Raw genomic sequence first — 72,089 nt, forward strand, 5'->3', positions numbered from 1 at the left:
CGCAGTAGTGAAACGCTTGAGTAAAATACTACGATATATGGAGGTGGCCGGCTGTAAGTTAAGGGCACTGAAAAGAGGTTGCGTATGAGCGTCATATGAGGAATTAGCGATAGCGCGCACTGCTTTCTGCCTCGAACGGAGTCATCGGGGGCTGGGGCGTACGTGGCTACCCGGATGGCGTTGGAGTCAACGGTTAAAATTTGTATTTTAGCATACAGGAACGTCCGTTCTTTGTCCGGTGTGCTGATGGTGACAGTGTTGTTTATGGGGTGGACGCGGACTTGGTCGGCGGTGATTGCAAGGCGGCCGTCGATCTTGGCGGCGTTGTAGATGGCCATCGCCAATTTGGCCGGGCCGACTGCGTTGAGGTCGACGGTACCTTGCGGTCGGAAGACGATTCTGTAGTCTTCTGTTGGCAGGCGAGGAAGTGGTCGTCTTTTAGTCGGCGGTGGTGGACGGCCGCGGGTTCGTTGGTCTGACAGGACAGTGGTGGCTGCGGGCGTTTGGGTGGTGGCCGGCGGCGTTGCCGGTGGTGGCGGGCGTCTGTAGCGGCGTTGCATTTCGAGCGCCGTCCAAGTGCCATCGGCCAGCTCCACGGCGGTAAAATCCGTGCCGGTGACTGTGTACTGCATCTTTAAATGCAGGGAAGCGCTGTCGAGGCGAAGCGGGCGTCGCCGCCGCAGGTCGGAGCAGAGCACGCACTAGGCGTGCTGAGCCGTTAGGCCTAGCTCCCGCGGTCGGGCGTGGCCGCAAATAGGCCGTAAAGTTGAAGGAACTCGCCTGAAAGTGGTTAAAAGTCCCACAGGTGACGCCGGATGGGTGGCGGGCCGTCCTGTGAAAAATTGGTGGCTGTAAATAGCCGGAAACTGGTGAAATCGCCGGAAAATCGCAGACCGCATATAAGATGCGTCCGCTCGCTCCGAGCGCAGTCGGCGTTCCCTTTCTACCTCTGTTGTGATCTTTCGTCTTCTTTCGACTCTGCGTTCAAAGGGCAAGGCATCGCGCTGAACGGGTGGTGTTCCGTGGACTCCCTGGCAGCGCTACAACGCGCTGTCGCGTTCCACTCCTAAAGGCGAAGCTTAAGTGTCATTAATTAGCAGTTAATTAGTATTCAGGCATTAATCAGTAATTAATGATTAATTAATGATTTGTCACCACTTAGTAATTAGTAATCAATTATATGTGACGCCACCGGTGCCACAGAAACAGCGAAGGTGGTGCGGAAAACGCTTCCGCCTCTACCCACTTTAGACAGTCAAAGTGCCCCCTGAATTTTTTGTAAACACTTCGGGTGAACTAGTGCGCGCTTCCAGGCGGGTTAAAAACATGCGTGACACTAGTATCCAAAAGGTTCGCGCCACTACACACTCTAACATTGCGTGCCACAATTTTTCAAAGAGACCGACCTGCGAGTACCGGGCGGAGGGCGCCGCGCCCCACGCCGCAAGGCGGTCTCTTGTGGGCAGGACCCGCCAGCCTCTCAGCCAGATGAAGACCCTGATGTCTGCAGGAAGCGCAGCTGAGGTCAGTTGGCGCCAGCGCGCTTGTCTAGTTTTCTGGAGTTGTTCCCGGGTCAGCTCAGCGACCGTTAGTGCTTCACATATCCTGGAGGGCGGGGTTCATCAACATCCAGATCGGGCAAGCTGGCAGTCAACGACGCCAGTGTGCGACGCACGTTAACGAAAAATTCCGGCGGCTACTCGGCTGTAGGGCCAACCACGTGCTGTGTAAAAAACACATTACGCGCTGTACCCAGAAAGTATGCGAGGAGTGTTCTCCCGGGATAGTCTGGGTTGCGCACAAGATCGCGTACTCCTCGTAAGGCGAGCACATTACACATGCTGCGGATGCAAGGTATACTAAACCCACCCATGTACGATGGAAGGCGCATGAACAACCGTGACACAAGTTCGATTTTGCTCGCCCAAACGAAAGAGCCACAGGCCGAGGTTGACCTGCGAGCAAACGTGCGCGGTGGCTTTGCGACGCGGGCGACAAAAAAAACATGCGGCTAGGACTGTGGACTTAACTATATAGCTGCGCTCTGCCATTGAAAGGCGGAAAGTTGACGCCACCGAGAGGCGTTTCTCAGCATTCGTGCGGAGGTTAGTCCAGGTTTCGCAGACTACTTTTTCGCTGTCGAGGAATACTACTCCCAGGACATTCACTCCCTGCACCCACTCCACCTCACCCGCAAGGTTCGGTGTGAAGGTGCCATACCTTAGCGCCTTGCTTTTTCTGCTGTTCACTCGCTATACTCGAGAAACAGCCGCGAAAAAGCGGCGTAGCTATCCTCGTCCTTGAGGAAAAGCGACACGTCGTCGGCGTAGGCCGAAACTTTGATTTGGCCCCGGCCAGGCAGAGGGAAGCCGCGTATGGATGTGCTGTCGTTAATACGCCGGATGAGTGGATCCAGGCATAACACGAAGAACGTTGGGGAGAGAGGGCATCCTTGCCTTATGCCCCGGGTGACTGAGAAGGGAGCGCTCTGGTGGCCGTTTACGGAGAGTTGAGCGTTCAGGTCTGCGTAAAGTAAGCGCTGCCTGCTGACAATTTGCGGCGGGAATTCGAAGGCTTCGAGGACTCCGAACAGATACGAGTGTTCCACCCGATCGAATGCTTTCGCCTGATCAAGCGAAACAAAACACCCGGTGAAGCCCGTCCTGCTGGCAAATGTGAGAAGGTCTCTTGTGAGTGCCAATGCAGCAAACACAGAGCGGTCAGGCACGCTACTATTTTGAGCCTGGTGAATTAGGTAAGGCAGAACCGTCCGCATTCTTCTGTTGAGTAAAGATGCGACGATTGTGTAGTCTGCGTTTAAGAGGCTTATGGGCCGCCATGCTTGCGGGTCGGAGGGGTCACCGCCCGCTTTCGGAATGAGTATGATGCGGCATTCGCGGAAAGATTGCGGACGTAATCCATCCGCGAGGAAGCTGTTGACCATCTTCAGCAGCGCTCCTTGGATCTGGTAAAAAAATGTTGAATAAAAACTTGTTGGAATGCCGTCTGGACCGGGAGCAGAGGCTGCATTCATACTCTGCAGGATGGCATGCAGCTCTTGGCTTGTGGCTGGTGCGCAAATGTTTTCATGCAGCTCTTCAGCTACTCGTGGAAAGTTTCCAAAAAACCTTTGCAGAAGCCCGTCATAACCATCTTGAAAATTTAGCAAACTGCCTGTAGAGAACAGGTTCGAGAAGTGGCTTGCGAAGATCGTGCTGATCTCGGACGTGGTTTTGCTTTCAGTGCCGTCTGGGAGTGTCACGAAAGTGACAGTAGCGCGAGCGAATTCCTCTGCCTTGCCTGCGCGTACGTGTCGTAGCACAGCCGGGTCTGATATAGGCCGCCCGAGCTGGTGTGCGTGACTAGCTGCCCGTGATGACTGGCAGAGCAACACGTGGTAACGTGCTTTAAGTAGGCTGAGGTAATCGCTCATGACAAAGGTTAAGGGTGATCCCCTCTGCACTATATGGATGCGCTTGAGGGTGTAGTTCAGTGCATGAGTTACCCGGCGTCTCCTGGCTTGACCAGCCGCCAGCAGATTTGCCTGCCAACGAGTCTTGAGTGTGTCCCATGAATCAGTTGCAACGAAGCTCTTGCACGATGCGGCCAACGCCGTACGCAGCGACGCCACGCTTTCCGGGTCAGCCACTAGGCTCGTGTCCATACGCCACGTAACAGTACGTGGGGTGTCCTCACCAAAGTCGAGCCTGACTGACAAGGGGTGGTGATCGGAAATCACCGGCGTGCCTGCAGGGAACGCGAGAACCTCGCAGCTGACGACAAAAGAAGCGAGCTCTGGTGGAAAATAGAATTTGTCTATCCGAGTGGCTGACTGTGCTCTCTCCCACGTCGCTCCAAAGGCATCCCCGTAAAGCTGTACCCACGCGTCAGACAAGCGGAACTGAGAGTCACGAGATCGCGGAGCGCGGGGGCACCTGAATAACGGCGACCGTGACCCTGTCCGCGGACGTCACGGTCAATGTTAAGAACACAATTGAAGTTACCGACTATAAAAGTGGGGTAAGGATCGAGGAGGAATGAGTCGAGGCGCACAAAAAAATTGGAACTACTAGACTGCCGTGCTGGCGCGTATACAACCAACGCACGTACCCGCCGCTGGTTTAGTGTGAAATCGACCGCAAGAGTGCGCCCATCCAGCCCGAAAGTGCAATGAGCACCCGCGCGCAGGCAGGGGTTTACAAAAACGACACCAACACCGCACATATGAGAATCAGTCAAGGAAAAATAAGCAAAAACAGAAAACCGAGTGTTGAAATTCAGCACACCAAACGAAGTACGAAAATTGCACTCCTGTAAAAACAGGATGTCGACGCCCCTAGCCCTGGCAAAGTGCATAACCTCTCTCTGTCTGTCTACGGATTGAAATCCCCGAACATTCAGGGAGAGGAGATGCACAACCGCCATGACTGCCAAGAGCACCGACGGCATAATATACAACCTAAAGAGCGCTGCCATGGGGGGCGCTTGACGCGCGCGGCACTTTTTTGCTACAACGTTCGTTAACCGTCCCTTCGGATTCCGATGATTGGGGGTGGACACGTTTGTAGACGGGTGTGAAAAAGTCATTGTTTTGGGGTCGTCGGCGCTTGCGGCCTCGCTCACCGGTTGCTGCGTGGTCTTGGCGACGCTCGCAGTTGAAGCCGATGCCGACGCCAGGGTCGCCGACGGGAGGGTGTGGCTGGCTGGTAATGGGAAACGCGCGTCGTCCGCACCGTCAGGAGTCGTCGGCCCTGACGCCTGCCCGCACGTCAAGTCGCCTGTCAGGCGAAGCGGCGTGACTTTGTCCGCCACCTCCTCCAAGTCGTCCGACGTCACGCTAGACTCGTCGCCGCTGCTGCTCTCGGTGTTGTAGGAATCTGTGCCGGGTGGCGGCGGCAAGGGTTCCGCGAAAAGTACACTGAACGGCTCCACCTCGTTTGAAGGCGTCCCCTCGTGCTGCTCCTTCATGGGCACCTCCGTCGCGGGGGCGGGCTCGGGGTCCCTCGGGCGGCTGCTCGTAGGGTCCGCGTCGGCAACAGAAGTCCGGACAGCTGGTGTGCTCCGCGTTTTTGTGGCCACGTTGTCCTTGCTCGGTGCCTCCCTCGAGGCGGCGGCCGCCGCATAGGACCGTGGTCGCAGGGAGTCATTCTTCATAACTTGTTGCGCGCCAGGAGACACGGGATTAGAGCAACGCTGATAATGAAAGAGGAAGATTGCTTGCCCAGCAACTGTGTCAGTCACGTAACAACGAGCCCCCCCCCCCCCCCACTCCTTGAAAAATTCATACTCGTTTCCATCTGTCAAATCGCGGCGCTTGAAGGTAACGCAGAAAATCAATTAATTTAATATGTGTTGTTACAGACTCAAGCGAAAATAGGGCAACGCGAGAAGTGGTTTAGGCTGAGGATATACACAGAAACGACTTATACGCAGCGCGAAATACGCGAGAATACGGGCCGCGCGTGCGCTCAGTGAACAGTCCGATGTGCGTAATCCCCTATATACCGCCAGTTCCGTAATTAAACGAGCGTCGTAGAATGCTCCTCACAGCTAAAACGGTGTATTGTTCGAGCTGAAATTTCGCGCAGCGATGGCATTTGGTCGGCAGATCTGTTTTATATTATAATTTTATGGGGTACTTGGCTGAATCAACAAGAAGTAGTCCGAAACAGGCCGCTGTCTCAGCGGTTTCACCGGTGGCGCCATCTCTTCGGACGACCGTGGAGAGTGGCTGTGTACACGACTCACGCTGCCGAAGGCCGCTTGCAATAACCACACAAACCACGGAATGCACAGGAGAAGGGTACAAAGGTTATCCTTCAAACAGACAATTTTATTACATGTTTTGCAGTTACCTATTGTCCACTCAAGCTTCCACGGGCTTTCGACTAGGCTGCCTCACTTTCGAAGCCCAATAAAGTGTGCAATGATATCGCTGGGCCGAGACACGGTGACGAGCTTCTAGGTCCTCGGTAATAAGAGATGATATTAGTAACATTTTCTTCGCTTTCTAGAAGTAATTTAATTTCAACGCTCTTGCACGCTTGAAGGTTGGCGCTACTCCGCCGGCCCCACCCCCGGGGGCGGAGCTTCCTGACTCGCCGGAGCTCACGCGGCTCACTGGCAACAGCTATAGCAGCTGCCTGACAACTGGAAGAAAGAGCGACGGAGGAAGGTACTAGCATCAAAATGTCGACTTGAAAGGGTTCGAGAACTTACGGCGTCATTGTGAGTTTTGTGCTCAGTGTAGAAGTGCAATGTTTGGTGGAGCGGTAATTTTATATTCAAAATGACATCGCGAAGACGAAAAGAGCGAAGGCACACACGAACAGCCCCGCGGCGCTAGGACGACTCGACTGTCTTATGAAGCGAATCTTTTTGAAGCAGCTCGTGCTGAGGCGCAGTACTGGCAGTTCAACGGAATCCCACTCGGCTAAGCAACCTCTAAATCTGAGGTTCAACACAGGTCAACTGTTGCGAATCAAATCTTTTCAAATCCATATTTCATGAAATCCTTCAATCAAATTCATATTTCATGATTTCTCTGCGACCTTCATCCGCTGCCATTCTTTCTAACATTCGCGTCTTCGACGTGGAGTGGAGCCTTCGCATACCACTGCACAGCTGTATCTTACACTTACTGCAGCGTATATAGTAGCAGAGGTACATTGCTCCACATAATTGTGGCAGGTCGGCGTAGACAGCAGCAGCGCTACAAAATATTCTTGTACTTATCAAACCTGAAACGGTCTTGTGCGCAGAGCACGTATATCACTATCATAGTATACAACGCTGTTGACTGGCACATTCAAGATGCAGCTGTGCGACTACACTGTCAGCGCCATTTCACGAAGGAAGCTGCTGCACAGAGACACAGGAAAGTGCGGTCACGGGAAATGGAGTGAGATAATTTATTACGAAACACATTCATGTGAAATATTAGGTGAACAGAAAGTGCCATCAAAAATATGTAGAGCATTCAAAATATGCAGGGGAAGTCAGCCCTTGGAATGTGCAGCTTGAACTTCAGAGCGCTCCCTTTTGAAATCTGGCGAAGCTGCTGGACTTTGGTGTTCGATGATCAGCCGAGAGATCCAGACCAGTCCTTCTCGTAGACCTCGTATGGAGTCTGCAACAGAGCACAAGAAATGTTCACTGTGTTGCTACAAGAGTCAAACAAATGCAGCAAGATCGGTGTTCCAATGTGTTTCCAAGAACGACAATGCGAACAGTAGCTCCCACGCAACATAACAAACTTACATCAGTGGGCACGGAAAAAACATATGCCATGGAACATTTGGATTACCAACATCTACAGATTTCTTGGACGAAAAGTTGGCATATTGTAAGGTACTGTTATGGAAATATTTTAGGCAGTGGTCGATTCTCCCGCTGCATTTTTTACCCCTTTTTGAAATTTTCCGTCGCTACTATAAAAAAACCAATAGGAAAATTTCTCGACGCTAACAAAAACGTTTTTAGCAAAAGTATACAAGCCTCCCAATGGGAGAACTATGAATATACTGATTGCTACAGTGTATGAAAAAATTGCGTTCTTAAACTCTTCCCCGTTGAAAAATTATTGCGTCCAGAGTTGCTGCTCACTATGTTTATCAGCTATGGATTCTACTTGCCAGACAACGAAAGAGGACTTACGTTTAAAGGAGCCGCATATTACATGCACGCTCTTTGACAATAGACGAGGTATATCTAGACTTCTACGCTGAAAAAATGGAAAACGATACCTACCCACTTTTCGCTCTCGCAGGTGGCCAGCAGCAACTCTTGCATCCGGGTCACTATAGGCTGCAGGGAACCTATATCATGGCCACTGGACAACTGCATCTTGTGGTCCCTCGAATCACGCCGCATCATATCTCGTTTGTGCCTTCTTCACACATTCTATTATCACCCACGGTCCAGACATGAGCTACTAACAACACCACTACGAAGATCTTCCCGTCTAAGCCACAGCCAGTCTCTAGCACGAATTTCCACCCGCACCCTTGCAATGAGTAGCTCATTTTTCCCTCATGCAATAGTCTTATGGAATTCCTTACCCGAAAACATAGCCGAATGCACAGACAGAAAGCAATTCCGTAATATACTAAAACTTCAGCCATCCTGAATACTGTCCCCTTTGTACTCTTTTGTTACTTAGTTTAGTTGCATTTCTGCGCCTTAGCGTAATTTTGTTTCTCTTGCGCTTGCTTGTTTGCTGTTATTTGACTTAGATGTATGTCTGCATTTTTTACTGTATTTTTTTTCTTCTTGCTTTTGTTTTTGCTTGCCTTCATTGTATTTTGTATTTTGCTCTTCACATTTTTCCACGTTCAAGATTTTTTTACATCATGTTAATTCGCCTCCCCCTTATGTAATGCCCTCGGGCCCTTAAGGAGAAAATAAATGAAATGAAATGAAATAAATAGCACTGTGTTTAGTAGTCATACCCACCCCCGAAGAAAAATAAATACATCCTCAAGAGGGCATTTGAGTGCTACTGCAGTGTTGACGTTGCGGAAAACTTCCCGTCTAGTAATTAGCGGGGGATTATACGTATTTGTTGTTTTGTAATGCAACACTGAATACATATTCCCTCTCATGATGGCGATCGCGATTCTCTCGTGAGAAACATGCGATATGATTGTTCTCATTCTGGAACAAATGATGCCCTGCAAGGAATGCACATGTATATTTGGTTCGTACATGTAGCAGATAAGCAGAAAAGGCAACTTTGGCCCAATCAAGTTACAAAACGTATATGAATCACCTATTCGTTTAGAAGCTTTCTTAAACGCACACCCATCTCGCCACTTCTACAGAGAAAACGTATGATCACAGTGGAATTTCACGAAACCGAAACTCATCGGAGCGCGAGCAATGTTCTAGTCACAGGAAGGAAATGTCGAAGTAGTACACCTTCAAAAAGTAGTATATTAAAAAACTTTGGAAAAGTTTTAGTCATATGCTATAAACTTGTTTAAAGCAAGCAAGCCCTTCCCTTTTCGAAACAGAATATAATTGAGGGGAGTGGTGCATCTCTATTCACGAAAGGTAGCATACAGAATTCGCTAATTTGGACCAGCGACAGCTCTCTCCTAAATTTGTACCTCAGGCATTACGAAGCGTAATGTAGTCTTTATTTACGATATTACTTAATCTTTTGATTACAGTGCGTTTTTACTTTTCATAGGCTCTAAAAAATTAAAAGATAGTAAGGACTCAGTAGCATACCATAGATTTTTCCTTCCTTGAAAGTGCATGGCGCAGTAGAGAGCAGATGCGTCCTTCTTGGAGGGCTTCATCCAGGCCATGGTGTAGTCGACCAGGCACACCTCCAGGATGTACATCGCCGTCAGGTGCTCCTGTTTGCTCGCCTGTTCAGCAGAGGAAACATGTGGTAGCCAGGGATTACTATTCCGAATCTCTACTTCGATTAAAAAAGGCAACGACTCCTTTGCACACGTCTGTGGCAGAGTCAAGAGCTTTATATTTGGCTTTTTGTCTCCCAAGCAACTGGTCAGAAAAAACAAAAAGAAAATAAAAACAAAAACGCGGCGCTGCTTGTCGGCTTGTCTTGTACACGAAAAATTCAGTAGAAATTCAGGTTTTAAACTGAAATTGATGATAAATTAATGTTGGCCAATGTGGGTAGATTACCACACTACACTACAAGTAAACGATATCCTTCGGCATCAAAGCCCAATCCTTCCATAAAAATGCAGGGTGTGAAAAGCTTTCTGCGTCAATTCCGCAAACAAGGCTGCACCTTCACCCACTGCATGGAAAGGTTTAAAATGAATTTCATCCGTTTTAGGCGTCATAACGAGTGGAGAACTGGACGTGCGGAACCGAGGAATACATACCGACACGCGATATTAATCACTTCACCTTAATGAACCAAATTGTAGTTCAACGTCCTAAAGCGACTCAGGCTATGAGGGACGCCGTAGTTAAGGGCTTCAGAAATTTCGACCATTTGGGGTTCTTTAACGTGCTCTCATATCGCACAATACACGGGCCTCTAGAATCAGTTTACTGAACCAAAATATACTCTAACGAATTAGGTTCTAATCTTTCGCAGGCAAATCACCATGAACTGGACCGCAGTTAAGCCTCTGTACATCACCTGCGCTCCTTTGTGTGCTCTACATGAAGCACTGAAACATCACCCCTCCCCTCGGAGTCTCAAAACAGCGTGCATATAATGGTGCCGACGGTACGACACATTATTGTATGTTCTAACAGCTCAACTGTATCGAGCACCTATCCAACTTATAGCTCAGTGGAGCCACGTCGTAGATTGCGAGCAGCAATCAGTTGATGTGCAACATCCTCCACAGATCCCTCTAAGCCAAGAATGCAACCGAGAGCGCGACAGGCACCCACCTGAGCAGCCTTGCAGTTGCGACGCAGGAAGTCCAGGGGCAACGGCAGGTCCAGGGACCAATCGACAGCCCGGAGAATGTCCTTTTCGATGGCGCACAGCTCTCGCTCCGTCGTCTCTCCCATGGCTTTAATCGACGCGAGGTAGGAACGGTAGGCAAGGTGGCACTCGGGCTCCTTGCGCTGCACCGCAACACACATCGCTGCCGCCCACAGCAGCTCCGTCTGGCGCTTATTCACGGGGCGCATCTGAACAGAGAAAAGCAGCAGAGGCCGGAGCACAGATCAGTCAGGAGACGGTCCTCCTTCATGGCTCCCAGCAGAGCTTGTACAAATGTACAGATTCTTCCGGCACTCTAAAGTCAACAAAACTGCAGAAAAACAGGCCTAAAAGCTTATTCATATGCACTTTGCCTAGCTGCAATTCGCGTCTGAATCTGTAGTGCCATGGAGTGAAAAGCCCTCAGTTACGTGCCAATGAGCACAACACGCTAACGAAGGGTAGACGATATGAAAAATGAAGTTCCATAATACAACATTTTGAGCAAGTTGGTTACCTACATTCATAATTACAGCGCAACGACGGCACAGAACAAGAGGGGGACAACACAGCGCTGACTGTCAACTCAAGTTGACAGTCCGCGCTGTTGTGTCCCCCTCTTGTTCTGTGCCGTCGCTGCACTGTAATAATGAATGAAAAATGAAATGGAGCTAACAGCGACAGCTTGCGTTTGTATAAACGATTCGCTCGTGACTACGTCCATATAAGTACATACGTAGGACGTAAGCTATTTCGAATTCAAGTTCGAAACGAATCGAATAGTCCAAGTCATCAAATGCATTACAGATTAACGCGCCCTGGCAACTGCAACCTTAATAACTTTAGTGCGAGGCACTAACGGAAGCTGCAGCATCCACAGTTCCGACAACCAACTAGCAGTGGCGATGTGCTTTCCCACAGCCACACACGGTAAACAAGTACCGTGAGTATGGCAAAGAGTATCACAACTCGGTTCTTTACGAATGCAGGAGTAGGAACAATAAAATGTTCAGATGTCTTGTTGTAACACACAGGTACGTACAAAAACTGAGGAAAAGATTTACATGGGAAAAGGCACCACAAACGAGACAAATAATGTAAAATTCGCATGGTAACGCCCTCGAGTTCCGTATGATGCAAGTCTCAGGTCGAATTCCGATGAAACGTAACGCTAAGACATCATTCGCCAGATCCATCGCGGAATTCGTTCGTATTTGTATCGGCATTCAATTTTCTAATACTCCACTTTAGATATGGGCGCTGCTCGTGAAAAGGGTTCAAACGTATAACAGAAGCCTTGCTTACCTGCAAGTAGCGATCCGCGAGGGAGACAGCCAGAAAAAAGCGTCTCCGGCGAGAACTGCCGCACGTTGCGGGTCCCGATGAGCCAGTGAACATTGCGCTCCCGTACTGAGCGATCCACCACCTTTTGGCCGCTCAAAAATACCGGTTCGATGGGGCATTTCGTCTGCAATGGAGAGGAATGAAAAAGAACATTCTAAGTGACGAGACCAAAGAACTAAGCTAAGTATTTACGGAGTACTTTTGCTGATCGCTTAATAACGTATAGCATAATGATACAGCCAGTCCCAGACTATGCAAAAGTTATCTGGGATCCCTTTACGGAAACTAGCATCAAAAATCTAGAGCAGGTGCAAAACAAAAAAAAAAAGCTCTGCGGATATTTTACAGTAACCTCTCTAGCACCTACGAAAGATAACTTTTAAACGAGCCATGTTGCATCCACACAGCGTAATCGATTTTCCCGACAAAACTATCGCATGAACTCGGCTTTTTCTCAAACGGAAAAGTTTTCGGCTTTATTTCAAGCTCCGATTCCATATCTAGCCGTACGCACAACGTAAATATGACTGCCGCAGCACAAAAAGCTGGAAACGATCACAGACCGGGAGGTGGAATTTATATTTTGCTATTTTTTCCGATTCGCCTAATTATTCACACTCTTGCTCAGTTCAGCCGATTTTAAATTTCACAACATGATACCATGTCACAGAATTCTATAGGTCAAATCCTTTTTTTTTGCTTATTATTAGAGCAGTAGTAGGATAATGTATTTGGTATTTTTTCCATGTGCCGCTATCTGAAAACAAGTGGACAAAAGACAAGAGACACTTCACAGTGCGCTATAGCTCAGCAGTGCTGGACGATTTCGTTGACCCGCACCAATCACCGTAAGAACGCCGTGCCATAAAGGAAGTTTCCGTACCAGTGGTTATTCACCACAGTGGTCAGTTAATAAGGCTCATTGAAAGTAATAAAAGGTACTTACCTCTTGTGAGAAGATGTCGTCATTTGCATGACTGTCCGGCATTCGGGATGTGGAGTTCGTTTCTAGTTGACGCACAAAATTCCTTGCCGACGGTCTTTCGCTTAGCACGCGGAGGAATACTCCCGTCGGGTCCGAGAACTCTGTCCGGGACGCTGTTTCATCCGCATCTTGGGTGCATCTCTGTATGATGAGGCAAGAATCGAAAAAGCAATATAGTAAAAAGGCGGCCATTACAATAGTCGCAGTTATGCTTAATCAAGGCGCCTTGGAATAACCTGAAATCGGCCTGTTGATCGCCATGCGCACTTCGATTGTGCGGTTATTAATAATCATGCGGTAAAAGCTCCGTACGCATGTTACATTTACTTCCTTAGCATCCCTGAACGGAATTATCGAAGATAGGAATCAACCCGATTTCTCTTCGAAAATGAGCTTTCCAGACGATGTTGGTACTGTTGTTCACAAAGCTGAGAGGGCGCAGCAAAAATTATCTGCGGATACCCATAGCTTATCCCAGAGATAAATTCAGGCCAGTCTTGCTCAGACGTGGGCGTGCTCGGCAGAAGTTTGGTATCAACACGAAAAAATATTTTCAACAGACTGGGAACAAAAAGTTTTAATCGGTGTATAGTTTTTCCTGAGAACCTCGATTTCCGTGTTTTCTTTTATGAGAGAAGAAGCAAAAAATAGCACACCGTTTGTCAAGCAGGACAAAGAACTATTTTAGAGAACTGTCTCGTGCTGCTGAAAATGACACTAAAAACCCGAATTGCTGCTCAAAACATATTGCGCAAATTATACCTCCCAAATTTCGGAAATAAAAAAGACCTGAAAACGAACGACCTATGTATATTGAGCATTCAATAGGACGAGGCATCCTACGAAAGAGGTGCAATTTCTCCCTTGGAAATATTGTACCCGCACAACGCAGCGACATATTCTCTTATGTAATAGCGGTAAAAGCATTCGTAATGTATTCGTATCGTAGAGATATTTACTCTTGTGCAGAGTGTACATTTCATCTAACCCCGTCAATTTTCGTCCGCGAGACGGAATGTTGTTCAACATTCCTTTTCCGATTTGCAGACAATTGCGCCCTCCACGTGGAGTCCATCAGGCGGGAACCGAGATTTCCTCCATCTATTGCCTGTTCCCTCTCATTAAAATCACGAAAGCTTATCGAGATGAATATCAGAAAAGTCTGAACAAACCTGCGATTCCAACAGCAGCATGCAAGAGCGCACATTAATGTGAGAACGGTCGCACTGCAAGGCTTCAACAAACCCATAGATTAAATAAAACGATAATTTATACGCCGACAAATCAATACAGCAGGATTAACTCACCTCAAGAACTGATGCGTTGTAGCTCGCCATAATCCAGGATGAGTCTCAAGGCTGCCTTCACGCCAACTGCACGTTTGAAATCAACTGGCGACCAGCCCAGTGCAACAGCTGCTTGAAAAGTGCGTATCCTCTACTGCGGGCTCTATATCTATAGGCATGGCGGCCCAGGTCACGTGTGGATGAAAGAGAGAATGAATGGATAGAGAGGAAGGGGAAAGGGAAATGTCTGGGCACGTCACTATTGGTGAAGCTGGTAAGAGGAGCGAAAGACGAGATAGAATAGAAGAGAATAAAGAAAAAGCAGATGGAAACTTCTTCTTTGTTACCCCCCCTCCCTCCCCCGACCCATGCAATAGACAGTACAAAATGCGTCACGGCGTTTGCCCATTCCTCGAAATTTCCAAGTTCGAAAGCACCCACACGAATTTTCTTTCTCAGTGGACCTTTTTTCAATAGATGCCAGCTGGAAATGGGGGAAGAGTGCTCCGTTGGTGCTCTTCCAACTCTGTCATTTCACAGAACAAGCTGACCAAGTGTCCATAGCTGGCTCATGCCTATGCTCCGTGGAAGTCAGAACTGCTCTTCGTCTCCTATATTCCGGGAAACTCTTCTTAGCAGTGCTGCGGAGGAGAGGCAGAAAGGGAACGATAGGAAGGCTAGGGTTGGGTTGCTGATTCATCCAAATAAATGGGAAAGGGAGAAGCTTTTTGTGGTGCCTGCACCGCAAAATTTAAGGCGGGCCAATTTTTGCCGATTACTTCCGCCCTTAGAGAACAGCTACGCTTAGTGAATACGCGCCGTTCGATGCTAGAAAGCGCGCGAGGTTCAAACAGGTTAGAGATGGCATTAACGAACTGCTTTCTAATTTATGCAGTAATTTTATGTCAGGCAGCTACATTTTCGAGAGTAACCTTGCAAGTACCACCCGAGATGGCGCGGCACGTGGCAACCAAAAAAAAGTCAAAAACATATTTTGTACCTAAAGTTTGTTTCCATTGTGATATGGAAATTAAGCTCTGCAGCAATATAACGAGATATACAAAACAAAAATCTTTTTATTTTTTATTTTTAGGATTTCTCTTCTTGACCACAATGGAGCTGCTGTCTGCGATTGGCGACGCTGCGTATAGAAAACACCTATTCTAAATATCTATTCTACAAATATTCTAAAAGCAAATTCGTGGGGCACCGATATTTCAATCCTTGGGGCATTTAATACTTCGGGCATCCTATGCAAAAACTGTCTATTGCCCCAGTACACAACAATCGCAACACTATGGCAGATTAGAATTATTGGGCGACTCCTGGAGTCGTATCACGGAAGGCGGCGCAAGGCCAGGGGTACATTTATGGCCCTGCAGTCTTGGTGGCGGAAGGAGTGAAGGGCAGGGGGTGAATTTCCTAACCTAACCTAACAAAATAAACCCTCGTTAAAAGTTTTATTCCAACCCGAACGAGAAGCTAATCACAAGATAAATTATAAGCACTACCCTTACGAAGCTTTTGGCTTCCCTGATTCGTTGAAATGGTACAAACTGATTTGGTTCTCCATTATGAGTTTTGAGCGACGTAATAGGGGACGCCGCATACCATGGCCTCCTTGTCTTGTCCTTTCAAGCGTAACAAAATTTAGGTTTTAACTGCGTTTTGAGCAGTGTTTTTAACACGGCAACAGATTAATAAACCATTGTGTATTGCTTGTAAAGAAAACATTATGGGCAGCAATCCTGAAACTAATATCTACTCTAGTCATCGAATTGATCGTTCGAAGGAGAGATTACTCTGCGTACATTCCCTCTGCAGCCGAATCTCAAGAAATGGTGCACAATCAAGTTTATTTAAATTAGCGTGGGCATGTCGGTTACTGGTAGGGATTGTCCTCAGCAGCGCGACAAAGCGGAGACAACAAATAGCACACACAAGACAACAGCACTAATAGACGTCGAGAACAAAGCGGCTTTTCCCCGTCAGAGTATCGCCTTCCAGCCAATGGCGTCGGCCGATTCTCGTGAGCCTGCTAGTGAGACAACCAAGGAAGTGGCAGATGGAGGGGAAAAATCACCCCCACCCCCGCCATGCTCGCTGATTATCACGTGGCTCCCTGGATTTCCGCACACCAGCAGGATCATGAGAATTCACCTTCGCCATTGGCTCGAAGGGGGTCCTTTCATGGGGAAACGCCGTTCCGTTCTTTATTTTCATTCGGCTATAGCAACGTATTTCCCACAATAATGTGAAACCGGAATCTGCTAAACTTTCCTTGTACTGAATGGTTCTTATCTAATTTTGATGCGCCTTGTCGCACCCTGTAATAAACAGAATCACTGTGACAAGAGCAAATGAATCTGGAGTTTAAACCAAATGAAGAAGACACTGTTTTTTGTAATATCAATAGTTCATATCAGTCAATTGCGAGCTCTTTTTTTTATTCAAGTAAGGTTAAGCCACATAATGTAGCATATCTCCTCCACCTGGGCGTGAAGTCAGAATCTTTTAATGTGTCCTCTGTATCAGGTAGAAAGCACCGCTTTCGAGATTTAGCGAAATACGCCGAACGAGAGGGTAACGGGGGAAATGACCGGAGAGACGGCGGCGGGGAGGAGAGGGTGATACAGAGTCGTTACTTTTGCAGGGGCTTTTGTAGCCCCAAGAGAAAGTTTGCAGCTGATAGGTGGATAAAGGGAGATGGAGGGAGGGTGCATGAGCCGGGATTGCCCACATTTGAGCGCCACGGAAAACAGATCAAAGAACGCAAGTACAAAAAAACACAACAAAAAACTAGCGCTTTGCCTGGTTGGGCTAGTACTCTTCGTAGAAAAAGGGCGCGGCCGGGATAAACGGTGGGGTGATGTGGGAATTGAAAGAGAGGCAAGGCGAATCCTGTGAAAGCGGTCTGGAATTCCTGGAAAATGCGTCATGGGCCGTTCAGAGAGAAGGAAATAAGAAATGTGCAAGCGCCAAAGTGTCATCGCAGTGGAAGAGAAAATGCCTAGAGTTATTTGCAAGCCACGTGTTCGTATCCCGAAACATTTGAAACGAAAAACTTGGAGCATGGCCATCGATTTCGTCAAAACGGCTTGATATACTCTCGTAATGGGAAGGGACGTGTGGTGCGGCTCTTATTGGTTGAAAATAGCCCATAAATTTTGCCATAAAAAACAAAAATCATCAAACAATAAATAAATGTGTTTCCAAAATAAATGCACTCCTTTCATGGCTCCATATATAACTCGTGTGGCAAACAAACTAGAGTAACACACGTTCAACTATATTGAGCCCTTTTTATCCGCTGGTGGAACAAAGAATGCTGTACTTTTTTAAGAACTATGCAGACAAGTCTGCCCGAGCCATGAGGCCGTAGTCTGCCCGTGTCTACCGCGGCTAGCTTAAAAGAACGCGAAGCACTAGTCTGCAATGCATCACTCTCAACCTGTTGGCTTTTCTACCAAAAGGCATTTTGTGAAAGCAAAAAAAAAAATCTGAATGGAATCTGCTAAAGACGTAAGCAAGAACCCCAAATATAAATTGCCGAAGAGCACAACAAAATGCATGAATAACAATAATTTGGAACATTAAGATAGCCAGGAAAGGAAGGAAATCGAAGAACGTAAGAAATTGCTTAATCACAGTGTACGACGCACAAAAGCGCAAGAATGTCATAGCACTTGGCCGCGTGCCTTTATGATGCCGGCCTAAAATGTCGCACATCGGCAACATATAAGTCTAAAACACGAAACCATTGCTTATTTTCTAGCGAACGAAGTCGGGTCAGCGATTAAACTCTTACTAAGGCATTACGGTCAAGCTGACGTACTCGTGTTTGGAAAAGTATTGAAATTTTGAAATGCCTCTATTACAGTCCTTGATTTCGTGACGGCAGAAAAAAAAACAGGATTTCCTCATTTTCGCCTCTTACTGCTGGTCGCAGTATTTCATAATAACGAGTTTAAAAGCGGGCAGCAACCATTTATACTTTTATTCGTGACAATTCATGTTCACAGTCCATACTGAATGCAAGCACCGCACACATTGAACCACGGAGGAGTAATGTTTTGTGACCTTTTACAAAGCACGTGTATTGTCAATATGTTGAAGCTCAAAAATGTTTTCCATAAGGACCGGTCATATTGTCACGTAGCAGTTGGTACAGGTAGCGCCGCGTCCAGATGGCAGAGGAACGCCAACACCGAGATGATGCCAGCGCACACCGAGACGGCCAGGAAGGAACGTCGAGCTTCGTCTTCTTCAGCAGCGAACAGCGTGGCGCACGAGCTCCGTGCCGAACAGCCGCCGAGCGGCTATTGTTGTAGACGCGGCATTACCCTCGTCTCGGTGTGCGCTGGCATCATCTCGGTGTTGTCGTTCCTCTGCCGTCTGGACGCGGCGCTACCTGTACCAACTGCTACGTGACAATATATTTATTTCAGCCAAAATAACCTCCCACCGGGTGTGCTCCAGAAGAAGCCACTTGGGAAGCAAGGCATGCTGAAAACATTCGCAGCCTTAGTCACGGGTTTTAACGCGAATCTTCTCTACGCTGGAAATTTTAAGCAGCGCGGAAAAACGAGGAGGATTCAATAGAAAATAGGCGCAACAGAATCAGCTGCAAAGCCAGTGCTGAAGTCTCGGTGTTTGTTCGTCGTCTTCATTTTATCGCACTGCTTAGGGTATTCATTACGAGTAACAGGCTTGCCAGCACTGATTTAAATGTATTCTTTCTCGAGGTTACACTTTAGAAGGAATATACGCAGGTTTATTTCGCCTTTGACCGCTCAGCACGAGCACAGCAGTAGATAGAAAATGTGATTGCTTTTATGATTCCTGCACATGATGTGCGCTTCACAAGCCTTCGTCAATGGTATATTAACCTATTGCCGTGGCTGTGTAAGAACACATATCAAAATGAAGTGATAAGCTGAAGTTCGTTACCACTTGAAGGAACAACGGAAGTGGGCGACGGTCAAAAATGTCCTATAATACGTCACTGAATAATCACAGCAACGAACAAAATCCCTTTTTACCATTAGACTGTATCAGAGAAGTATGAGGCTTCGTAATGGTTGAGCTTTTAACTTGTTCTTCTTGGGGTTAGGAGAAAAAGCGTTGCAAAGGCCTGCACTTTGTAAGATAGGAATTCTGTTTAAGGGACCTCGATCCAGCCTTCATCCCTACCCCTCCCTAAGACTAGCCCATAAATTCACCCCTAACCTTGAGCGGCCTCCCCTGGTGTCCCTCCAAGAGTCCCCGAACAAAGTGGTGCTGTCATATTGCTCACTGTTGAGTCCTAGGGCAATAAAAAGTTTTTGAATAGGACGCCCCAAGTATTGGATGCGAAAAGGAAGTAGCGGGCTCCAGCGATAAGCACACCAGCACAGGAGACATTTAGAATGCAGGATTCCCGTAAGCAGATGATTCAGCCTTAGGTTCCTGGACTGCTGCACCATTGCGGCTAAAAGGAAAAATCGTAAAAATAAAAATAAACTATTTATTATGTTTTTGTTTCAGATATCTGGGGACTTCTCTGCAGAACTAGAGGGCATAAAAGAACCCAAACAAAAGTAACATGCAGCGAATGCTTTTGACGTCCTCTTTTTATTGTGCAGCGTCATCTCGGGCTGAACGCGAAGGGTAAGAAGGGTACAGGATTTCACAGCGAGCACGTAGTAAACTTCTTCAAGGCTTCTTACTGCCCTGTTAGTCCGCTACTTTCAACGAAAGAAATTTCCGATAATCACGCAGCTAATACTCTTAGTTGGGCTAGTTGGTTTACGGATTCTGACAGGGTAACTGAAGCTAAAAGGACATGAACACAGAATGAAGCAAAAAGAAAGTCACAAAAAGTGAGGAAACCGTGTCCTGTCGCTTCTTTCTATGTGCATGTTTCTTTAGCATTAGTTACCAAGTCAGGATCATCACGCAACTCCTAAACAGACAATGTGAATAACTGACTCTGTTTAATGTCTTTTTGATTCCATGGAAGACTCGCACAAAGCTTGAACAACAAATTGATCATTTTGACTTATATTTTGGGCAACTTGTTTCGACTGACTGCCGCTACATTCCTGTAATGAACGCATTGTCCAAAGGTGCGCGTTTGTCATATACACATGCCGTCTTGAGCGCTGCGACAACCATGACACTTGCCGCCAAGAAGGACAACTGGCACTAAATTTCTAATGAAGAGATGCTATGGTACTTGGGGTTAAACGTGATCGCAAAGCTGCGCTTAGGCTGTGGCGGATGCCACAGTGGAGATGTCCTGATTAATTTCGACCATCTGGGGTTCTTGACCGTGCATTGATATCGCACAGCACGTAGGCGGTTTCGCATTCCACCTGCATTGAAACGCAGTCGCATCGGACAGGATTCGAAAACGCGACCTTTAAATCAATCCGTAGCCGAAAGGCATAGCAGCGAAGAAATCGCGCCGGTTTGTTCTGATAAAGGGAGACCCAGAGCTGAATGCGGCCAGTGGCCAGATTTGTTCACTCACAATTTTTTGGCTGTGCTGGCTCTCTGCACCATAACCGCCTTTGTACACGACCTCTCAAAGAGCGTAACTGTTGTTATCTCTAAGTGGGACAGCGCATATCGCCAGGCTACGTACTCAATGCAATCGGAGCATGAAGGCTTGGTTTGGTTTATGGGGGGTTTTACGTTCCAAAGCGACTCACGCTATGCGGAAGTCGTAGTGAAGGACTCCGGAAATTTCTAGCACCTGGGGTTCTTTAGCGTGCACTGACATCGCACTGTACATGGGCGATTGAAGGATTGATTGAATTGAAATGAGGGATTGACTCAAGTTTATTGAAGAATTGAAGGATTGATCGAAACAATATAGAACAAAACAGATCTGGTTTTTCGATGGTTAGGCTGGTTCTTCTGATTAAAGAAAGATACTCACTTGCGACGAACAGCTCAACGTGAGCCTTGGTGACAGTCACGGGAAAAGTGGCATTGTCGTCGTCATCCCGGTACGTGACGTTGCAGACTTTACTCTCGGTGTCATTATGTTCCAGCTGGTTCAGCAGCAACGCTGGTGGGTCGCTGAGAAGCGAGAAGAACGCCCTACCCGACCATGACGGCTGCTTCCAGTGGGTGCCGTCCACTAGTCCGGCGCTTCCAGCCAGCACCGGGGTGGAGGACGTAGATGGCACAACCAGTGCGTAAGCTTTCTTCGCTTCCCGGTGGACACTGGAATTCCGAGACGAGGGGTCTTCTTGTTTGCTGGGGTGAGTGGTGGCGAATTGATACCAGACGGCCGAAAGAGCCCGCCGCGGCGCCATGTCGATGGGACAGGGTAGCGATGTCTGCTTGCCTTCCAGGACGTCGAGCCGCAACAGCGTAGCTGAAGACATGACTGTGGAAAGAACAACCCCGTAACTAAACACTGTTCTTTGATACGTGTAGAATGAGCTGATAACATAAAAGTGCAGCGGGAACTCGGGCATTAATTTACCGAGAGCATGGTGATTTGAGCTAGTAATAGCTGTCATTAAGGTCTAAAACAGTATAGGCTAAAAGTAGCTGAAACCATTTGTGATCACCCGGTGGCCACTAATGAAGATCGGTGGATGGTGCCGAAGGCCAAGGACGGCGAGAAGGAAACTCGGTTGAAATTTTAGCATCTGCGACTTGGCGATTTAGAGCACGTGATTCAGGCGTCGCAATGCGAAACAGTGACGCTCTTCGTGGGTTATGCAATGAATATTAGCTTTAAGTGTGACGGATTGTTGGGCAAGATGGTGCGTGGTCATAAACAGGGGCGCAACTGAGACAGCACAGCATTAAAACAGCGCCTGAGTAGTCTCCTTTCTTGGGCTGTTTTAATTGTTCAGCTGTTTGCTTGCACTTTAAATGTGTCCATTCGCTAAAGGAATCGGATGGTGCATGTTATAAATTCTTCGAAATGAATCGATTATGTTTTCAACTTTTAAAGTAAATTTTCAATAATTGTCACGAAGTTCCATTGAGACATGCCGTAGTTTTTTTCCAGAACTGCTTCAAAAACTGGGGCCGCGACCGATACAGTCCATTCGTGTGGTGGTGTTGATAATTCTTAAACATAGCCTCCGTGATTGGGCTCCGCTAAAGGGCCCTGGCTGGTTTAGCAAACCCTGCGGTGACACCTGATCTCAAAGGCTATGGCTGATCGAACATGCCCCTTCACCTACTTAGATGTGGCACCAACTTATTACTTTGATACAATTACAAACAGATAATTTTCATGTACGTTTGTCATCGCAGTCACAGATCGAATACTGACATTATTTTGCGTACCTTTTAGTGGAGACAGGTGTGGCTTCTTCCGAGCGCTCTAGCAACAACATTCTAAAAGACAGCACCTTACCGGACGTCCCCACTGGTGCTTCGGCGTTTTGCATGACTATACATTTTACTACATATTACAATAAAATTTTTCACTTATATTCGATTTGGTTTTTTCACTCTTCGATTCGTATTCAATTCTTTTTCTAACTTCGGTTTTCATATTTATTCTGTTAGCAAAGCTGTGCTTTCCCATTCTATTCGTTTTCGGAATTGTATTGCTTGCTCACCCCTATTCTGTTTCATGTGACGGTGTTCCTTGACTATGTTTAAGTTGTGCAAGAGCTTCCTGAAACTGCTGATAAGGTGTTTTGCGGATAAGGCGCAGTTTTCTGCGCCTATTTTACACATTGAGGGAACCCAGAGCGTAGCACAAAGATATCATCCAGATTCTCAACATCTGTTCAACTTAACTTCGAATTTAGTGAAAGTGGGACTACATTCTTATGGGAGAATCCCTTAAGTTAGAGACAAGAAATCTGGAGAACTTCGCTACGATCCTCACATCACTGCAAGGGAAAGGAGAACAATATTATTTTGATCATAACACCGAAGAGAAAAGCCCGATTCTTTTAGAAACTAATATAGAACACTATGAATGTGGGACCCAACCAAAGGCGATTGTTTGATCAGAAAAAAAAAGAATACATTAATCTGCTTGGTGAGCTCTATCCACCTGCTGCAAAATTTGTATCCAGGTAACGTTAGCCGCTATCTCTACACTTCTTTTCATTAGAGTGCTTCTTAACAGGAAACATTTAAAGTAGCGGTCGTCTCATAGGACACACAGACAAGTGAACATCATGCGTATCTTCATTTCCCACAACAAAAAAAGCAAGTCGTGTGTGCAATTTAAAAACTCTTTCTAGCAGCGAACGCTAAAGGAACTATGCTAAGCGAATTTAGTAGTTTTCTTGTGGCGAGCGTGAATCTACACTGCATATACACTTTTGAGTAATTCCTAACTTGATGCGGCAGACAAATGAAAAGTTGAACGAGGGAATATGACCGATATTTTTCCTCAATATTTCTGATACCTAACAATTCTTCATTGAAAAGCAATAAAAATACTTGAGATAAAATATGCTATAAACAATGAACAATTATTTAATACTGCGCGTTTCATTTCAGTACCTTTGTGTTGGTCTACCTCATTGTAGTTATTCCCAGTTGTCTTCGAAGGCAATATCCCCATGAAAATCACCAAACATCGCACGGAAAAAGACTCCAGCAGAGTGACTTTCAACTCCATCTCTTTGTAATCCACAAGGAATTCGCTGCAGAAGCAATCCAAAGAGCGGTGCAAAGTGATGTGCTCGAGCTTAAAACACTTGATTAGAAAAAAATTTTTCAAGCGCTCAGTGGGGCACGGAGGGAAAGTTAGAGTTATAACATGGACAGAGTTCACAAGCGCGCGCACCGCCTTGAAGTACCCTAGCGGCCTGAACGTCCGAAACGCGAATGGGGAAGCGAGCGCGCCGTAGGAATGAACCACGGAAAGCGGAGGGACATAGGGAGCGACGGAACGGGAAATGGGAAGCTACGAAGACGGCTCGTCAGCGCCATCTCTCGAGAACACGCCGAAAGCCTTTGGAGGCGCCCTAATGCTCGCGCGCCGCCTTCCCACGTTGTAAGAAAGCATACAGTCGATATGGAGGCATCTCAGAGGCAGTGGATAGTCAAGCCTTTGAATGGGAGAGGAAGCGGTGGACATGAAAGAGAAAAATAATAGGAGTGGCATCCAACTTGTGTTGGCCCACCATGCCATTGTTGTGTTAAATCTATGGGATGTAGTACGAAACGAGTCAGATTAACCAACCTATGCACTGTGTAGGACACCACTTTTTTCATCTGTAACCCTAAAAGTTTGCTATATAAAAGCGCACGTCTTTAAAGATAGCTTCAGAAGCACTAGACTATTCCTGGGAATGTTAGCTTTCTGTGCATTCAGTTTTCGGCGCATGGCGAATATTAACACATTATGGGGTCGCGCGTGCCATGAGGGGACTGGAACGTTCCACTTGCATTTCACTGCCCAAAGGAATGTTTGCTTTATGCAGTTTAGGTCACATGGACACAATAATGTAGATTCAATTCTTGATCTCGCTTTCCTCATTGCAACGCGAAGGCTATGAACAATTCGTTATTTTAGCCCAAAAGGAAGAAAAAAAAACAGAACATGCAGAAAGATGCATGGGAGAGAGAAGGGCAGCAAATGGTGAAGTACAGGCAGACACTGAGCTAGTGAGGTCAGCGTGGCATTATTCGCACGTGTTGAATATACTGTGGTGGGTTCGAGTCAGCGCTCCTGTCTTATACATTTATTGTGACGACTGTGTTGACATTTCTCATTAACAATCTTTGAAGGCCAATGAGAAGGTCAATCGCTACCATAGGTGCTTTGTGCTGGGCGCAATATGATCAGGCAAGCATGTGTGTTCTTTCGAGCAATAACTTATTCATTGACAAAATGACGTTACAGAACATCTGTTTATATCAAAAGCAAATAATTTCTCATTTTTTTAGGGCATAATCTCTAGAAGAACGGAACATAGTCACGAGACTTCCATGTCCAGAATTCCAGTGCAAAAATTTTTGAGTATTGCATTATTGCTCGCTACTCTTATGGAAATATTTAAGGTCCATTCTTGCGAAGCGTAGCGTTAAGTTTTTCCATAATTGGCATCGAGCAGTTGACTGCCATAGAAACACGATTTCGAAGATTTTTGACGATAACAAAACGTTAATAACAAAAAATACAAGTCTGCTCACGGGAGATCTGTTGATATATAAATTGCTATTGTGCCATCTTACAATATATTAAAAAATTACGTTCATAACTCGTTCCTGTTGAAGAATGCTTTATACGAGGTCTGTTGGGCATGACTGCTTATACTTTCTACCTTCTCAACTATATTATCATGCTACATTGTCTTGCTGGCTAAAGGCGCCTTCCCTAGAGTACTCTCAAACCTTGTTTTAGTTTTGTTTGCTGTAAGATAACAGAGTAGCAAAAAAAAATAAAAGAAATGGTGCTTTACTGCTTCTCAGGTAGTCGTAGGACATGAAAATGACCTTCCAGACCTAACGGGGAGTTCAGTTGCCTTCAAAGAAATTCTGTCACGTAGCCCCGAGGTCTCCTTAGTAGGAAAACTTTTAAACACCACGATTGCAGAGTGGAAGTGAACATATGGTAGTTAATGCTGTATAGAGACTCGAAGGTCGCGCAATAAAACGCGTCGCTAGGGGCATCAGGCTCATCTAGAATGTGCCTTATATGATAGGTGCTAATAAGGGAGTAATTACTCATTGGCATCCACCCAAGCGCAGCCATACAGCTACAAAGGAAAGCTATACAGCTTTCTCAGAAACTTCGTAGTTAAAGAAAAATTCGTCCTGGTCCGGGGTTCGAACCCGGGACCACCGCTTCACCGGAGCAGTTGCTCTACCAACTGAGCTAACCGGGACGGCAAGCTTATGTAGGGCGAGAGCGAATTGATCAATAACTCGAAGTGGGAACAGTGTTGGTCAAATGTTTAGGGCAATCCCCCAAGGTGGAGTAAATTTGTAATACGGGAGTAATTACTCAATGGCATCCACCCAAGCGCAGCCATACGGCTACAAAGGAAAGCTATACAGCTTTCTCAGAAACTTCGTAGTTAAAGAAAAATTCGTCCTGGTCCGGGGTTTGAACCCGGGACCACCGCTTCACCGGAGCAGTCGCTCTACCAACTGAGCTAACCGGGACGGCAAGGTTATGGTAGGGCGAGAGCTATTATTACAAATAATACTTATTACAAATTTACTCCACCTTGGGGGATTCCCCTAAACATTTGACCATGATAGGTGCTGTCACCGGCGTGGAGTTTGGTTTGCGGAGGAGGATCGATTACTGGTATTCAAAACTTCGTTAGCGATCTTTTCCAACGAAGTCAAGACTCCTTATACATTATCTCCTTATACGATTATCTTATACATTACCTTCGCTGTTAAACTTACTAGACCGACAAAATTTTGATCCCTCCAGAAACCGAAACTGTCGCATTAAACGTTTTTGTCAACTTCTTCATTCGCAAGACTAAACCATGCCTTCCTATTCGCCTAATTTTGTTCACTAATGTTGCTTATGTGTGTTCATTTATCTGTATTACCTTTTGTTGCTTCTCCGATTGATTGCCGTCTTGTTTCATTCTGTATTACCCGTTGCTTTGTGATATTTTTTTCATTTTTGTGTAAGACTGGCCGTCATCCTGCTGTCATGCCAACTAACAAGGGGTGGGGACTTCGTCAAGCTGTTCGAGCTTTTAGTCCCGTACTCCTCCTTTTCTAAGGAAACAAAATGATTGATTGATTGATTGATTGAAATGCAAGCTGAGCTAGTTGCCGGATGTTCATTTTTCGTTCGCGCACAAAGCGCGAACGAAACCAAAGGGTGAGGAAGGTCCATAACGTGTGCCTTGATAAACAACACTTGTGCGCTTTCTTTGCCGATTATCGTGGTTCACGCTTTTCGCGAGGACATTTTTTGTGGACATCTTCGCTGCCATGGTCACTCTATGCAGATCGTTGTATTATGGCCTTCTATCCCTCCTGTGAACTCTAGATTCAACCCCCTTTCTCCCGCGTGGAGTAGCAGGCGAGGGCCACATTACCACTAATCGGCCTCTCCGTCCTTGCCCATATAAACTTTGCTCTTTGTAGCGTTCAAGATGAAAATCTCCGTTTATCTGTAACTTTGCATTGCTCCTCTTCCAAGGCATATAAAATATCATGCACTCGTTTTTCTTGCAAAACCTTGATTTCTCTTTAAATAGACAGCAGTTTCAACCCACAAATAAGAACAGAATGCTGGTAACCTTCTGTGATAAACAGTTTCACTTCACTGTCTCACTGAGCTAATGTTAATGACCTCTGAACAGTGTGTCGCGAGCTTACGCGGATACTCTTACCATTATCACTGATTTGTATGACGTCAATAAAATTTTATATTCTGTGCCCGCTGAGACAGCACAGGCGCAAGCGTTCTGTTGTCAACAACAAATTCTACAGTATCTAAAAGACCTAAAACCTGAGACTGCAATCCTTACTCAAGGGCAAGCTGACTTGCTTGCCGCTGTAAATGATGTTAAAGTAGAGCACAACAGTGTATGGAAGCTAGATTTGTTGAAATGGACGCCCGTTTGTCAAACGTTGAGGCTAGATACACTAATTTCGAAAAAATTGAGCAAAGTCTTCTGCATACTAAGGAAACGTTTAACGGCGTCCTGCAGCAAACTGATGAGATACGGTCTCGGCTTTCCGACCTGGAGGACAGGTCTCGTCGTAATAATCTTATTTTTCACGGTGTACAAGACAGCACTGAATCATGAGATGAAACTGAAACAAAAATTGTAAATTTATTAACAGAAAACATTGACCCCGGTCTCACTGGGGAAAAAATTGAACGTGCCCACAGACTCGGCGGCCCGTATTGTGAAAGCAAGAACAGACCGGTGATTGTTAGATTCAGTCATTTTAAGGTTCGCGATAATGTCTTTCAAGAGCGATCTAAATTAAAAGACTCCGACGTTTCTGTCAGTGAAGATTTTTCCCCGACTACCAGGTATGCAAGAAAAAAGCTTGCAGAGTTTGCGAAGGCTCTTCCAGAATCCCCTTTTTTCCAACTTCGTCATGACAGGCTGCTTGTTAACAAAACTTTCTATGTTTATGACCGCGAAAGTGACACCGTGCACGCACAGACAGCTAGACATCCAACTGACGCCCACCAGAGCGCCCATGGGCCCGCTGCCAACACTCGCTCACACTCTAGCGCATCATCACCAAGTACTGGGACGCAACTTGATAAATCCTAACAATTAATAAGCGGTACTTGTGGGCTTTCTACTATTTCATGCATCCCAGTTATCTTCACAAACATTCGTAGCGTCATGAGCAAACGCGATGAACTAAACTCTGTTGTATGCGCAAGTGACGCTGACATCGTTGTTCTGACTGAGACGTGGCTCAGCGCAAAGGTTTCTAGCGCGGAAATTTTCCAGGGACCAAAGAAATACAGTGGCCGCGGCGATCGACACTCTCGACACGGCGGTGGCACACTGACAGCCGTATCAAATGAAATTCCCTCTTTTCCAATCTTTACTATCTGTGATTTGGAAATAGTCTTGGTCTCTATATATCACCGTCAAAAGCATGCGAATAATCCTTGGTGTCTGCTACCGTCCCCCGAACGCTCCAGCTTCTTTTGTTGATAATCTTTATGACGCCATCAATTCAGTGGTTTCTCGTTATCCCTCAGCCCCCATTGTTCTTCTCGGGGATTTTAATTTTCCTAATATCATCTGGTCTGGTCCTTATCCCCGTCTCAAATCAACGTCTTCACAGTGCCAAGATTTCCTAGATTTCTGTTCAGCTTTTCATCTAACACAAGCTGTAACGTGTCCCACAAGATACAATGCACAGTCAAGTAATACGCTGGATTTAATACTTTGTACACACCCGGATTTTGTATCTCCTATCACCTACTTACCTGGCTTGAGTAATCACTCACTGCTTCATTTCGACCTCACCATTTCCATCCAACGTGGTAGTTCAGTGGTGAAACCAATTCGTGATTACAAAAAAGGAAATTATGATGCTATAAACTTTAAGCTGGCCATTTATTTGGACTCGTATCTTGCAGAATTCGACCAGCGAAGTGTCCAAGAAAACTTGGACCTCTTTTGCAATAAAATAAAGGAACTCACGAATGCACATGTACCATTAAAACATATCCGGTCTAACTCAAATGCTCCATGGTACACGAACACACTCAGACACCTTTCCAACAAAAAAAAAAACGACTTTTCCGTTCCGCAAAGCGTCTGAACAGTGCCGATCGCTGGGAAGCGTACTGGATGGCTGAAGTTCATTACCTCAAAGCGGTGCGTGACGCTAAAGACTTTTTCTTTAATAACACTCTTCCTTCAATGTTAAGAAACAATCCGGGAAAATTTTGGAATATTGTTAATTCCCGCTACAATAGTGCAATTTCGCTTAACAATGACGACGGTGAACACCTGTCATCTGAGTGTGCCTGTACATTGAATAATGTGTTTTCCAAGAACTTTTCCTTATCAACTGTAAGTAGGCTTGAAACTACTTTACAATATAATTTTCCTCCGATGCCTCCCATTGTCGTTGATCCTGCTGGAATTGTAAATTTAATTGATTCATTAAAAGTTTCCTCCTCGTGTGGCAGTGATGGCATCAATTCTAAGTTCTTGAAACAAACCAAAATGTACTCGTCTGTATTTCTTGCTAAACTATTCCAGCAGTCGCTCGACCAAGGGATTTTGCCGATTGACTCGAAAGTCGGGAAGGTGGTTCCTCTTCATAAATTAGGTAGCAAATCATCCCCTTTAAATTATCGACCCATAACACTAACCAGTATTCCGTGTAAATTATTGGAGCACATGTTATATTCCCATATCTATCATTTTTTTGCACTCCAATTCCTTTTTTACATCTGTTCAACATGGCTTTTGCCCTTCCTTCTCATGCGAAACTCAGCTTCTTCATTTCACGCATTCATTACACAGCATACTTGATCGGAATTCCCAAGTAGACTGCATATTTCTGGACTTTTGCAAGGCCTTTGATAAAGTGCATCATAAGCTCTTAATGACCAAACTGTCTGCTCTGAATCTTGATCCTGCGGTACTAAACTGGCTTGAACATTTTTTGATTAATCGCTCCCAGTACGTCTGTATTAACGATTGTAATTCTTCCTTAACCGAAGTAACATCAGGCGTGCCCCAAGGCTCCGTTTTAGGGCCACTTTTATTTCTAATATACATTAACGACTTGCCAAGCTGCGTCTCTTCTTGCATGCACTTATACGCTGACGGCTGTGTCATTTATCGCGACGTTCGTAATGATGATGACATACTAATTCTTCAGTCCGATTTAGGTAACATTGCTCTTTGGTGCAGAAAATGGCGCATGGAACTAAACATTAACAAATGTAAAATAATGCGTGTCTCTCGACAAGGTGAATGTACCTCGGTGTACACACTTTACAACACTCCACTTGAGTCCGTGCCTTCATATAAATACCTTGGCCTAACCATTTCTTCCATATTAAACTGGAAAGCTCACACTGACCATATTATTAGCAACGCCAATCGCACCTTAGGATACTTAAGACGTAATTTCAGTAAAGCCCCTACTTCATTAAAGCTTCTTCTTTATAAAACCCTTATCCAACCCAAACTCGAATATGCTGCCTCCATCTGGGATTCTAACCAAAACACTTTATCTCATGCTGTTGAAATGGTGCAGAATAATGCTATTCGATTTGTACTTTCTAACTATAACCGAACAGCCAGCATAACGTTAATGAGGTCTAATGTCGGTTTGCCGTGTCTGTCTTTGCGCCGTAAAATTTTTGCATTTGCTTGTTTCATAAAATTTTCTACCATGAGTCTCTACATAGTGAATTCATTATGTCGCCTAGCTACCGCTCCTCACGTGTCGACCATCGCAACAAGGTTTCTCTTCCTAATTGCCGCACTAACACCTTTTATTATTCATTGTTGCCAAACACATCTAAAGACTGGAACCACCTTCCCGCTGAGATCGCATCCATATCAGACCACACTCTTTTCAGGCAAGCATTGTCCAATCATTTTTGTGATGTCACCTAAGAGTTTATTAGTGCCTTTTTTTTCCTTTCTGCCGTTTTTTTTGTTGTTGTTGTTATTGTCATCCATGTCTTGTGTTGCTTTTCGATTTACTTTTCTAGTGCAATTATGTTCGTTTTCTCGCTTTTTTAGCCTTTCACGCTGTATGATTTATTTTGTATTTTGTACTATATACCTGCCGCTATCATGTTCTGTTGTTTGCTTTTTGTAACCCACTCCCCTCTGCAATGCTTCGGCGATTGAGGGTATGCGAAATAAATAAATAAGTAAATATAGAGACACGGATCCATTCAAACCTAGTTTTGGGAGTAGTTAGCAATGATGAGCCAGTTGAGTCACCGAAAGTGAATTTCTGAGCTGAGGCACCTAACATACCATAAATTACTATACTTATGCATTGTACAAGTGGTGATATCGGTGTGATTGAGGTAAAAGTAGGCGCGAAAACTCCGAAACAAAACGTTTCTGCCTTGAGGCAATAGTAAACGCGTGGAAAACATGGGCAGGACAAAGCGAGGACAAGTTACCTGAACTTTTCGTTAAAAAGAATATAATTCATTGTTTGCTTGCGCTGTACACTACCGTAATTAGTGTGTGCAAGCTGCTTAAAAGCGTGCAAAACCCAGGCAAAATTTCGTCTCCAGTCATCTTAGCTCTACCATGGTCGCAAACTTATAGCAAAGAAAAAAAGACTGATTACACTGCGGAATTCGGCAGACTTACAGGTATAGCTTTGATATTCGTAGTAAATGTCACTCAAGATTCTCTCCCTTCAGCGGACGTATCCTTAGAGCGCCAACTTGAAAAAATAGAAGTCAGATTAAAGGACATGAAAGTAGCCAATTCCAAGCCAAATTCAATATCTCAAAATAATAGACTGCACACTTCTAGCAAAGATGGCTCTGTTTTAGTTTAAAAAAAACACAAGTTGGCAAATACAAACCTATGCAGTCGTTCAATCGTAATCTGAATATATATGAAGAAACCATGCTCCTACAACCTATAAATATTCCACCTAACAATGTGTACGCGTCCCTACCCAATGTCGCAGGAATACGCTGCTCCGTGATCCGCTCAATAAAAGGTCATGTTGGAGCACTACAAAAGTATACAAGAGAAAAATATGAGAAAATATTCGCACAAATTCATGCCTATCTGTGGTTTATAACGTGGTTAAAAAAATCAGTAAGCAATTGACTACACTTGCGAAGGGCATTAAATGCGAATATTGATTTACCCACGAAAATAGCCACTTTTGGGTGCTTTTAAAAAGGGCTACAAATCTGTGCCACACGGAGTAAGTTAAGGCTATTGAGGGTCAGACGCCTAAAATTTTAACGCCATTCGCGCAGCGCCGAACGTTCGCATTTAAAGGCAAATTAGCCTTATTACCGTTTGCCACATATTGAGTTCGCGACAACTGATTAACCCAAAAAATGCCTACTCTTGTCCCCATTCCTTGCACAGAAAGGCATTCAACTTTGTTCGTAACAACCTGATATTAGATAGCAAATGTTTTGTTGCGATAGCTTTCCTTCAAAATTAGGTGCAATCGCGAAAAAAAGACAAAAGGGAAGCACGTGCGAACTGCGCTGTTTGCATTTCTTTTGATCATTCATTTAATGTTACTACATTTTCGGGAGGAGAAAGGCGACAATTTTACTACAAATTCTGATCAACAACATCTGCTTGGCTGCTCACACGGAAGAATATGGCTACTTTCTCGCCTTGTCAACCAACAACAGGGCGCTATTTGCAAGGTAAAATATCACATTTAGGCTACAATACAGAAATTTTGGACACATTGCGCGCTGTTTATACTGTCGCGTAGTGTTGACTGCAGTCCGGCGAACCGGAAAACAGTGAGAATGTTTTCTAAACGAAACTCTTTATTTGGGCTGACTTGCACCCGCAAAGAACTGAATCACTCGGCGGTGGGATAGAAAAAAGCGTGCTCTTTTTAAAGCTGATAGCGAATTTTGGAGATAAAGCTTGGAAAGTTATTAGAACGCTCTGGAACAACGTAGAATCGGCTCCGCCTGGATGCGATCAATCGAGATAAATTTAGGCGCGTCTTGCATCACAAACGAAGCGATAAATCGGTGTGCCGGCATCTTTGAAGAATGAACAAACAAACACTATAAACATTCGCAGCAATATTCAGGAAAAATTTATTGCTGGCTTGTAGGTGTTATCATTATCGTGATTTACGCATAACGAAAATAAATCTGGACTTGGAGCGCAAACAATCAAAATAAGGGCACTAACAAACTAAAGGCACTAAGCATTTAGTGTCATTACTTAACATTCTTATGGTGCTTTTAATAAGGTCTGGCTGATTTGCCTTCTGTAAGTTTTAGTAGAACCCACAGAGACTGTGCATGTAAAGCGCGAACAGTCACTGTATTGGTTGTTGGTTTCGCTTCGCAACATTTTCTTTTACTCGCAACCTATGCTTCCGGTTTCTGCTCAGGCGCTAATGAAAACAGAAGCAGGCGCAGCTGATAATTTTATGCCACGTGCCGGCCAGATGAGCTTAAAGGGGCAGTACCCATAAATAATATTTTTTTGTGTGTCGCTCATTGATTTGTATGGTATCCGCAACTGCACCACTAATGGGCTGCACGGAAAGTCATTTTTTCTTGCAAAAGAAAAGTACAGTGATTTCGTCAAAGTAAACTTGAGTGCCATGCGTGAGGCACTGAAAAGCGAAGAGATAAATCATGGCTGCCTCACTGCGAGTACGTCTCGAATAAAAGGAGGGATACGAACCGGGTTAATTCCCGTTCATTGGCTAGAATTTTTTTCCGCTCATAAAATAGCTGATCAGAAATGACAGTGTCTATTTCTGAGGTTCTTTATATATGCTCTGGTTGTCATGTTTTCAGCTTTTTGTTTTCTCTGCTGACCTATTTCCCTGTCTCTGAATTATGAGCAACAGCACTCAGCCAGACACGAGGTGCTGTTTCTATAAAAACTAGTACTCTTTTTTCCACGTGAAGAGTAGCGTACTACGTTTTGTTCACAAATTGTTTATAAAAGACAACGTATTCTCTTGACAGAACTTCAGGACATAAATATCGGAAGGCATTACAGCAATGCTATAGATAAGAACCATTACGCCTTTTATTCAACACTAGCACGGTTTGGTGGCCCCTCATTTTGCGATTGTAGTTTCGACTTGCCTCCTACCTTCTACGCATCCTTCTGGCAGCTCGCTGTTCCTCTTTGCCAGACCCATAGTAGCGTAAAAGTTTACTAAAACTGATTTTAATTATTATTGCTACCTTGATGTCGGTAATGGCTTGAATCTGGCGGTCATTACAGCGCACGACAAGGTTTCAAGGAAAAGATTCTGGAGCAGCGAATTGGAGAGAAGCGGTGAGCACTGAAGCGTAGATGGGGCCGATAATGTCACGTGGTCCGTGACGTGATTTGAGGGACGTTTCTGCAGACAGTTCTGTTATTGCCACATCATTTCCATATCATATTCTCATGCTTCCGGCGGCCGTGATGCGTGTTTGATGTCAGCAACAACTACGGGAGAGGAGGGGGAGTAATAAATCTGGGGGGGTGACTGGAGCATAGCGCACAATACCAAACTAGGCGCACGTCTTACCGTTGTTTTGAACAAAAAAAGAGCCGTGAAGTGACACACGAAAGCGTTCTACGTTCCTGAACATCAGATTTAAAATGAAAGAAATGTTGTCAAAGCTACGGTGTTCCCGACCAAACTGCTCCTATTGCGGAGAAAGCGCCTGTGTGTGCAACGCCGTCGCTGTGACAACTTCCGCCCAGACGACGCAACAAAAGTGACTGCATTTGTTATTTTAGCAAAAGATGCGGTCGCTGCTTTTACTACGAGCGCTCCTGAACTGTGAGATAGCATTCACATTTCAGAAAGCCCAGTGAGCATAGAAGCCGTGTTAAGAGTTCCCTTGCGTTACCTTATCCGATCAGCGGATGTAAAAGTTGATTGTCTCTCTCACTTCATAAACAAAAAAAATCACCAACAAATGACTCCTTGTTACGTGTTCATGAGCATAGATGTTTAAGACCGGAAGCCTCTTCTTAAGTCCTCGCGCAGAGGATCACTTGGACCGGTCGCCTTGATTGGCTGACCAATCGTGATTCGTCATTGCGTGGATAAACCAGTCTCTGACTGATTCTGCCTTCTTCCTCGTCGATCTGCGTTTATATTTTTATACAAGTGTTTTATAGGACATACTTACACCTCGTCAAACTACCGGAGGCGTTTCTTTCTCAGGACGAGAGAAGACATCTTTTCGCAAAAGCAAGAAAGAAAGCTATCTTCTGCTCTACAAGCTCGCCTTTTAAACCGCGTGTTATGAGCAGCCTTTTTTATCGCACACGCTGCAATTCAGTTACAAATAGTGCTAAACAAATGACCCATCTCTCAAAGTTGCAAAGAGCAACGAATAAACGAGCCACCTAACTTCATCTTCAATTAGTAGATGGCGCCACTGCCATGACAAGCCTCGAGTTGTGCGCTTCTCAGGTAGCGAACGGAAGCGTGGCAGCGGAGATGCACGGCAGAGACAGTTTATTGATTTCACGAAGCAGAAGCACCGATTTCTTAAGTGTGGCCCGACAGAGACTATTTAGTCGATTTTCACTTAAGCTGATGGCATTGTGTTCTCGATAAATAAATAATTTGGCACATTTTTGAAGCTCAACTTAAGTGGCAATAAAATGACAAGTAATATTGAGCATAGCGAACATTTCATTGATTGTTTTCGCTTTAGGACCTCGACATAGTCACACAAGGTGAGCCGACTGGTGAGTGCAAGCTGCATGGTTGACAGGGTATCTAAATAATTTTGAAGGAGAAACACCTATGTATGCTGAAGGTACTCAAAAGAACAACCCAATTTTTAAAAATACTTTTTCACACCGGTGGTCGTCATGAGTTTCTCAGTGTTTCTAAGATAAACTGACATTCTGCAGCTGAGAAATGCAGCTGAGAATTCCGATAACAAACATTCACGCATAGCTTGGAACGGATGCAGTGAAGCCACTAGAACGTGACTAAAATCAAACATCTTTGTAAAGGAACGGGTAACGAAAAAATGAATATAACGAAGGAAGTGTCATTCCATTCGAAAGCTGCCGTCGAAATCTGTAGTGGATATCTTCGTTTCACGAAGTAAAATTTTCCTACAGGGGGATATAACGGACCTCTAATGAACCCAACTGACAACTAGCACATAATATGTTAACTTGTTACGGCGCGCAACTGCACCACGTCGATTAAATGTGGAAAACTTAATTTCCTTCGTTTTCAAACTTCCTCGCTGCACACGGCACACAGCGTGCGCGCTCTGCTTCATTCTTTGCAGGCGCAGCTTAGTTTTCATTTTTGCAGCTTGGTCACCTTGTTAAAGCCCTCTGGCAGTGAGTTTGGTGCGCTTGACGACATGAATTCCCCGCTGGTTTCACGGGACCAAGCGGCTGAAAACGAAAGCGACAAACAATTTTCATTTACTAGGAGGCGGCCATTATCCAAGCATTCGGGTGGGCGTACACCGTTTTCACAATACGTTGTTGCCAGGCAAGAAAGTTTTGCGACCCACATGGTTTTAAGGTGTGAAGTGAAGCCGACCAGAACGACTAGTCACAATGAAACCGCAGTCACACGCCAAAATTAAATCAAAATTTAACCGGAACCCTCCATATTACCACGTTCATTTTCCACACCGGAACAGATGAGTGAGACATTCGTTGAAGCTCACAGTTAAACAGATCAGGGCTAGCATGTTTCTCTCTATGCCTCACCTACCTACTACCAGTAAATGTATTTATGCCCCTCACCTGTAAACGATGAATGACAAGTAAGAAGCGACTCTTGCTGGAAGCTTCAATCAACTTTTGTCCATGTTAGTTGGCGCAAAAAGTTACAAGCTTCCCCTATCTTCCTTTCTGCGTAATCTTCGCTACACTAGAATCTTCAGTTCCTTTAACTTTAGCGAACGCCTGCGCTTCCTACATTGGGAGGCTTCGGCACATTTGCTTAGTGCAAATCTTAGGATGTAAGTGAAATGCGTTAACAAACATGCATGAGCTGTTTTTACATTTATGCGTTTATGCGTGAGCTGCTTATACATATTTGAGATGAGCACGTTAAAGAACCGCAGGTCGTTTAAAATAACCCTGTCCACCAACTTCAATTCGACGACCCTCATAGCCCATGCGCCGAATTTAATTCCCCATATCAGTAAAAATAGCTACCTGCATGGCCACATAGAAGCCATTGAATTTTCGGATTACTGTTAGGTTCTCTCAGTACGATGAAAGGACAACAGTCGATGTAGACCATGTGGTCAATTAATCTTCCGCTGCAAGAATGCTGGATACTCTGAGGTTTACTCGCGCCTCATGAAGTAAACTATTTTGTTTCATCAGCAAAATAAGACAAGCGTCTGCTCTATCAATAAATTCATTACATTTTAGAGCTCGTAATTTATTCCGGTTTCTGCTGCTCCACCTTCTTTTATTTGTTTATTCAGCGGTGTGCTGGCAACCGTTTTCAGACCAACTTGATGGAGAAAATTTTACAAAATGTGTTGCCGCCGCGGTGGCTCAGCGGTTATGGTGCTCGGCTGCTGACCTAAAAGACGCGGGTTCGATCCCGGCGGCGGCGGCTAGAATTTCTTTGGAGGAGAAATTCTAGAGGCCCGTGTACTATGCGATGTCAGTGCACGTTAAAGAACCCCAGGTGGTCGAAATTTCCGGAGCCCTCCACTACGGCGTCTCTCATAGCCTTAGACGCTTTGGGACGTTAAACCCCATAAACCAACCAACCAACCAAAATGTGTTCAAATAGAAAGCATTGATCGAGTGCTAGCCTTTAAACAAAGCTGTTTTTCCAGTTTTATTTCTCATTTATTCGGCAACTGCCACAATCGGAGTGAAAGAATTATTTGGGACGTACTTACATACACAGCAATGTTTGAAACATGCTTGGAAACGAGTAATATCGTCTAGTCACAAAATAAAAGCACTTCTTTTCGAACAGAGGTCGAGTTTCACTCTCTGCTTCTTTTTTCTTTTCCTTTTCCCTTTCTTTGCCCTTAATTTTTCCTATCAGCTTTGTACCTGATAGGCAAGGGGACTTCTTATGTCTCTGTCTAGCCATTAGGTGTTTATATCCTATCTTGAAGTTTTGCCGCAACGCTGGTTTAGGTTTAGTTTTACGGGGCTTAACGTTCGAAAACTACTCGAGCTATGCGAGACACCGTAGTTGAAGGCTCCTGATAACTTGCACCACCTGGGGTTTTAACGCGCACTGATATTGTACAGTACAGTAGCCTCTAGCATTTCGCCCCCATCGAAATGTGACTGCCGCGACCTGGATCGAACACGCGTCTTTCGGATCAGCACTCGTGCATCATAACCACTGAGTTGCCGCCGTGGTGGCGCGCAACGCTCTTTCTTTTACGCAGAGCCTACATGTCTGATCATCATTTCAGTTATTCTTGTATTCAGGCGGCAAAAAGCAAGAGCACATTATCGCCCCTCAAATTCGATTTGTTTCTTCCCGTTAACGCTTTTTCCTGCGGGCACAACAACATCCCTTGTGCCCTCTCTATCTGTTTGTCCTTAGTGTAGGCAGCAAACAAAAGCGGATCAATGCGATGACCCAAACGCCGAGACATTGAATGCGGCGTTGTCGGGCACCTTCATTTGCGGGCATGCAGTTTATAATCTGGTGCTTGTAGCCGTTATCAGGCCCGTTCAACGATCGCAATAAAAGCGGACCACAAGACCTGACAGGCGTTTTATTGATCCTTTTTATTGATTGCCGATATGGTAATCATGCTACGCCAGGTGTTCACGCAGGTACAATTGGAGGCCTTCATAATGGCCAGGCGCACCTCTGGCGGTGCTTGTAAATTTGATGTCCACTGCCTGCGGTTGTTTGCAGTGTTCTGGGAAGAATACTGCTTTAAAATCGTATTCACTAGGGGGCGAGGTGTGTGGAGCATAGTCGAGTGATTTCATTTTGTGTGCTACGTTTATCTACTGTTTTCCATGTAATGTAACAGCTACTTTGTTTTCTTCCTTTTCTTTGACGGCGAGTAGCAACAACTTGTAATCAGGCACCAATATTTTCGTGTACATTCATATCAAATACTTCTTTTAGGGACTTATTCACCATGTGGAAGGTTACCGCTTGTGCTGGTATTAATGTGAAAAAAATGTTCCCTACTAATTATATGTGCCCTAAAATTGTCGCAAAAGCAAAGATCTTTAGTCGATAGCACCTTGCGAATGTCAATAACAATCGCAGTGTAGCGAACCTTCAAATTTAATCGCTGCTTGCCTATTATCAGTTATTGGTTTACGAAGGTCACAAAACGCTATTTGAACTTGGATTCAAAATAAAGAAGCATCACGAACGAATCCCTATTTTAAAACCGTTCCTATGTCGCTTGAAGACTCGGCACTTTTTACGTTTGTTGTCCGATAAAAACTCTGTACCAGCGTTTTTATAGTGTGAACCGGAGTGATGTGGTTATAAAAGGCGTACCATGTCTTTCGGCAGCAAAATATTCCTTCAATTTGTAACGTTTAGTGGTACAATTTTTACAGGGCGATGTTTTGAACAGCCATAACGTAATACTCTCTTTTGATGGTCATTCCTACAATTATGTTGTTACACCAGCTCACTACAAAAAAATCGCAACATAGGGATTAGATACATTGTCCATGGTGTGAACTGGTGAAGCCTGAGATCAAAAGAGGCATGATCAGCTGATGAAAACTGTTAATTGTTAGGTGCCTTCGTGGCTTCCAATCTGTAAGACAGCGTTCAATCCCAGCTCATTTTTCCGTGGAAGATGACAACAAGGTATTATTTGAGTGGCTACTTAGAAGAGCCAAATACAACAGACCAGTAACCACTTCTTTTGTTAAATATTCGCGCATATTTGTTCGAAGCCGGTATGTATTTCCCATCGCGCATTCCTGCAAGTGAAGCGTATCCAGCTGTATCTGCTTGTAGCAAGAAAAACTGACAGTGAAGGTAAGCGGCTGATTTTGCTACGACAACTGTAGGTTGTTTTACTTTTTTACTGTACTCTTGCGCACAGCGATTCACTAGAGTTTTCAGCATGTTGAGTGTGTTGGAAAGTCTCCTCTCATGACTGATTTCTGAAACGGTGTATTCGATACTGAATAACACCTTAGAATAAACTATGAATAAGACGATATCATAGCTGCACTTCATCTTGCTTCTACAGTTTTATGAATCTACATAATTGTATTCTACATGAGTTTCACAAGTGTGCGCCATTTCCTGTCTGGACTCCTAGAGGCCAAAAAGTGTGAACTGCTAATCAGCAATTTTTATTACACTCGACCTGTAGCCGTGCTGCGTTCCTCTGCGTCGTGGACTATGTAAAACAGAAAACCAGCTTTTACAAAACTAAATGATATAACAATGAATAAAGGTGCTTGCTGCAAAATCCAGCTTTGAGTTAAGTAAGGCGTAGCGTTCCTGTTCCGCGTTATGAAAGCGGCCTTTGAACATTCGCTGCCGGCCAACCGCTGCTCGAAGAAAATTGTGGCCGCGGCTTAAAATACGGTCAACGCTACCTTGCATTAGACATAATTTTTACTTAATTTCTAAACTTCAGATGCAACCTTAAATCGCGCAGGAGCTTTTTATCGATACCCTACGCTGTGATGCAGTTAGTAAGATGCCAAGCTTCAGCCATGGCTTTAAGTCACAGTTCTTGCTTGGATCCTCATAATCTTATTTTTGCCAGCATCCACCTAGGTCCTCAAAGATGGAATAAATAAATATCGCCTCTCGCTTGGTGCGATGAGAGCCAGTATGTACTTAGCGTTTCGTAATAAATACGCCACGCAACCTGTAGTTATATATGACGGCTGACGAGTATTGTTTGATTAGCGAAAGGAGTACGCTACTAGGCGTACGTCGAGATTTGAAACACTGCTTAAATAAAGTTTTCACGAAATTTTAGCCGTTAATATATGCTTCCAGTACCTGCCTCTGTCCTAGTTCTTGTACGCACTCGACCACATTTGTCCAGAGCGCTCGAGCGGTGCCGTCTGGTGGAAATAATGCAAAATTCCAAAGAAGGCATTCACTTTCACTGCTAATACTTGCGCTGGGGAGAAGCCTAATAGACAGGTGCGCCACACAGGCACCAGCGCCTTACCCCCAGCAAAGCAGCTGCGATAAGATTTAACTTCGTTTGCTCCCCAGCACACCGCTCGGCTACGATAACCTTTATCCGTAGTACATATCTCTCCAACGAAATTGTTATTCGGCGCTTTGCACAGAGCTCAGTAAAGCCTTAGAACACTTCATGCTTCGTCGCACTGCAATTTGAAGCACTTTGGTTAACAAGAACTTGGATAATTTTTTTTCGTATTTAGCTACGTGCCTGTAATATTATTACACGTCTGATACCACTTGCCCGGCAGGGTGAACTTGTAGTGCCCGTCTTTGAAGTCGCTCTAAAAAAACACCAGCAATAATGCCCTACCACAGAGGTCGGCAGGAGCGGCGACTTGAGCGCGCCGCAATGCATTAGGCACACGCCGATATTGCCACGCCGACATCTCGCTCTCCGAGTTTCTCTGCATTCTCACTGGCATGTGCTGTGAATGCTTTCTTCCTTTCAACTCGCTCCTCGCAGACCTGATTAGGTCGGAGTGCTACCTGTCAACATTGCTGCGAAACGAAATGCTGGGGGGAGCGACGGCCAGGTTCGGGAAGCGCTCTGCTAAGGCCTCTGATTAGATTGCCTCGATGGGACAGCAGAGGCACGAGCAAAATGGTACTGTAGCCTGAACGTACGGACGGACGGAGGGGGGAATGGATGGATGGATGGACGGAGGGATGGACGGACGGTTGCCGTAAAAAATTTTGTCGTATGCAATAGCGGCATGAGCGTTGCTTCAGTACCATGTGACCAAAAGCCTCCATTTCGTCTCTTGAATTATAATTTAGGAGGTTATCTAAGCTGTACAGGCAGTAGATGCTCTACACTATTAGGCCGTGTATTCCATATGGACTAAACACACTAGACGTAGCCAAACCCGCTCTCATCGGGCAAGGGGAGTGCGCAGTGTCTCTCTCACGTCTTCGTCATGAAAAAAAAAAGCCATCAAGAGATATTAACGATGATTCCTAACGGTTCTTAACCAGTGCTACAAATAGAAATCTTTTATGCCAGGCCGCCCTGGCTGGAGGAATCCACGAACTGGAAGCGCCTTAGAAGACCCCTATCATCTTCTGCATCAACAGCACACGCGCCATCGTCTCTGGTCTTCGTCTTAAGTATCTCGCTCGATGCCCTTCCTCGTAATCTGTCCCAGCCTGTGCCGAACGCACATTAAGGTGTGCTATTCCTCGTATCTCCTTTTTTCCCCCATGACTGCCAAAGTGTTCTGTGCGCAACGAACGAGGCCTGCGCTAAGGTAATGCTGGCATCGCATCCCCTCCGAGTACTGCATTATCTCGTTAGGCGAAGAAGCCTGTATGCTTGTCCGCCATTTCAGAATGCCATAAACCTTCCCCTTCAGCCTCCTTCCTTCCCGCTCTCTGCAACCCCCTGACCCTTGTAACCAGAGGCCATTCTGTATGCCCAAATTGGAAGTAATTATTGGAATCTCTCTGGTCACTAACAACTTTGCCCAGCGTTTATTCACCTGTGCTTCGGGCTCATAGAATCGTCTGTAACCTCTGAACGACTCCGATCTCTATTGACGCTTGGATGAACAGATGAGCCGGGTGGCTAGTCGAAGTTTACCCATCCTTCGCTCAGGTTACAGGTGAATAAACCGTGGAAGGCTTAAGAAGTGCTTCGCGGCGCATGCTAAACATAGTGTTCCAGCCATTGTAAAAGCAGGTCAAACGATGGAAGGGTGTACCCCGAAATCCCGGAGTGTAGACGCAGAGTAGTTGCAATTACTGATGTGCGAGGAAGCGTTAGAGGAAACGAGACGTACCTACTTTGCATGGCATAGACGCTGTTTTTTGGGGGGAGGTGATACGTCCACTAGTACTTGAATCATTACCTATGTAAAAAATTCGCAAGACAGCGATCTTGAACCAAGTGTTTCCTTATTCGCATGATGGATTAGAGTTTGATGTTCCTAATTACTTGTGTTGTACGTTACTTCCGTTTCGTTCTTAGTTCTCTACATTTTATAATATGGAGCTTTGAGGACAGTGCTGTCGTCCATAAAACGACACCCAAGTTTGTAAGAACAATGGCTGCCAAACCTATCAAAGAGAGCGGTAGCAATCATCGCGTTGTTCAGAGTTGTGGCTCCGAACGGTTGCTTTAGGAATAGTACACTTGCTGTCAAAAGTAAATGGAAGGCGACTTTGTCAAAAAAAAATTTAATTTCTTTAAGTCTAAAGCATAATAGTCCGTGTTGGTGCACAGTGCAAATCTCCAAACCACAGTTTGTCTGGACATATGTATCCAAGGATGCATGAAATGGGGAAGAGGGCAAGGATTAAATTTTTTCGTTAATATTGCCTTCCATTTACTTCTGACGGCACCTGTATATAGTTGTGGATGCTTTCAGGAAATGTGCTTAAACTAATGGTGTTTCAGCCATAAGACTGACTGTTGGATATGCTTTGGGACTGAGAAACAGCTACACAAAACGTAGTTTTTGCTTATTGATTCATATACGGAAATGTTGGAACTTCTTTGCTGTATTGTACGCGCCTTAGTTTTTGGAACGTGCGATCTTTTGGGAATGATTTTCGGAAATGCGCCTCTGCCCCTGTCACTGCCATACAAACGGACATGAGCCGTGCCTGTGGATTGAAAAGCAGGGATGTGGGAATGGTACATTTTGAAAACAGAGTCGAATATCAATTGTTCCCATTTTCTTAATTGCACATACTGCAGCACCTCTAGCCCAATACCGCGCTTTGCTACCGAAAATTTAAGCTGAAAAATCGCAGGAAAATTACGAGTGTGTAACGCGAATTTTTTCAGCGTTAGCAGTTGACTTACATATATTCGCTGCTTGTGCGAATATTCGTAAGAGAAGGAGATTTTTGCCAATGGGTTGCCCTCCAACCGCCCCCTGGAAGTTTCTCCGCAAATGCGCAAACACACAACGACGCAGACTACGGCTCTTTTGGCGGAAGAGGACCACTGAAATAGTAAAATAGAGATAAAGATGCCTCAACTTACGACACCATAAGAGTGTTCGAAAGCTAAAAGAGTCGCTTCGTAAGCCATGATTCTGTCAACTAAGGCATGTTAAGAAACGAGAAGTAAGAAAATATTCTATTTAATTCCTCATTTATCTTATTCCGACAAAGAAATGAAATTGCAGTGTGAAAAGTTGTATTCCCAAATATGCAAGTGAAAATGCATGCAAATGACCGGAACTGCAAATCCAGTTAGAAAAAAACAATTAAGATAGAGTGCTTAAGAACATCTATGAACAGAGAATGAACATTGATGCTAAGCAAGCTGAACTGCACAGAATAGAAAAAGGACGAATTACAAAAGATAAAGCGCAAACATTAACATAAATTCCGCGAAGGCCCTTGAAACGGGCAAACATAGCAGCTGCAGTTATACTATCTCCTGCATTCTGAACCTATTACTAAAACCTCATCCCAGGAGATAAATATAACTCTATTTTGAATGGCATGAAGCAATTTTGAATGGCATGAAAAAAAAAACGTTTCTTTCAGGGTTTTTTCATGAAAAATTGGAAATTTTGCAAAACGTGACAAAAGCAGACTTATTTACGACAGCACAAGAATCAATAATAATGCTCCGATGTTCAGTCGACTATGGAGTTATAGATGTCATATTGCGAAACGAACTTCTTGTTCTTTTGCACCGAGAAGATAAATAATGATTTGCAATTCAGGCGAATATAGAGATATAAATATCATATTTGTGGAATGAACTTATTGTTCTATTGCATCGAGAAAGGGAAGATGAAAACTGATCTATAAGTCACTCCATATCGGACTCAGAGTGACTGTCGCTGGATGCGGCACTACGCGCAGCGGCATAGATTGAAGCTGTGTCCACAGCTAGGTTCGTCTGCACATACACAATCTTTCGAACGCGTTCCCCTGAAAGCCTGTTGCGAATCCTTGTATGGATGTTTCCGAAGCATGACCAGTTTTGTTCGTATTTGGCGAATGATAGTGGTATCTGCAGCAGTCGGCAAGCCAGACGAGTTAGCGGCTGGTTGGTGCAAAGGCCTTGCCACCAGGTAGATAGGGTCACTTGCTAAGCTGAAGGCCCCTGTCCTGGACCAAATTCCTGCGGATGACTTGTACTCTGCTACGTTGGAAATCAAGCAGCTAGGCTTGTATTCGTTAAAACCGCTTACGTGCACAGCGGCCTATGTTATTTATGTCGTGTGTGTAGCGCTGTAGAATTTGCAGCCATTTTGTTCTACTGCAGCCGTGAGTTCAAGTATTAGTGTGTTTTTAATAAGTCAAGCCTGGATCTTATATGTGACTTGGCCTTCAACCCGCGTACTCGCAGCACGAACGTTTTAAAAGCACTACTTGGCACCGGCGATGACGACTGCTCTCCATTCGTTCAACGATGCACGCTGTAATGGTTTTCCAAGTAATGGTTTTCCACTACTGCGAGCCTAAAAGCGCGATTATCGCGCTTTTAGGCTCGCAGTAGTGGCGGCACCCTGCAAAAAGAATGCTTCCGCACAACATTTCGTGGTTATCAACACGCAACTGGCAGCCATTTCTCTTTAGTGCACAATATTCGTCAGTAGTAGAGTCGTATTTGGCGAATACAACATAACGAGAGAGCCTGTAACGCGCGTCTTCTTTTTCATCATCAGTGCCAAAGTGCAGTGGCGATAAAGATTAACCCAATGACGTCACCTGAGAGAGGAAAATTCTACCGTGAGGCTGGCGTCGCGCTGAGCTTCGTGAACACGCCAGGAACTTTCATTATATGCATGTACTTAATCGCAGCCTGTTATAGGCATGTTCTTAATATGCCACTCGGGTGCCATGTCACAGTGTTAATCTTTTTTCGTCGCGACTGTACGCCAGCGTCCTATGCTCCAGTGCCGTGTTTCTGCAGCAGTGTTGACAATGAGTGTTAACAAGTTCCATGTTTCAGCCACTGCGTTTTTGACGCCAACGCATGCAGCGCACATGTTTGTCACTGCCGCCACGTAACTTAAAGCGTCAGCATTAATTTGCTAGTAGTTAGTGGATGACAAAGGTGATGTCGAGTGCGCAGAGCGAAAGCGTGCTTCACTTCATCCAGCTGCGTGTTCGGCTGCGACGATAGCCTATTGCTCTCGCGCATTATTGCCAACGAAGCTTATCTGTTGGCGCCTCCATGGGTTCTAAATCAGTAGTGGGCATTTATTTCATTTGTTTTAGTGCGAAAACATTTTTCCGGTAGGTAAAACCCGAACAACACCTTACGATGTTTGTGGATTGGTGTCAAGTTAAAGAAAAGAGTAAAAATTCGTCAAATATCTGCGAGTGCGATTCCAACCCGCTACGGCATGAACAGATCAGCTTATCTGGCCACCGCGCAAGAGCACTAGGCTATCGCAGTAACCGAACATGCCACTTGTTAAACTGCACCAGGCTCTCGCGCTGTGCATTGCACACCTTATTATTATTCAACTAGCGTCAAACTAATAATCGTGCTTTGAGCTATGTGGCGCAAGAAAACGGAAGATGTGCTCTCCATGTGTTGGCATGGACAGCGCTGCAGCTTAAACAAGACTCTAGCGCAATACGCGTTGGTGTTGACAAAACTTCAGGACAAACGCGGCGTTGGAGCATAAGCCGCAGGCGTAAACTAGGTCTAGTGGAATTGGCGATGAAAATGTGGAATACGTGCATACTTTCTCTCTGAGTAAGTAGATCAATGAATTGTGCTTTCAAGTATGTGACGGTATAGTATCCACCTGCCGAAAAAATGCTGGGCACAATATTCTGAGAGTAGCATTGCTAAATCACCAGCCATTTATTATTTTTCTATTGATTTAACTTGGCCCAAATCCTCAAACATCGTGAGCCCACACCTATGGAAAAGAAAAGCTGAATAATTCGGAGCACGCCCTTGGGTCCAATACGACCGCACTACGCTGATGTGTTCGTTCCTAAGGTACATTACACTGGCAGCCCGGCCTGTGGCGATGGTCTGCCCGGCCGTTTCCTCCGAGCGCCGTATACTGTCTCCCAGTCCTCCCAGGTCTTACATCGCAAAACCTTGCTCGGTGTTTGTCCTTGGAATGATGCTTTCGCACCAATACCTCTGTCAAAAATTCCGTCATCCACCATTATTCGCGCATATGGTGCGGCTCGCATGTGTGCTTGCATAAAAAAAATTACGGTTCTGTGCCTGAATTCCGCCACCAATATAAATTCGAACAAACCATTTTCAATAAGATGACCTAACAAAATTATAATTCGAACGTGTTTTAAGTTGATAGAATGCACTAAAAAGGTCCTTGTATATGGTGCCCTAGGTTGGCAGCAACTGCAGACATCATTAATGGCCAGATCTGCTTAAAAAGAATCATCATCATTAGCCTGACTACACCCACTCCAGGGCAAACGCCTCTCCCTTGTCGCGCCAATGAACCCTGTCCTCTGTCAGTTGCGGCCACCGTATCCTCGCAAACTTTTTAATCTCATCCCCCCACCGAACTCTCTTCCACCCCCTGCTACGCTTGCCTGCTCCTGGATTCCGCTCGGTTACCCTTAAGGACCAGCGTTTGTATTCCCTTTGCATTACATGCCCTGTTTTAGCCCGTTTCTTCCTCTTGATTTCGACTAGGATGTTATTAACCGGCGTTCTTTTCCTTTAACCTCTCCACCTACTTAGTAAGGCTGAGATCTGGGCGAGTTGGTATGCATTCATACTGGTGAACAGCACAAAAAAGGCGGGACAACGACAAGACAAGCCCTTCTCTTGCGGTGCTGTTTAAGTCGGGCAGACCGGCATATGCTTAAACAAAAGGCTCATGGAGCATGAAAACACAAGGAAAAGTGACCCTCTTAGCCACGTTGCCGCTCATTGTGAAAACTGCAAATGCCATCATGAAAGGGAGCAAGGAAGGAAATCGGAACAAGACGGCGGGCTTCCGCGCACAAAGTTCCGCTGCAAAAAGTGCAAGTGCGCACCTGAGTACAAGAAAACCGAAGTTCTGTTCCGCCATAAAGATAAGCTCACACGCGAAATAATGGAAGCGCATCACATCCACAGGAAAGGTGAGGAATGCATCAGAAATCCTTCCGTGACACTTAGCAACAAGGAATTAGTATACATCACTTCACATGTGACATAGGTTTTGATGTTCACGGCCCTTTCACACTATCATCTTACTTTTTGTGTTATGTTTTCGTATATTTACCCTTCCGTCCTTCAATAAACCCAGTTGATAGTTCAGCGCTTGTCTTGTCGTTGTCCCGCCTTTTTTGCGCTGTTCACCAGTATGAATCTCCACCTGCTTCCGATTGCTTAACGTTACACCAAACATTTTTCTTTTCATAGCTCGCTGCACTGTAATTAAATCAAGCTGAACCCTCCTTGAGAACCTCCACGTTTCTGCCCCATTGGTTAGTAACGGTACGATGCAGCTCTTGTATACTTTTATCCTGAGGGATAATGTTAAAGTGTCATTCATGACCTAAGAAAACCTGCCATATGCGCTCTACTCTATTGTTATACTTCTAGTCATTTAGCAGACCTTAGCAGACATATTCCCTTACTAGTTCCATCTTCTCGCTACCAAATGAGAACTGCTGTTCCTTTGCTAGACTGTTGAACATACTTTGGTTTTCTGCATGTTAATATTTAGACCCATCGTTCTGCTCTCCCTGTCTAGATCATTGGTCATTTTTTGCAGTTCATGTCGTGAGCGACTTAGCTAGGCAATTTTTTCAGCGAATCGCAGAGTGCTTAGGTATTCTCTACTACCTCTCATCCCCAACTGTTCCAAATTCAGGCCTCGGTATACCTTCTGCAGACAGGCGGTGAACAGCACTGGCGAGATCATATCTCCCTGCCTGACGCCCTTCCTTTCCCTCTTTCCATTGCTCCTAAGACTTTCTTTACTTGCTCTTTCGTAACTGGCGGTATGACGCACGGCTGTGCGCTACTGCATCTCTGACTAACGCCCTGATTGCATTGGCTTCTGTATATATTTGCGCACAACTCTCTGAGTATCTTAACTGTTTTGTCCATTTTGCTGATGACATGGCCCTCTTTGCCTCTTAAGGCATACATCTGTTTTTTACATATCTAGACCATTTAGCTATGTAGACCAAGCAGAACATTCTCAAAGATTCCTTTATAAATAACATTCACAAACAGCACCTCTTAATTCTCTTATTCACCTTACACTGCGAAAATTGCTCCCGAAGGCACCAAAAACAAAAAAATAAAATGCGATAAACAGACTTTCTTCAGGTACCAAAACTTTAATGGGCGCGTCCGCAAAGAAACAGTTCATTTTTTTTTCAGATGTTAGTACATTTAAACAGTAAATAGCGTATGCAGACGCACATAAATAAAAGTGTGCCTGATTTTGACCTTCGACATGAGAGCCGGATTTCAATCGGGTTGAATGCGAAAAGTGGTGTGCACTGGAATCTTTACGTTTCCTCTTGTACGCTCTAGGGTTCAAGTCAATCAGGAGTCGGTTACGAAGGCATACTTGAAACCCCTTAGTCCGTCTTCCAAGGAAAAAAAAAATTCTTCTAGAATTGGAGGTGGCATGATCGCAGGCAGCACCGGCGGAAGTGCACTGTACGCAAATGTGCATTCACATTGTCTTTATTTTTTGCCCACCTACGTTTTTTGTGATTCAGTTATTACACCTCCGATCATTAAACAATTCAAGTCGATTCCAATTTTCTAACCGACCGCGGTACCATGCCACTGCAGGAAGAGGCAAACTAAAATATTTGTTTCCTTCCTGGTCACCTAGCAACAAGTTCTTGTGGCGTACAAATTGAGCGAATTACTTTTCTGTTAAACTTTGTTATAAGCTGTGACTTATCGCGCACAGGCTGCCTCCCACGGAATTAAACACGTAACTCGCGCCTGAGCTCGGTTATCGATTAAATCAATTATACGTTGGCATGAATTGGCTAATAATAATAATAAATTATTTATTTGAAAAATTACACAATACAAATAGAGCCTGCCCAAGCCAACAATGGGCTTGTGGGGCAGTGCTCGGCAGAATGAAGCAAGCCAAAGAACGGCACAGTTAATCAATACTGCACAAATTTAGAATGAAACTAAGGAAAGGCAGTGAGAAACGACGGGGGGGGGGGGGGGGGGAGGAACAGAAAGAAAAGAAAAAACTTATACAATACAATACAATACAATACAATACATCTTTATTTTCCAGAAGACAACTGGATGGTCTCGCCGCCGCGGTGGCTCAGTGGCTATGGTGCTCGGCTGCTGACCCGAAAGACGCGGGTTCGATCCCGGCCGCGGCGGCTGGAATTTCTTTGGAGGAGAAATTCTAGAGGCCCGTGTACTGTGCGATGTCAGTGCACGTTAAAGAACCCCAGGTGGTCGAAATTTCCGGAGCCCTTCACTACGGCGTCTCTCATAGCCACAGTCGCTTTGGGACGTTAAACCCCATAAACCAAACCAAACCAAACTGGATGGTCTCTTGGGCTAAAAGCTACACAAAAGCTTGACGAGGCCCAAGAGACCAATACAAGGCAGCAGCGTAAAGAATAGAAACATAATAGATGAATAGTACATAGGAAGACAGTAATAGGGTAATAATAAAACAGTTACTGTGACAAGTAATAATGATGTCAATTACATAAAGCAACCAGTAATGAACTGAAACCAAAATAAAACAACTGAAAAGCACATACGCGGAAACAACAAACAAAAATTAATGGATCACAACTGCACAAAATAGGAATGTAATTGTTTTTTATTCAAGCCCACTGTGTGTCTGTATTTGTTTAGTATTGTCGGGAGGTTATGGGTAAGTGACTGATATTTATAAAATGTACGAAAATGAGGAACTGCCCACGCATCAACATTTCTTGTCTGCGCGCTAATATTTCGTCGCTCTAAGGATGCCAAGGACGTTAGAAGGTTAGTAACTTCAGGGGAGGAAAAGTAGATTGAATGTAATAGGCGAAATTCATACAACTTGTCTACACCTATGATATTGAATGATTCAAATGCACTCTTTGTAGTTTCCATGGGCTCAATATTTGCTATGTAACGGATGATTTTTTCTGTAAAACCAGGAGTTTATTTAATTTGGTTTTGGTGGTTGTGCACCAAACTAGACTGCAGTATCTTAAATGATGTTAAACAAAGCATGATATACTTGAAGTTTTATCTTGGGTGGAAGTACTGTACGACAGCGCGATATAACTCCTGTAATCGAGGAAAGTTTTTTACGAAGGTGATCAATGTGAGCATCCCAGGTTAGAGGCGAGGAAAAATGTACACCTAATATTTTATGCTTGTCAACTTTTTCAATTTCTTGGTGCTCATAGGTTATAGTGTGATTTATTTCAACTAATTTGTTTTTAGCGCGGAATATAATAGCTTTAGTTTTAGTGCAATTGATTTGAAGTCTGTTTAACTTGGACCATGTAGATAGCTTAGCTATAAATTCATTACATTGCATGATTAAACCATCAGCGTTAGGGCCAGAAATAAGAATTGTACTATCATCAGCATATATCACTAGTTTTACTGTATTATCAATATTCACCAAGTCATTAACGTATGTATTGAACAACAGCGGACCTAACACACTTCCTTCGGGTACGCCACTCTTTATCGGAAAAAGGGATGAGCTGCAGTTTTTGAGAAACACTCTCTGAAACCTGTTGCTGAGGTAGGACTTCAGCAAAGCTAGACACGTGCCGCGGATCCCGTAAGCTTGTATTTTGGATAGAAGAATGTTATGGTCCAGGCAGTCAAAAGCCTTGCTGAAATCTATGAAAACAGCCAACGAGAACAAATTACTTTCTATGTTTCGTAAAATATTTTCTTTTAACGTTAGTAAAGCAGTTTCCGTCGATCTGTCCTTCCTAAAACCGAACTGTGTATTTGTTATTATGTTTTGTTTGTCAAAGAAGTTAGTTATGCGAGCAAAAATGATCTTTTCTAGTGCCTTAGAAAATACAGGGAGGACTGAAATTGGGCGATAGTTTGTTGCCAAGTTTGGGTCGCCGCCCTTGAAGATTACAGAAACCCTAGCACATTTCATTTTTTCAGGAAAGACGGCGGAATCCAGTATTAAATTAAATATGTAAGCAAGTACGGATGTAAGTAAGGTCAATACATACTTTATCGGCATGATTTGAATGTTTTCAATATCAAGCGCCTTACTGTTTCGGAGCAACATGAAAGTGTTATCTGCTCATCAGTAGGCTGAAGGTATATTGTTTTCATTGTACTAGTGGAGATTCCAGTTGTATCTGGAGGATAGTCACAAGGATTTGCAATACTCACAAAATGATTGTTAAGGTAATCCGCAAGCGCTTTACCGCTCAATTCACCACCTTCATGTGTTAAAACATCCGGAAGGGAACTTTTACTTTTACGACCCAAAACAGTGTTTATTGCTTTCCATGCAGCATCCGGGCGTTGTCGAGCGCAATCTGCAAATAACTGCTCATAGTATAAAGATTTGGCTCTCCGAAGCTCAGCGTTTAGCTTATTCCGCAATATTTTAAACTCATTTAGAGTTTCTTTTGAACGTGTACGCAAGAAAGAATGAATGTAACGATTTTTATTTTTGATCATTTGTAAGTGTTCTCGAGTGACCCATGGTTTTTTAATCTTTTTTGTTGGCACGATAGTTTGCAAAGGGAAATGTTTAGCATAGATGCACACAAAACGATTTATGAATTCGTTATACGCGTCATTCGCATCCACATTTTTTAGCACGGCAGACCAATCTTGGTTCATGATTTCATTCTTGAACGAGATTAGCTTTCCTTCGGTAATGCGCTGAACAAAAAATGTTTCCCTTTTCACATTCATGTCCAGTGAATCAATGCGATATGTTAAGAAAGTAGGACAGTGATCACTAACGTCGCAGGCAACTGTGCCTGCATTGTAAATTTCAGTGTCAAGATTCGTAACAATGAGATCTAGCATGGATGATGTAGAACATGTAATTCGAGTTGGTGTTTTAATCACATTTATGAAACCAGATGAAACCAGTTTTGTGCTAAAGTCACGAACACAGTTATTTTCCTCTAACATGTTTATGTTAAAATCACCACCACTGATGAGCCTAAGGTTGTTTTTACAAATAAATTCCAAGAAGTCTTCATAAAATTCTAAGAAGCGTGCAACATTCCCAGTTGGTGGACGATACAAGACAGAAATTATTTCTTGTTTATTTTTCAGCGTTAAGATTTCATAATCCACAGTGGTCTTACTGAATTCCGGCAAAATTTCACATTCCTTGTGCTTTGCAACTAGAATTGCGACGCCACCACCCCTGCGGTTTATACGATTAAGAAAGAAGTTATTGTAACCATCTAGTTCCAACATTTTGCTACTGTTTGTATACCAAGTTTCCGACAGCATTAGGACAGAAAATTGAGAGCAAAATTGCTGTAATAAAAGGACAATGTCATCCTCTTTACAGTTCACTGAACGTGCATTGATATGCATAACTGATTCGCATGATAAATAATCAAACTTCACATCAGTTGGCAGAGTAAGCTGCTGATAATCCATCTTTCAAGGATTTGAAAACACGAAGCAGATAGCCAGATGAGCACGATGTCGGCAATCACACGTTATCGGCATCACGAGCTGTGTTGCCCGCTTGAGTAGAAAAAATCTTGTCGACAACGTCTTCACCTGTCACATGCACAGTGGGCGTGTTATCTGCCTGCTTGGCAAAGATTTTCCCGTTGTAAGACCACACCGATTTCCAGTTGCACTCATATTTTTTTTTTCACATCCATTGCAAGTAGTTTCTTCAATGCGGGACAGAGGTGCTCATTGATATATATAGCATCTGATTTGTCTAGGCCGATGTCTTTGCTTGTAAGCCGTGTTTTTTTCGCCTTCGTCAGGACAATGTCTCGCTTCCTGCGGGATTTGAATTAGACGAGGATGTGCGATTTCCCAGCAGTTCGCGTCGGCACGCGATGGCAGACTTCAATGTCAGCTTCTTCTATCGGTTCTGAGATGGTGTTGCCAATTTTAGAGAGAATGTCACTCAGGGATTCGCCTTCAGTCTCTGCTATTCCTTGTATTTCAATATTACACTTCCTTGAATATTGTTCAGCATGAGTAAGGCTGCTTTCTGCATTTTGCAATTTACTTTCGAGAGATGCGCATCTGGCACACAGCGCCTCATTATCAGTTGATAGTTGCACGTTTTTGGAAACCTCATCATCCAGTTGTTTTTTGATGTCCTCTATTGTTCCATGCGCGAACTCAAGGCTCTCGGTCAAGTTTTTTTGCTCGGTTTTTAGCTCACGAATTTCGTTTCGCAAATCTCTTTCAATCGCCTCTCGAAAGGCCTTCAGTTCAAGTTTTACTTCGTCTTTAAGTTTAACTAATTCAGCCCTCATTTCTTCCTTCAGCTTATTTAACTCTTTAGACATTTGAAAGCAAGGAGCCTTTCGGGTGCAACAAGATGATAATAAAGCACTGCAGCTTGAGACAACACACAAGCACAAGTCCAAATCAGGCAGCAGCGACGACACACAATACAGAAGATAAGTCAAGGAATCGATACGGCGATAACACTAACCTGTGACAAGAGCGTACAACGGTTAACACAGTGCGCAGGGGGCACGTCGCTGCTGCCAAGTGAGGCTAGCTGCGCTGATGTGGCTCCTTTTGTAGCTCCTGGCACTGGCGTAGGGCAGCGCAGTAGTTCTGCGCAGCTGACGGTCACGCCTCCTGGTACAACTTGCGGGAAATCCGGCGTAACAATCTGAAGTCCGGCGCGGAGAGCTGGCTTGGTCCGGTGCGGGCGCTGAGTGCAGCCAAGCGGTTTGTGCCTGTGACAAGAGCGTACAACTGTTAACACAGTGCGCACGGGGCACGTCGCTGCTGCCAAGTGAGGCTAGCTGCGCTGATGTGGCTCCTTTTGTAGCTCCTGGCACTGGCGTAGGGCAGCGCAGTAGTTCTGCGCAGCTGACGGTCACGCCTCCTGGTACAACTTCCGGAAAATCCGGCGTAACAATCTGAAGTCCGGCGCGGAGAGCTGGCTTGGTCCGGTGCGGGCGCTGAGTGCAGCCAAGCGGTTTGTGCCTGTGACAAGAGCGTACAACTGTTTACACAGTGCGCACGGGGCACGTCGCTGCTGCCAAGTCAAAGACAGCAGATTTCACTTTTTTCCGAGTGCTGAAAGATAAAACATTATCTGGCAGGTCGTTCAACACATCAGGTACATAAAAGGCACGGACACGTTTTCCATATCTTGTCCGTACTCTGGGCAAGGTAAAGCGGTCGCGTGGACGTAATGCTCTGGCGAGGACATACGGGAGGCAGAACTCATTGTTCCATATATACATAAGGCTCACAGTTTCTTTGAATAATAGCCTGAACGAAGGCATGTGCGAGCATGAAAAAAGATTGGAATTATTAGTAATGTGCACACCATACATCACCGCCCGAATTATAGATTTTAGTAAAGAATTCACTTTGTTGCGCCAAAACACCGAACAAAAATAAAAAGAACCAATTCCATATCGCAGCACACTGTACGCCAATGCCTGTGCTATTGTTTTCCTTATGTATATTGGAAATAGTGCTTTAATAGAATATAGCAGGCAGGCTATTTTGCGCAGCCTTTCACAAACGTTAGCCAAATGAGTGTTCCAGGGCATGTTAGAATCGAAATGGACACCCAGATAATTGACACTTGAGAGGTATGGAATAGGAGAGCAAGAGCAATTGTTACACACAGGAGAATGAAGAAGCACTGGGGTGATGACAGAAACAGATTTCAGCGGATCGTGAAAACAGACTAATTTAGTTTTATTTTGGTTAATAGAAATTAAGTTGTTACGGTACCAACTGACAAAATTTACAGTGTCAGTTTGTAATTCAGCCGCGGCTTGATGGTAATTAGTATGACGCGATACTAAAAGCGTGTCATCTGCGTATTGAAACACCCGACAGTGAAAAATTGCTTGACTGAGATCATTAGCGTACAGTTTGAATAAAAGGGGAGCTAAAATCGACCCCTGGAGAACTCCAGCGGTCAACTGTCTAGGTTTTCTTTTAATATTTCCGAAAACTACTACTTGGATTCGACCGTGCAAATAATTTTCAAGGAAAGTTAGGAAGGGCCCTCGGAAGCCATAGCTATGAAGTTTACGGAGTCATGGTATACGGAGTCAAAAGCTTTTGATACATCTAGAAATATTGCACAAGCGAATGCACTACTTTCGAGAGTACTATTAAGGAAATCGGTTAATTCATCTAATGCTAACCTAGTGCCACGCCCGCAAGTAAATCCGTATTGATTAGGCGACAGTATGTTGTGCGCATCAATGAAGCTCTGCATAACGTGAGAAATATGTTTTTCAAGTATCAGAGCAATGCACGAAAGTATCGAAATGGGTCTGTAGTTTGTGACAACATTAACCTGTCCGCTTTTGAAAAGAGAAACTACAAGCGCTTCCTTGAGGCCAGGCGGTATTACTTGTGTGGCTATAATGTTATTTATAATTGCTAAAAGAACATTCTTCAGGGCCTCGAAATTTCTGCGAAGGACGTCCACAGACACCATCTAATCCAACCGACTTCCGCTGTTTAAAGTTGAATAAGATATGACGAAAATCATCTTCAGTACACTAAAACAGGAAGGCAGACTCAACCACCGATTGTGGCATACAATAACTAGCCGTATTACCGGACAAACTTGTTGCAGTAGACGAGAAAAAGGAATTAAATTGGTCTGCTAACGTCATAGATGGTGGACCGAAATTATTAGCAATAGTTTGGTATGCGCCTTTCCGGGGACGACCCCTTAATTCGTTAACCACAGACCAAGCTTTGGACGGGTTATTTCTAAACTCAGAAAATTTACCTTGGAAGTGCTTTCGCCTGGCACCTCTAAGCACAGTAGTGACTTTATTGCAAGCCATGTTATAAGCTTCACGAAGAGGCTGATTATTAGGGGAGCGATGACAACGCGCCCAGGCCAGTTCTTCTTCAGCTATCGTGGTTAGAACATTTCCATTTATCCACGGGCATCTCGGCTTTCGTTGCTTTAAGAAGACTACGTTTTTGCAAGAGTGCACTGTCTGCGTATAAACGGTAATAAAAGATTCATACAGGTGACTGGCAGGAACTTTCGCAAGGAAAGATTTCCAATCATAGCGTTGCAACAACAAGTCCAGCTTTCTTTCATCAACAACCTCTATCTGTGATACCGGGATGTTAGCCGCAGCATACTGAGACGATAGAAAGCTACACCCAAAAAAGAAGTGATCGGATAGCTTTTGCTCAATAATAAACCGAAATACCTGATCGTTCTCAGTGCGAACGTTGAGGTGATCTATGCATGAAGACACAAGTGATGCAGCCAAAATTTCGACAAGCGTGGGAAGGTTGATAATGGATTCTATTCCAACGTCAGCAAGCGTGTTCAAGTAATCAGCTACAATGTGCCGCTCTTTCTTCAGCACGTCAATGTTAACATCATCTATCATGCACACGTGACCAGATGGAAAAGCAAGTAGACGCAATTCATCTACAAACTTTCTGACACTTTGATTTAGCGGCCTATATATAGCGAGCAATGTGATGGCAAAAGAATGTGTGTGAATACGAAGGGCTAGCGATTCAGTACTTGTGAAGATTATGTTCAGAGGACTTGAAATCCAACCATTTTTAATAAAAATGGCAATTCCACCACCACGGCCGTCTTTGCGCGTCAAAAAATGATTGTGATAACCTTGGAGTTGAAACAGACCAGTATGTTCTTGCCCAATATTAATTTCAGTTAAGGCGAAAACATCAGCTAAATCACGTACTGCAGCAGAGTGAACACAAAATTCATTCCAGTGCTTGCGAATACTGCGCACGTTTACATGAAAAACAGTGAAAGCGCCTTCGCCTGGTTTTAAAAAAACAGAAAGAGAAGGAAAGTCTCGAAACTGTTCGCACAAAGTCATAAATCAAGGAAAAAGATTACAACAGACAAAGCGGAGAATAGAAGAGGTCAGACTAGCCGAGACAAGTCACAAGGGCTCATTATGCGCACAGTTGGGTCACCCTCCTTCTTTCGGGCATAAATTTTGCCATGTTTCACCGATAAGAACTTGAAATCGGCCTCTTTGGCCTTAGTCTTTGTCTCCGAGAACAATTCTCTGTTGTATTTCATCAAGTTTTCGACAAAGAAAACCGAGGGCTCATTTTCCTTCGCCAGAGATTCCAGTTTCTTTCGCTTTGCCAGCCAGCTGTCACGTATGCCTGCCGAAAGGAAGCGCACTAGAACTGGCGCTGGTTTGCTCTTCCTGGGCAACCGGTGCACAGCTACTACATGGCCTGACAGGAATGAATCAATGCCCAGTTGTGCGGCCAGTTCAGTAACAGTAGTAGTCTAGTTTTCGCTAGGAAATTGGGGTAGGCCGTGAATTTCGAGGTTTGGGGACCTACTATACTGTTCAGAGGCATTTATTTCGCCTCTAAGATTTTGAATGACAGCTGCCTGAGAAGCGACTTGATCCTCAAGCACCATCACTCTAGAAGACAATGCAGTGGCCTCTTTCTCTCGGCGTTGCTGATTCTTTCAGCCAGGAATCATACCCATTTGAAAGAAAGTCAACCGAGTCGTTTATTTCCTGCATTCTTGTTTTCACTGCTTCGATCTCGGATTTCAGGCACAGCAGCTCGTCTATTTTGGACGGAACCAGGGAAAGAGACTCAACTTTCTCGCGAATGGAATCCAGCAACGAAGGCTAGAACTGCCTTGGGACGTATCCGCTAATCTGCATGTTTTGCATCGCCACTTTTATCTATTTTTTGGGCCCTTTGACGAGAATGTGCCTTCAGCCACGCCTGAGCACTCCTGACCGAGGTGATACAACGATGCACAGTTGGAGCATTCAACGCACCGGTCCTCGTCAGCAAAATCATCCCCACATTGAGCACATTTTTTTCCCGCCATCACACATGTGTACAAGAGAACACACGCGGTAGATCAAGCAAATGGCAGGTTTGCAGTTGGCGGCATGGAATGTACAGAAGAGTCGCTACAGCAAAACCAGCTCACCTGCAGTACCAGAACAAATCTTCAGGGCCGGCTCTGGACGTGCCGCCAACTGCGCTTGCTGCTTGCAAGCGATGCGCTTTTATGGGGGCGATGACAGCGCTTGTTGATCAGAGCACCACCTTGCGTCGCAAACCGAAGTCAAGAAGAACGGGAAAAGTTCTACTTTTTTCAGCAGAGCTGTCACACCGACGAACCATCCGTGCAAAAGAGCGTCCGACGTCCGATGGACCACTTGAAACTGTTGGGACGTAGTTGCGCACCTGCAGTAACAGAACAAATCTTTAGGGCCGGCTCTGGACGTGCCGCCAACTGCCGCCAACTATGCCGCCAACTATGCCGCCAACTATGCCGCCAACTATGCCGCCAACTGTGCCGCCAACTGTGTGAGCAGAACTGCTCTATATTTAAAAAAAAGTCAATTGATGACCACCGAAGGTTCTCCTTCCAATGCTGCATATCTGCATTTGACTGCTCACCCGAGTGTGCGTCACTCGCGAGTGTGCACAGCGCAGCCACAAATGTTTTCCCTACTCGACGCGCACGCAAATCACAATCTCGTCACAGCATGATGCAGTCAGTTGGAGACACTTTTTCTATTCTTTGACCTAAGTTTCGTCTATATTTTATGTCTTGTATAAAATATATTGATGTGCACCTAGCACGTGAATTAAGTGCAGAATTCCTTTAAACTGACTGCCGTATACACAAGGCATTCCCGAGGAAGGTTCGGAGAGACATGGCTAATTATAGTCGGAGGAAATTTCTGTGGATGCACGTATTTATTCCCCGCGAGGCAGTCTGCAAGGGCGACGATGCAAGTTGCACATCAAGCTTGCAGACTGGCTCGCTTGAGCGTCGCAACCACTGTGGACATAATTATCGGCCTGCCGGAGCAGTGGGGTCGTCGCGCCTTGCCAGCAGCTGGTGTCGTTCACTCAAGCCATGGTTTAGAGAAGCACAATCGTACCGTGCGAATGCGCTAGTCACCTGATTTTTTTTTGTTTCGTGGGCCTCCTTTGGAGATTGAAAAAAAGATACTCGTAAGGCTTTCTTTAACGCAAATAAATAGAATGGAGGTTTCTGCAGGTGGCCTCCACCTTTGCTATTGTCATCTGCTCTCTAAAGTCAATATTTCGCGTTTAGACAAATTATTATAATCGATAATGAATTAATTGCAAAACAAAAAATTGCCTACGATTCGCAAGCCAGTTAGTAGGTGTTGTAATTGGTTTCCCATGCCTATCTCAAGTATTTTATCTTTTAACCCTTGTCTAAAGTTAGCCTGGACAGCCTGTATAATGCGGTGCTGCTAACTGCTATCTTAAGCACCAGTCGTCGTTTACTAGTTCTTTCAAATTATATGCAAAATTTGTTCTTGGTCCTGGTAGATTATACATCAGTGAAGAATTCTGATGGTGCCATGAAACTTTAAATGAGGCACTCATAATGCGCTGCCGTCGATGCTGCCATCTGAGATCGGGCCGTCGTTGGCAGCAACGTTCATGGCAGCTCACGAATGGGAAATTTAAAGCCGATGACAACTTCATCATTGCTCTCCAACATTATTGACTGGACATGGGAAAAACTTCGTGGAGTTGGCTCCCGGCGGTGGCGAATATCTTCCCAATCTCGTTTTCATAATTAGGTTCGTAGGTTTGAAAAAAGGCAAACCAACGTGAGAAGCACGTATAAAAGAGCTGATAACCATGTTCATCCCACTGTGATATAGAGAACTTGAGCAAAGAAGAGAAATCGTTTTTACGTAATTTTATGAAGAATGCAACCGATTCCACCCTAGTTAGCTGATAAAAGCGCTTCCATGTGATGTCGAACAAGAAACTTATGGCCTACATTTAGCTAAGTCGAACGATAGTGCCTGTTTGGCGCATGGGTAATTCTATGAAGAATGCATGCGATTCCACCCTAGTTAGCTCATAAAAAAAGTTGCTTCCTTGTGATGTCGAACAAGACACTTATCGCCTCCATTTAGCTAAGTCGAACGATAGTGCCTGTTTGGCGCATGGGTAATTTTATGAAGAATGCATGCGATTCCACCCTAGTTAGCTGATAAAAAAAGTTGCTTCCTTGTGATGTCGAACAAAACACTTATGGCCTCCATTTAGCTAAGTCGAACGATAGTGCCTGTTTGACGCATGGGTAATTTTATGAAGAATGCATGCCATTCCACCCTAGTTAGCTGATAAAAAAGTTGCTTCCTTGTGATGTCGAACAAGACACTTATGGCCTCCATTTAGCTAAGTCGAACGATAGTGCCTGTTTGGCGCATGGGTAATTTTATGAAGAATGCATGCGATTCCACCCTAGTTAGCTGATAAAAAAAGTTGCTTCCTTGTGATGTCGAACAAGACACTTATGGCCTACATTTAGCTAAGTCGAACGATAGTGCCTGTTTGGCGCATGGGTAATTCTATGAAGAATGCATGCGATTCCACCCTAGTTAGCTCATAAAAAAAGTCGCTTCCTTGTGATGTCGAACAAGAAACTTATGGCCTACATTTAGCTAAGTCGAACGATTGTGCCTGTTTGGCGCATGGGTAATTCTATGAAGAATGCATGCGATTCTACCCTAGTTAGCTCATAAAAAAAGTTGCTTCCTTGTGATGTCGAACAAGACACTTATGGCCTCCATTTAGCTAAGTCGAACGGTAGTGCCTGTTTGGCGCATGGGTAATTTTATGAAGAATGCATGCGATTCCACCCTAGTTAGCTGATAAAAAAAGTTGCTTCCTTGTGATGTCGAACAAGACACTTATGGCCTACATTTAGCTAAGTCGAACGATAGTGCCTGTTTGGCGCATGGGTAATTCTATGAAGAATGCATGCGATTCCACCCTAGTTAGCTCATAAAAAAAGTCGCTTCCTTGTGATGTCGAACAAGAAACTTATGGCCTACATTTAGCTAAGTCGAACGATAGTGCCTGTTTGGCGCATGGGTAATTCTATGAAGAATGCATGCGATTCCACCCTAGTTAGCTGATAAAAAAAGTTGCTTCCTTGTGATGTCGAACAAAACACTTATGGCCTCCATTTAGCTAAGTCGAACGATAGTGCCTGTTTGGCGCATGGGTAATTTTATGAAGAATGCATGCCATTCCACCCTAGTTAGCTGATAAAAAAGTTGCTTCCTTGTGATGTCGAACAAGACACTTATGGCCTCCATTTAGCTAAGTCGAACGATAGTGCCTGTTTGGCGCATGGGTAATTTTATGAAGAATGCATGCGATTCCACCCTAGTTAGCTGATAAAAAAAGTTGCTTCCTTGTGATGTCGAACAAGACACTTATGGCCTCCATTTAGCTAAGTCGAACGATAGTGCCTGTTTGGCGCATGGGTAATTTTATGAAGAATGCATGCGATTCCACCCTAGTTAGCTGATAAAAAAAGTTGCTTCCTTGTGATGTCGAACAAGACCTTATGGCCTCCATTTAGCTAAGTCGAACGATAGTGCCTGTTTGGCGCATGGGTAATTTTATGAAGAATGCATGCGATTCCACCCTAGTTAGGTGATAAAAAAAGTTGCTTCCTTGTGATGTCGAACAAGACACTTATCGCCTCCATTTAGCTAAGTCGAACGATAGTGCCTGTTTGGCGCATGGGTAATTTTATGAAGAATGCATGCGATTCCACCCTAGTTAGGTGATAAAAAATAGCTTCCTTGTGATGTCGGACAAGACACTTGTGGCCTCCATTTAGCTAAGTCGAACAATAGTGCCTGTTTGGCGCATGGGTAATTTTATGAAGAATGCATGCGATTCCACCCTAGTTAGCTGGTAAAAAAAGTTGCTTCCTTGTGATGTCGGACAAGACACTTGTGGCCTCCATTTAGCTAAGTCGAACGATAGTGCCTGTTTGGCGCACGGGTAGTGCTTCTGACTAGAGATATAAGGAGCACGACTTCAGTTTCCACGTCACCTCAATTTTCTTTTCAGTGATATTAATTTACTTCACATTCTACATCTCATAATTTCGTTTCAGTAATGTTGCCATCTTGTATCTTGCCATGTTTTAATTACGATTAAAAATCTTACCCCAAAGTTTTAAAGTCCTTACCTTTTCGATAAATCCATAATTTTCTCGCATGCCGGCGCCGACGGCGGGATCTTCGCTGAACCGAGTACTTAATACTGACGCGTTCTAACTATTGCTGCAAATAAAATCGCGAGAGATAGAATTACGAATTGAATGTAACGAAACCTCTTCCAATTCTACGGCATCCACGGTGCTGTATTATAGTAACACTGAATGAAATGATCGGGGTTCGCTTGGAGATGGAAATTTCAGAACGAGACACCACTAGTAGTCACAGCATAGGCCAGTGATTGATTCAGCGGCTCTGATATTTGTCGTCATCAGGTCCTGCGGATGGTGCTATAATGCTCTTCTTGTCGTTTTCTGCACTGTCGACGTCAGAGGCGACATATTCGTCTGCAGCATCCGTCACAAGTGCTCTGCTGATGTTGCCGTGAACTGTAGGATCCGGAGGTGATGGAGGTTGAGGTCCCGGCGGCACTGGAGGCGCCGGAGGCGCGGGAGGCATCGGAGGCGCCGGAGGACCCGGAGGTGCAGGAGGAACCGGAGGTGCTGGAGGCTCCGGAGGTGCTGGAGGCGCCGGAGTAGCCGGAGGTGCCGGGGGCTCCGGAGGTGGTGCAGGATCCGGAGTTTCTGGAGCCTCCGAATCCTCCGGAGGTGGCGTCGTTGGTCCTCCCTTAGGTCCTTCAGGGTTCCCGGGGGTCAGTTTCGGCGGTGCTGTCGTGTATTCTAGCGTTCTGTTGAACTTGTAGAAGATCACCGCCGTAGTTCCAAGGAGGGCCAGGAATACGAAGGTCAGGATCAGCAGTGGATATGGCACTGCACGACCCTGCGGTATAACCATCCCGAGATATTCATCTTGCATAAGTCGATAAAAGTGGCGTGTCGTGACTGGATCTTAGAATAATGAGATCTTAGTCTTCGCGGCAGCGTGCCTTTTTTATCTGCAAAATGATTAAGCAATCAGTGAAAAATGGTGTTCTAACTTATCAATCTCTCATTTGATCGTCTTCAGTCGTATCATCCATCAAATCACAGCATATGTGGTGGTGCGGTAACACACACATTATCCGGATTTCTTACCACATTGTGAATATAACTAATGGTGCTAACCATGTCCTTGGCTACCTAAAACACTCGGCTTACTCCGCCCTCAGTGAAAATAACAGGCTATTTAACTTTAGTCAGGCCGAAATTTCAATATGTATCTACCATCTGGGACCCCCATCAAGTAAACCTTACCAAAGCCCTGGAATCCGTCCGCAATCGCGCGGTGCGTTTCATATATTCAGATTATTCTTCCCACCCCAGCGGTACATTAATAAAACCTGGAGATAACCTCCCCTGCCTTGAATTGCACCGAAAGATAATTAGACTTTGCTGTTATCATAAATTCTACTATTCACCCCTGAGCATTCCGCAATTACTCCCGCCCACCGTAATTCACGCTGTAATAGCCACCGGAAAGCCGTGCATCCTCCTCGAGCATCCACCTCTGCCCATCTCAAAATCACCATTCAGCCAGACTGCCAGAGAGTGGAACATTTTGCAAATGGAAACTGCACTGCATACTGTACTACCCTTGACCGCTTCCAATCATATGTCGATGAACTAATGCATATATATCAGCCTACCTCTTGGCGCGCCTTTGAGACAAATAAATAACTGCTGAGCCAGGACAGTTAATAGTCCAGTCATTCGCTACTGCTGCGAACATCCCACAAATGATTTATGTATCGACAAATGTAGGTTTAAAGTTTACACATCGTGTATTACATGAAGTTTAGTCTTTGCATGCTCCGTGAAGAAAATTTTATAAAAGAAGATTGTTGGATCCCTAGAAACTGTCTCATTTGGTTTGGCAGCAGTCATTGCCTAGAGACCTTACGTTCGCGTATAAGCCTGCTACTTTACTAGTGTTTTTCAGTGAGATGACAGATAACGACACGGAGAATGACACCTGGTGCATGAAGTAAGAGCTCCACTACTAACAACCACAAATTCACGACTACTCGCTGTACCTCAAAGATTAAAAGGCCAAATGCTATAGCGTGTGTTGTCTAAGCTCTCTCTCACAAATCTCTTCTTTCACTACCACCTTCTTCAGTTTTTTTTTTTATGGCGCGGTTCGGGTACCCACCTAGATGTGAGAAAATTATTGCACCATTTTATTTCCTCAAAAATCCATTTGCGATTTTTTTCACAAGCTTTCATTTCATGCGGTCCTACAGGATTAACGACGCTTGTAAGTGTGCACTTAGTTTTCTTCAAATTACAAGGCCAGTTGGAGCTTGCAACTAAATAGGTCATTTCATACGAAGTACATGGGCTTCAGCTCACCGAACGTAGCGTATTCCTCCTAAATATCGGCGCTATTTATTTTTTTAAGTGATTAGTGGTGAGCAGAAAGCGTTTCTGCCATTTATATCTGCACTGGTCACTAAATTAAACCAAAACCATTTCGCACTTTGCACTAATGAGCCGTACCTAACTGCGGGGTTATAGTTAGAATTGCTGGCAACGTCTCGGCCGTGCAGATGTGTGGTCGCCGTCTCTTGAAAAAGCTGCCGCGCAATGCGTGGCAAGCTAGCGCTGCCCATAATCACCTTTATCTGTCACATCTATGTCCAGAGTTTTGACCGACAGTTTGAACTCTTAGCGAGTCGGCTGCTGCTTAGTGAAGTAGTTTGAAATACGCAACTTCCCAGTAAACGACGTATTGTTGATGCAGCTAGACGCGCTAGCACATGTTTCCGCGTGCTGTATTGCATTCCTTGTCCGCCTCTGTCGTGCAATGGAAAAAAACGAAGACAAAAGCGTGCTGCAACTTAGGCAACGCCAACCCTCAGCTGTCTCCTTGCAAACAAATTCGCGGTCAAGCAGCGCTTTTTCAAACAAATCAATCAAAATAGCTAAACTTGCTTGCGTTGCTTCTCACACACTTCAGAGTACCCTACTCCAACCTAGAAACGACATCATGAAAAAATTATAAATTTTCTGACCTGCCCTTACCCGCAGCAATTATAAGTGCAAAAAATAGGGCAAAATAACTGTTAAATATACTGCACTCGGCCTCCACACACGTTAAAGCATGCCATGCTAGCCACAAAAGAACGCATTCTTTAGTCGCTGTGAGGAACCTGGTGCGCCGGTGCAGAAACTACCACGAGCGATGATTATGCACCAAATCAAAGCCTTAACTGTTTTAAGCAAACTATGCCGGTGCACCGCAAATCAAAGCAGCATTTTCCCCACTAAGAAATATCTGCCGCATGCAGTTAGTAGCAGCCAGCTTCGAAGCGTAAATTTTGCTCTTTACTATTACGGCCCATTGCCACTAGCGGAATTTATATACAATAAACCCATCCATGTTCATTTTTACCGTAGTACGCACATCCAACAGTGAGGCAGCTGTGAATGCAGCCGCGCAGTCTACGCAGTAGCTGCGGTACGCGCGGGCAGGCAGAACTTGTTCCAACCACACTATAACATCCCTACAGACGTGTGCGCCAGCTCATTTTCGTGACGTCCCTATATGAAAGACACGTAGCGTTAGACCCAGGCTGTCATTTTTCCGGTATTGAACATAAACACAGCGGCTGCTGTTGATTGTGGCAATGATGGGGTAGATAAAGTTAAGAGATGACTGCGAGGAACGGAGGGCAGAACACCGGTTTTGATCCCCGAATCATGGTAAGACTGGATCAGAAGCTGATTATTTGCGATTATCTTTGAAACTGAAGAGGGTATACGCAGGCAGCGAAATGCACATTGAATGGCCAAACGCTGCCCACTAACAGCTGGTAACCTCTGCGGTATAAGCATATGTTATACAGCCTTTAGCGTATTCTCTAGACAAGTTTTCGTTCGGTATGTTGGGGTGGCATGTTAGTGGAGATACGTTTTAACTTCCTTTGAATTCTTATGAAGTGGATAAAGCATGAAGAAACGCAACCTGCCTTCGTTTTCTGTAAACGTTTCCTTGCTCGTGACGTGATCCCCGACAATAGCAACAGGAGGTGGCCAAACCAACAAGCCATCGCAGGCACATCTGGATCGGGACGCGGCGACGCTGCTATATACCCTGCCGCCGCCACATCCAGTCCAGCCATGTGGCAGGGACTATGGTCCTTGAATTCGTCCCACTACCACGACGAACATTATTCGCGAGACATATGTAGAGAGCGTAGGTGATACAAGGGGCATCGTTGACGGGTTTCTACCACGACCGGTGTGACGTCATCGCTCAGGGCCTGCGCCAGCTGGCAGGGAATGAATCAAAATGAAAACTCGATGAAACGTTACAAAATGCGGCGTCTTCAAGCTCCAGTTGGTGCACATTCTTTTTAATGTGTCATGCGAAGGAGATGCCAGCTATTGAGCGGTGCCCCAGCCCGAAAGGACGCGAACAAGACTAACCTGTCGGGCGGCCTGGGGTCGGAAGAGATCCTCTACCTCGTCCTCGTCGTCTTCGTATACCTTTGCGGGGGCGACTTGCCCTGGAGGCACGAGGGTGCCCACCGCAGTAGGACCGCGTTGAGGGTCGGCGCCGAAGTCGGTCGCCGCGGTGAGCGGAGCGGCCGACGCTGCAGTCATCCTGGTATTCTTCTTCTTCCTCTTCGCTGGACACCTACGGGCTGCCTGGGATGGACGGTGCTATTTTTATTTTTATTTATTCACTCATGCATATATCTAGAATCTCCCTTGGGACTTTATTCCAGCGCGGTTGCAAAATGGACTGATATATAACACCAATAAAATGACAAGTATACGCAGTACATAAATTTTATGTGCTGAGTATAACAAAATTCGGAGATAAGAGATAAGTCCCTGCCCTCTTTTTGGAAGAATCCACCGGTGTTGCTCTTTCGTGTGCTTTTCTTTTGCTTTTAGTATGTACAGCTGAATAGCAACCTCCGCCCCCCGATTCTTGGCCGATTCCCCAGTGTGGGTATGTGCCATCGTTTCAAACGCTAACAACAACAATAACAATAGCGGCATGTCATATAATTGTATAAAGAATACGGTGGAAGGAGCACTGATTATTCTTTCATCCGTGAGATGGCGCTCATTTAAAGGGCAGAAGTTCAGTCGTGATTAGACGTAAGTCTGTGAGCTGTTAGAAGATTAGCACTAGGTGCCCACCGCAAAACCACAAACAAGGCAGTACAAGGGGATATGGGCTGGGCATCGTTCGAAGCACGGGAAGCTAAGAATAAAATACTCTATGAAGAACGGCTCAGGAATTTGGACGATAACAGATGGGCAGCTAAAGTATTTAAATACTTATACATTAAGAGCGTTGACTAACCGCGGCGGAAAGGAACTACAAAACTCACCAGTAAGTATGCCGGTCATGAGGACGGAGAAAGAAAGAGCATTAAACAACAGGTTAAAAACGCGGCAGTTAAAAATTGGATTAATTCAATGGGACACAAGCTTAGTGTAGAACTATATCGGTACTGGAAAAGGCAGATCAGGAAATAATTTTTCAATGATAACTCACAAGGCGGTGCCCTACTCTTTGAAGCTAGGTCAGGGTGTCTTAGAACGCTCAGCTACAACAAAAAATTGAAAGATGATGATGACACATGTACAGGCTGTGGTAGATCTGTGGGAAAAATTAAACACCTCATACTCAAATGTGATGGTATCCATCCGGATGTCGATGCAGGCACTGTCACTACTCCTCAGGCTCTAGGGTTTAAAGATAACAATGGTCATGTCAACATCCCTGCCTTTCCCTTTCTCTCTATCTATCTATCTATCTATGGTCATGTAAATAAATCTGCAGTAGAACTTAGTGATAAGCGACTAGAGAATTGGTGGCCGAAAAGCTGAGATGTGACATAAGCTTAGAAGTGTAGATAACCGTAGAGAAAGAAGATGGCGAATCATAATCAGAATTAACAACAAAGTTAATTAAGAAAGAAAAGCTGAGCATGGTGGCTATTGCCAGCACCCCGTTTCAAAGGGGGTGCTCCTATCCATCCATCCATTCTTCGTAAATAAGGAATGAGCAAAAGTAATCGTGCCTCATGTAACCTGTTGAACTTTTCTCGCGTGATTGGTTCTCGAAGCAATACTGTGCGGTGCCTTAAAATAAACATTCTTGTCAATACCCGTGTTGCCAATAAATTCGCTGGGAAAAATTTTCAATCTGAACGGCTTCGTTGCTTTGCAAATTGTAATGTCGCTGCCATCCAAGCTGGCTTTTCATCCATTTTATACTGAAGCGAAAATTATAGCTGTTGAAGACGGAACCTGCAGCACAGTTCTTTGAATGCGTTATAGTTTATTAATTACGTCGTTATATGTTTCTCTATAATAGACCTGCATATTCAATGTTCGGAAATATATTACTGAAATAGAAGCCTTTGTTGAGGGTCAGTCGAGTAGTTTTCAAGTTTTCTTTGAAGATATTTATTACAATAGAACCGTTGATAGTTATGTAGTCTTCAGGCTTGTTCCACGCTCAGTCAGACCAGAAATACATATCTAGGGAAGCAGCGCAACGGCACAAGGCCAAGGGAAGAAGAGGACAAACACAGCGCTGAACCAAGCATTCACGATTTGCATGACGCATTTGCAATGGCTGGGATGAAATGGGACGGTTCAACAACAGAGGACGAATAGATAGAGCCCCTTGTACAAGAAATAAAGTGGTACAACATGAAATGGTGGGCGAGTTGGTCTGACATATCTAGGGAACCGTCCCATTTCGTCCCAGCCATTGCAAATGCGTCATGCAAATTGCGAATGCTTGGTTCAGCGCTGTGTTTGTCCTCTTCTTCCCTTGGCCTTGTGCCGTTGCGCTGCTTCCCTAGATATGTCAGACCAACTCGCCCACCAGTTCATGTTGTACAGAAATACATGCCTCATCGCAAGCGCTTAAAATTATCAGCATGGACAAGGAAGTAGCCTTACAATAGTGCTGCGAGAGAGAAAAGGCTGTTGCTTTCCTGACTATCTCACATAACACTTCTTCACGCTAAGGCGCATTGTCCGCTTATCGCCATGGCACCGCATAATTCCCATCACTTTGAAAAATGTTAACGTACCTTCAACAACAGAGTCATCTCTATAAAAATCAGTCGTCGACGTAAAGCCCCAAATTGCCCCAAATCCCTTCAGCTAGATCACTGATTTGCAGCGAGAAAAACAGCAGCCCTAGAACTTAAGAAAATGGTACAGCTGAAGTCACACCAACAAATAAGCCGGATGCGGAGCTAACTACGGCAAAAAGCTTTCTATGCGACAAGTAGCCCTGTGCGCAGTGTAAAATAGCGGCAAGGAAGCCAAGAAATGGTAATTTGGGCGCTAAAAGAAAATGAGGAGAGGTGTCGAATGCCTTCTCGATGCCCGGAAATTCTGAATGAAATTGTAGACTTTCGTCATAAAAAACCAAAACGTGATGCAAAAAAACAAACAATCAAACGACAGTCCGGGCCTAAAACCGCACGCGTCTTGCGGGAAAAAATTTGCTGCCTTTTAGGTGCTTTATCGCTCCTCGATATGTTATGAGAGAAGCCAACAGCCACAGAAGCCAAGGGGATTTTTTTTTTCTAATTTGTTTATTTTGTGGTGTTGATCAATTTATAATATTACTGAATATGTTATCGCTTAAAGCTAATTCGTTAGAAAAGCAGAAGAAAAAACAACCACATGCCGCCGGTGGGATCCGAACCCACGACCTCCGAATTACGCGTCCGGTGCTCTACCGCTGAGCTACGGCGACGGCTGTCCAATCTTCTGCTTTCGGGGGTAGTTATGATTACAAATAACCTAACCTTGGGAGTGTTCACCAGCGCCACCCACGTTCTTAAGCGGCGGACGTGGCACGTCCTGAGTTACCGCTGATGTGACGTAGAACGTCATGTGTTTCAGAGATTTCCAGCGCGCACTAGTCACAAAGATGGGACCAAAATTGATGCGGATTGCTTGCGGGCAGACTTGTTAATCAATAAAGAATTGCACACTGCCATTATGACGGTAGCTATGTTCCTATAGCAGTTTGTTAGGTCAAATGACAGCAAAGGATGTTAAGGTTCCAAGGACTTATATCAAATCACGATTAAAAATACTCCCTGACCCTAGAACAGAGGACAGATTCAGGCGCTAAAGACAATAAAACACTTCGCGTTCTGCGATCACTATGTCAGTGTCATCAAATAGAGTAGATTGCGCGTGAGATTAATAAACATAAAGGAGCAGAGCTCTTTAAACTAAGGTGGAAGCCAGCACGTGTCACATGTTATTAATAAAAATTGACTCGATAATAAAAAAGACCTTACGCGGTTTCGATTTTAGGTTTCGGTTTCGATAACAACATCTAAATCATTAATCTGTTCAGTTGTACGAGTGACCGACCAAACAAGCGCGGCATCATGCAGAGCACACGATCAAGAATACGAGTGCACGAGCGGCTCAAAATCTTAGGTGAAGTCACAAACAGGTGACGGCCATTTTCGCTCAGAAGCACATAAAATACAGTGCACTCTGGATTTGCTGCCTAAAACTGGTAAATATTGTCACAGATGGTTCCTTAATCAAAAGGGCTAGGCAGAGGCCGCAAACAGAGGAGCAGAGTCGTTGTTGTTGTTGTTGATAGATAATGGCGCGTACCCACTGCGGGGGATTGGCCAAGACACAGGCGGCAACTGATAGGCGCACAAAATGTTAAATAAGAAAATAATGGGGAA

General features: G+C 44.8%; 1 pseudogene; it reads right to left on the reverse strand.

The window, feature by feature from the left end:
* Window positions 1-7,081: 7,081 nt before the first annotated feature.
* On the reverse strand, window positions 7,082-14,092 carry LOC149326499 (G2/mitotic-specific cyclin-B2-like; annotated as a pseudogene).
* Between the last annotated feature and the right edge of the window lie 57,997 nt (window positions 14,093-72,089).

This window comes from Amblyomma mixtum, chromosome 10 (assembly GCF_055824585.1).
Source record: "Amblyomma mixtum isolate Tamu chromosome 10, ASM5582458v1, whole genome shotgun sequence".
Taxonomy (NCBI): Eukaryota; Metazoa; Arthropoda; class Arachnida; order Ixodida; family Ixodidae; genus Amblyomma; species Amblyomma mixtum.